The following is a 72,089-nucleotide window of genomic DNA, read 5'->3' as shown; positions in this document are numbered from 1 at the left end:
CTGTCTACACACCATGGGCACACACAGCTGTCTACACAGGGCACGGCAGGGACAGGGCTGTCTACACACCATAGGCACACACAGCTGTCTACACAGGGCACGGCAGGGACAGGGCTGTCTACACACCATGGGCACATACGGCTGTCTACACAGGGCACGGCAGGGACAGGGCTGTCTACACACCATGGGCACACACGGCTGTCTACACAGGGCACGGCAGGGACAGGGCTGTCTACACACCATGGGCACACACAGCTGTCTACACAGGGCACGGCAGGGACAGGGCTGTCTACACACCATAGGCACACACAGCTGTCTACACAGGGCACGGGAGGGACAGGGCTGTCTACACACCATGGGCACAAACGGCTGTCTACACAGGGCACGGCAGGGACAGGGCTGTCTACACACCATGGGCACACACGGCTGGCTACACAGGGCACGGCAGGGACAGGGCTGTCTACACACCATGGGCACACACGGCTGTCTAAACAGGGCACGGCAGGGACAGGGCTGGCTACACAGGATGGGCACACACAGCTGTCTACACAGGGCACGGCAGGGACAGGGCTGTCTACACACCATGGGCACACACGGCTGTCTACACAGGGCACGGCAGGGACAGGGCTGGCTAGACAGGATGGGCACACACAGCTGTCTACACAGGGCACGGCAGGGACAGGGCTGGCTACACACGATGGGCACACACAGCTGTCTACACAGGGCACGGCAGGGACAGGGCTGTCTACACACCATGGGGCACACACAGCTGTATACACAGGGCACGGCAGGGACAGGGCTGTCTACACACCATGGGCACACACGGCTGTCTACACAGGGCACGGCAGGGACAGGGCTGGCTACACAGGATGGGCACACACAGCTGTCTACACTGGGCACGGCCGGGACAGGGCTGTCTACACACCATGGGCACACACAGCTGTCTACACAGGGCACGGCAGGGACAGGGCTGTTTACACACGATGGGCACACACAGCTGTCTACACAGGGCACGGCAGGGACAGGGCTGTCTACACACCATGGACACACACGGCTGTCTACACAGGGCACGGCAGGGACAGGGCTGTCTAAACACCATGGGCACACACGGCTGTCTACACAGGGCACGGCAGGGACAGGGCTGTCTACACACCATGGGCACACACAGCTGTCTACACAGGGCACGGCAGGGACAGGGCTGTCTACACACCATGGGCACACACAGCTGTCTACACAGGGCACGGCAGGGACAGGGCTGTCTACACACCATGGGGCACACACAGCTGTCTACACAGGGCACGGCAGGGACAGGACTGTCTACACACCATGGGAACACAGCTGTCTACACAGGGCACGGCAGGGACAGGGCTGTCTACACACCATGAGCACACAGCTGTCTACACAGTACACGGCAGGGACAGGGCTGTCTACACACCATGGGCACACACAGCTGTCTACACAGGGCATGGCAGGGACAGGGCTGTCTACACACCATGGGCACACACAGCTGTATACACAGGGCACGGCAGGGACAGGGCTGTCTACAAACCATGGGGCACACACAGCTGTCTACACAGGGCACGGCAGGGACAGGGCTGTCTACACACCATGGGCACACACAGCTGTCTACACAGGGCACGGCAGGGACAGGGCTGTCTACACACGATGGGCACACACAGCGGTCTACACAGGGCACGGCAGGGACAGGGCTGTCTACACACCATGGGCACACAGCTGCCTACACAGGGCACGGCAGGGACAGGGCTGTCTACACACGATGGGCACACACAGCTGTCTACACAGGGCACGGCAGGGACAGGGCTGTCTACACAACATGGGGCACACACAGCTGTCTACACAGGGCACGGGAGGGACAGGGCTGTCTACACAACATGGGGCACACACAGCTGTCTACACAGGGCATGGCAGGGACAGGGCTGTCTACACACGATGGGCACACACAGCTGTCTACACAGGGCACGGCAGGGACAGGGCTGTCTACACACGATGGGCACACACATTGTCTACACAGGGCACGGCAGGGACAGGGCTGTCTACACAACATGGGGCACACACAGCTGTCTACACAGGGCACGGCAGGGACAGGACTGTCTACACACCATGGGCACACAGCTGTCTACACAGGGCACGGCAGGGACAGGGCTGTCTACACACGATGGGCACACACAGCTGTCTACACAGGGCACGGCAGGGACAGGACTGTCTACACACGATGGGCACACACAGCTGTCTACACAGGGCACGGCAGGGACAGGGCTGTCTACACAACATGGGGCACACACAGCTGTCTACACAGGGCACGGCAGGGACAGGGCTCTCTACACACCATGGGCACACACAGCTGTCTGCACAGGGCACGGCAGGGACAGGGCTGTCTACACACCATGGGCACACACAGCTGTCTACACAGGGCACGGCAGGGAGAGGGCTGTCTACACACCATGGACACACACAGCTGTCTACACAGGGCACGGCAGGGACAGGGCTGTCTACACAACATGGGGTACACACAGCTGTCTACACAGGGCACGGGAGGGACAGGACTGTCTACACGCCATGGGCACACACAGCTGTCTACACAGGGCACGGCAGGGAAAGGGTTGTCTACACACGATGGGCACACACAGCGGTCTACACAGGGCACGGCAGGGACAGGGCTGTCTACACACCATGGGGCACACACAGCTGTCTACACAGGGCACGGCAGGGACAGGGCTGTCTACACACCATGGGGCACACACAGCTGTCTACACAGGGCACGGCAGGGACAGGGCTGTCTACACACCATGGGCACACACAGCTGTCTACACAGGGCACGGCAGGGACAGGGCTGCCTACACACGATGGGCACACACAGCTGTCTACACAGGACACGGCAGGGACAGGGCTGTCTACACACGATGGGCACACACAGCTGTCTACACAGGGCACGGCAGGGACAGGGCTGTCTACATAGCATGGGCACACACAGCTGTCTACACAGGGCACGGCAGGGACAGGGCTGTCTACACACCATGGGCACACACAGCTGTCTACACAGGGCACGGCAGGGACAGGGCTGTCTACACACCATGGGCACACACAGCTGTCTACACAGGGCACGGTAGGGACCGGGCTGTATACACACCATGGGCACACACAGCTGTCTAACCAGGGCACGGCAGGGACAGGGCTGTCTACACACCATGGGCACACCCAGCTGTCTACACAGGGCACGGCAGGGACAGGGCTGTCTACACACCATGGGCACACACAGCTGTCTACACAGGGCACGGCAGGGACAGGGCTGTCTACACACCATGGGCACACACAGCTGTCTACACAGGGCACGGCAGGGACAGGGCTGTCTACACACCATGGGCACACACAGCTGTCTACACAGGGCACGGCAGGGACAGGACTGTCTACACACGATGGGCACACACAGCTGTCTACACAGGGCATGGCAGGGACAGGGCTGTCTACACACCATGGGCACACACGGCTGTCTACACAGGGCACGGCAGGGACAGGGCTGTCTACACACCATGGGCACACACAGCTGTCTACACAGGGCACGGCAGGGACAGGGCTGTCTACACACCATGGGCACACACAGCTGTCTACACAGGGCACGGCAGGGACAGGGCTGTCTACACACCATGGGCACACACAGCTGTCTACACAGGGCACGGCAGGGACGGAGCTGTCTACACACGATGGGCACACACAGCTGTCTATACAGGGCACGGCAGGGACAGGGCTGTCTACACACCATGGGCACACACAGCTGTCTACACAGGGCACGGCAGGGACAGGGCTGTCTACACACCATGGGCACACACAGCTGTCTACACAGGGCACTGCAGGGACCGGGCTGTCTACACACCATGGGCACACACAGCTGTCTACACAGGGCACGGCAGGGACAGAGCTGTCTACACACGATGGGCACACAGAGCTGTCTACACAGGGCACGGCAGGGACAGGGCTGTCTACACACCATGGGCACACACAGCTGTCTACACAGGGCACGGCAGGGACAGGGCTGTCTACACACCATGGGCACACACGGCTGTCTACACGGGCACGGCAGGGACAGGGCTGTCTACACACGATGGGCTCACACGGCTGTCTACACAGGGCACGGCAGGGACAAGGCTGTCTACACACGATGGGCACACACGGCTTTCTACACAGGGCACGGCAGGGACAGGGCTGTCTACACACGATGGGCACAAACAGCTGTCTACACAGGGCACGGCAGGGACAGGGCTGTCTACACACCGTGGGCACACACGGCTGTCTACACAGGGCACGGCAGGGACAGGGCTGTCTACACACCATGGGCACACACGGCTGTCTACACAGGGCACGGCAGGGACAGGGCTGTCTACACACCATGGGGCACACACGGCTGTCTACACAGGGCACGGCAGGGACAGGGCTGTCTACACACCATGGGCACACACAGCTGTCTACACAGGGCACGGCAGGGACAGGGCTGTCTACACACCATAGGCACACACGGCTGTCTACACAGGGCACGGCAGGGACAGGGCTGTCTACACACCATGGGCACATACGGCTGTCTACACAGGGCACGGCAGGGACAGGGCTGTCTACACACCATGGGCACACACGGCTGTCTACACAGGGCACGGCAGGGACAGGGCTGTCTACACACCATGGGCACACACGGCTGGCTACACAGGGCACGGCAGGGACAGGGCTGTCTACACACCATGGGCACACACGGCTGTCTACACAGGGCACGGCAGGGACAGGGCTGGCTACACAGGATGGGCACACACAGCTGTCTACACAGGGCACGGCAGGGACAGGGCTGTCTACACACCATGGGCACACACAGCTGTCTACACAGGGCACGGCAGGGACAGGGCTGTCTACACACCATGGGCACACACGGCTGTCTACACAGGGCACGGCAGGGACAGGGCTGGCTACACAGGATGGGCACACACAGCTGTCTACACAGGGCACGGCAGGGACAGGGCTGTCTACACACCATGGGCACACACAGCTGTCTACACAGGGCACGGCAGGGACAGGGCTGTCTACACACGATGGGCACACAGCTGTCTACACAGGGCACGGCAGGGACAGGGCTGTCTACACCCGATGGGCACACAGCTGTCTACACAGGGCACGGCAGGGACAGGGCTGTCTACACACGATGGGCACACACGGCTGTCTACACAGGGCACGGCAGGGACAGGGCTGTCTACACACCATGGGCACACACAGCTGTCTACACAGGGCACGGCAGGGACAGGGCTGTCTACACACCATGGGCACACACAGCTGTCTACACAGGGCACGGCAGGGACAGGGCTGTCTACACACCATGGGCACACACAGCTGTCTACACAGGGCACGGCAGGGACAGGGCTGTCTACACACCATGGACACACACAGCTGTCTACACAGGGCACGGCAGGGACAGGTTGTCTACACACGATGGGCACACACAGCTGTCTACACAGGGCACGGCAGGGACAGGGCTGTCTACACAGGGCACGGCAGGGACTGGGCTGTCTACACACCATGGGCACACACAGCTGTCTACACAGGGCACGGCAGGGACAGGGCTGTCTACACACGATGGGCACACACAGCTGTCTACAGAGGGCACGGCAGGGACAGGGCTGTCTACACACCATGGGCACACACAGCTGTCTACACAGGGCACGGCAGGGACAGGGCTGTCTACACACCATGGGCACACACAGCTGTCTACACAGGGCACGGCAGGGACAGGGCTGTCTACACACGATGGGCACACACAGCTGTCTACACAGGGCACGGCAGGGACAGGGCTGTCTACACACGATGGGCACACACAGCTGTCTACAGAGGGCACGGCAGGGACAGGGCTGTCTACACACCATGGGCACACACAGCTGTCTACACAGGGCACGGCAGGGACAGGGCTGTCTACACACCATGGGCACACACAGCTGTCTACACAGGGCACGGCAGGGACAGGGCTGTCTACACACCATGGGCACACACAGCTGTCTACAGAGGGCACGGCAGGGACAGGGCTGTCTACACACGATGGGCACACACAGCTGTCTACACAGGGCATGGCAGAGACAGGGCTGTCTACACATGATGGGGCAGACACAGAAGTGTCTACACAGGACACGGCAGGGACGGAGCTGTCTACACCCCACAAGCAGCACAGAATCTGTGAGATCTGTTCTTAGCCCAGGGTTTCCCCCCAATCCTTCCCATGCGGACACAAAACTCTAACCTTGGCACACAAAGGCAAGAGCAGCAGCAGTGACCCCACTTCCCTTCTCACGGGGACACAAAACAGTCGCACCCTTGACCTCTAAACCTCTTCATCTGCCCAGCATACCTTTATGAAAAATTTTCATAAAAATCTCTTCACTTTTCATCCTCTTCTAATTAAATACTCACTTGTTTAAACAGCTTGTTTCATGATACAAATTTGTATTGAGTGAGCAGACACATGTTCTTTTGGAACATTCTAGATGGGAAAGGTGTACCGTGGGGACAGAGTTTTGTAAGAAAATGTTTCCCTGAACATGCAAACCTAGTATTTAACAGCATAACGAGTAGCAGATAAACCCAGGAGACACGCAGATGCCCCGAAGCCCGAGTGTGAGGAACACAGCTGTGGACGCCGGCACCTTCTGAAGGTCACACAGAGCAAAATCACTACGGTGCCCAGAATCGCACCCTCTGCGGGCCGGGGTCCCCCAGCCTCACCACTGGTGATGCTTGGGGCTGGGTGACTGCGGTGGGCCGTTCTGTGCACCCTGTCCCTGGGCTCCACCTCCCAGCAGCACAAGCAAAAATGTCCCTGGACATGGGCCAGCATCCCCCGGGGGGACTCCGGCGTTCCCCCAGCCGGCAGCCCTGGCCCAGACACCCTGGAAGACCCCAGTCCGTGTGCCCCGGTGTCTCAGGGACGAGACAGCACAAATCAGGGTCCCTGCAGCTCTCTGCTGCGGCCCCTCTGTGCAAAGGCTCCAGTGAAAGGTCCCGAAAGCCCGGGACTGCCTGGCCCCAAACCCCAGGCTCTTCCCACAACACGGCCTCGAGCTCCCCGAGAAAGAACTCTGCGTGTGTAGACGCCAATGACAACAAATTAAACTTGGGCAGCAATGTTAGAAAGCTGGGGACAGGGAGCTTCTACCATTCTTTTCCAAAATAAAGTCGTTAAAATCCATTCAAAGGACACAATTTCCTGGAAGTGGAGAGGCTGAGTGGGACCTCAATCTCCAGTGGGTGGACGCCAGCCCCTGCGTCTGTTTGGGATTTTCTCTGCCAGAGGAGACCAGATTCCACCTCCCTCTCTGGGCCCCTGGGTGATGCCGCCCCCCCCAGACAGCTCCCAGGGGACTTCTGGGTCCCCAGGTGGCTCAAGAACAGAAGCCGTCAGCTACGTCTTCACTGGGGAGCTCACCCTACATTCTGCTGGCTTCGCTGCCAACTCCCCTCCTCGTCCAGGGCTCCCCAACCATCCCATGCTGCCACGTGGTGACCCTGGGCCCCGGGGCAGCTGGGCAGGGACGGAGGCTCTGCACCAACCCCTCTGAGCCCCAGCAGGCTCCACCTAGGCCCGTGGAATGCAGCCCCAATGGGACTCCAGAGCTCCCGGCCACGGCTCCCTCCCCTGCAAGGGGGGCTCAGTCCAGACACTCGGCTCCTGCTGGGGTGGGGTCTGTGTCCCAGCCCCTCAGGCACCTCTACAGCTCAGAGTGTGCCCAGCTGGGGCACAGGGGAGATGGCAGCCCCAGGCAGCAGCCCCGAAGCTGGGTCACCACCCACAGCGCGCAAGGCACTGACATGTCCCTTCTGCAAGCACAGCCCGTCAGCCTCAAGTAGCAGGCGCAGTGCCCAGAATGGGGGCTTCCTCCCCGTTTGGAGGGCCCTGGGAGGACAGGCTCTAGGGGACTCAAAACCCAGCCACAGTATCTCAAGAAACATCATCATTCTATTCATCAATTAAATAAGGGGAGCAATGAGATCCCTTAAACAACGTCAATGGTTGCAAATTCTTGGAGGTTGCAAAAAGGGTTTGAGCATTTTCCCTCCTACTTGCACAGAGATTCTCCCTGGTGCCAACTATGAAAAACACGAATAGATGATTGTTGAAAGGTCGGTCATAATCTGACACAGCCACAAAGCAACTCAAGGTTCCCTCCCGTTCAGACACCATCTGGAACCCTGAGCTGCTGCTCTGAGGGGTTTTAGGCACTTTTTTGTCTTCCAACGTACTCTGCATGAACCTGTAATGAAACATTAAAATAAATGTGTGTGTGCGTGTATTTATCTCCAAATAGCCCAATTCTAACACTCGAATGCAGGCCCGTCTGTGTTCAGATAAAAGTCAAGGGTTGACTGGAGACCAAGACTATGAAACAGCTGCAAGACATTAAAGAACTGAATAAATGGATAATAAATTTAACCAAGGAGGTGCAAGATTTGTACACTGAAAACTACACAACGTCGCTGAAAGAAATTAAGAAATACCTAAATAAATGGAAACACTAAATATTTTCTCCCATTCTGTAGGTTTTCTGTTTGCTCTCGTGACAGTTTCTTTGTGCAGAAGCTTTTTAATTTAATCAGGTCCCATTTATTTATTTATTTATTTGTTGTTGTTGCTGTGATTGCCTTTGGGGTCTTCTTCATAAATTCTTTGACTAGGCCAATGTCTATAAGAGTCTTTCCCACATTTTCTTCTAGAATTCTAATAGTTTCACTCCTAACGTTTAAGTCTGTTATCCACCGTGATTTGATTTTTGTGAGAGGTGAAAGCTGTGGGTCCTGTTTCAGTCTTCTACATGTGGCTATCCAGTTTTCCCAGCACCATTTATTGAATAAGGATTCTTTTCCCCAGAGTATGTTTTTGTCTGCTTTGTCAAAGACTAGATGGCTATGTGAGGCTGGTTTTATATCTGGATTCTCAATTCTGTTCCACTGGTCTGTGTCCCTGTTCTTGTGTCAATACCAAGCTGTTTTAATAACCACAGCCTTGTAGTATAGTTTGAAGTCAGGTAAATTAATACCTCCCATTTTGTTCTTATTGCTTAAGATTGCTTTTGCTAAACCAGACAGCTGTCACCTTAACGTAGTTTGGTTGCATTTTTCCCAGGGCTGGAGATGCTGACATCACCTCTGCTGCCTCTCCTTCCTACTCAAGCAAACTTCCTTTTTCCTGTCAGCACCTGTCTGCACGGGACCCGTCAATCTTTGTTTATCCGTTTTGTGTCTTCCCTGCCGCCAGGAGGTTAACTCTGCGAAGAGGGACTGAGTTTAGCATTCAGTGTGTATTAATGGAGGAAGGGAATGAATGATTGAATGAATGAATGCCTTCCTGCCTCCTCTGCACAGCTGCACGTCCTCCCAAGTTGCACTTTGTAGAACCTTTCTTGGTTGCTGGCTTCACCTGCTCAAGAACGTTCAGTAGCTCCCTATTTCCCCAGGATGAAGTTGAACTGTCTTCCTGTACGTGGGCTCCCGCTGCAGGCTCTGGAGGCTTCTGGGCTTGGCTTTCCGGCCTCCCAAAGCTGCCCTCCTGCCGCCCGTCCGCAGACACCCCAAGCCTGCCCAGTGGTTCCGAGGAAGCCCCAATATACGCATGCCCACCTGCTTCTGGTCCCGGGCTGCTGGGTCCCTCTGCCTGGGCCACACACCCTTCCCCACCTCCCCCGCCTGCTCCCAGCCCTCCTGAATGCTCCGACCTTTTCTTGCTGCTGTGATGGTGATATGCACTCGTATAATTTCCGGAATGAACTAACGCTTATCCAAATACCTCATTATAGCAGCCTCCCTGCACGCCCCCCCTCCCCCAAGAAAGAAAACAATCCCAGGGCTCTCTCCTGGCCCATCCTTTCCTGGCGCGCCCTTTGCCCTCTGCTCTCTGCCCTCTGCCCTCTCCCTCTCCCTCTCCCCTCTTCCTCTTCTTTGAATTACAGACTCAGAGTTGGGAAGGACCTTGGCACCAGGTACAACCCTCACACCTCCGGATGCACATAGAACAGCCATTGTAAATTCCAGAAAGTTCTGAGAGACAGAATTAAAAGTGAAGTAAATTTGAAACTTTTACCTCCGTAGAATTAAAATCCAATAGAGCGTCACTGCGGACTTAGGGGATTTTAATGAGATGTTTACAGAACAGCACTGTGCATGTGAGTTCTATTTCAAAGGGTTTGAAAATACTCAAGTTCGACTACTTACGTGTGTCTTAGTTCAGGAGGCTGGAACAGAGCCCCACGGACCGGGCAGGTTAAAGAACACACATTTGTTCTCTCCCATTCTGGAGGCTGGAAGTCCAGATCCAGGGGTCTCAGGGCTGGTTCCTCCTGAGGACTCTCTCCTGGGCGTGTAGACGCCGTCTTCTCCGTGTGTCCTCACGGGGTCGTCCCTCTGTCCTCTGTGTGTGTCCGTGTCCCCATCTCCTCTGCTTATAAGGACACCAGTCCTGTTGGGTCAGGGCCCACCCTAGTGCCTCAGTTTACCTTAATCACCTCTCTAAAGGCCCGTCTCCAAACCAGCCGCACTCTGAGGTCCTGGGGTCAGGATGTTTTGAGCTCCCAGTTTGTGGCACTTTGTCGTGGCCCCCCAGGGGACTCGCAACCGTTCCTGCCAAAGAGGAAATTGGTCTCTGAAGTCCCTGTGAGTTCCAGAACGGGAGACCAGGTGCAGGCTCTTGGCACCTCCCGCGGCCTCCACCTCACTGTGGGTCTTGGACTCCGGACGCATTGGGGGGACCAGGACGTGGCCCCGCCGCTGAGGGGTCCCTCTCTGCGTTGGCTGTCGGTCTGCTGGCGTCAGAGGACGGGGGTCGCGGCGCCAGCACCACATTCCCGACTCCCGGAAGCCTCAGCTCCTCCCGGATGGGGCCCCGACGTGGCTGTGGATTGGGAGGTGCCCTCAGCGTCGCAGGGGGCTGGTTCCGTGTTCTGGCTCTGGTGTGTCCTGCGTCCTGCCCTGCAGCCTGGGCACAGCCGTGGGGGGCGCACCCTGGGGCTGCAGGACACGGAGGTCCCCGTGTGTTCTATCGGGTCTGTCTGCTTCTGAATTGCGTCATGGTACACCCGGGCTGAGGGTCCCTCGGCGACACTGGGGGGCTTCTATGTGCCCCCCGTGCCCTGCCGACCTGCACTGTATCCCCCGAGAGACCCCCAACCCTCCCAGGGTGTGACCGCCTCACCGGTCCCCTGGCTTTTGGAGATCCTCTCCCGAACCCACCTCCCGTCCCGGCTTGGGCGCGAGGGCTCCTTCCTGCGAGTGGACGCTGAGAAGCCCGGCGTTTCGGGCAGCAGATCCGGCTTCTCCGCTTGCGGGATGTGTGGGCGTCTTCCGGGAGAAGCTCGGTTTCTGGTTCCTTCCTGGGTCCTTCCCGTCCCCAGCTGAGGGAGATGAGGGCGCGCGGACACGTGCGTTTACCCCGGGCAGATATCATTCACCTGCCGGTTTTATCTCACGTGTATTAAAACATCCTGATTACGGCTGCACCTCGGACGGTCCCCCAATTAGGGTGGCAGCTCCGCGCGCCGTGGAGAGCATCAGAGACGAGGTCCGGACACAGAGCGCACACACACGCGCACACACACGCACACGCGCACACACACGCGCGCACACACACGCACACGCGCACACACGCGCACACGCGCACACACACGCGTGCACACCACGTACACACAGGCCCGGGACGCGGGGCGCCTGAGAGATGAAACGGTCTCCAGCCCACAAGGTCACCGGTGGCAATGACGTGCCCATTACGGGCGCAATCCATCACTCGAGTGATGGCAATTTAGAGTCCGGGTTTCATGCGAGCGCGTTGAGTCATTAGCAGCAGTTTGTCAACTGATCCAAGGGGACAGGGGGGACGCACGATTTAGCAGGCGACCCGCGACCTCCGCGGAGCAAGGGGCCTGCCTCGGGGGCACAACCGAGGGGCACCACGAGTCCGGCGCCCTTGACTCATGAACAATTATGACGCTTAACAGCCTGGCTGTCATTCCAGAAGGGCCAAAAACAAACAAACAAACAAACAAACAAACAAGGCGTGGGGGAGGGGGGGAGAAAGCAAGCCCAGCGCGTCGTGAGCAATGAAACATCAGTATCGGTTCCAGACCCGGCTTTGGGAGCACGCAGCCGGGTCCCTGTGCACACAACTGCCAAGAGCGAACGTTCTACAGGCTGGAGCTCGTTGCCAGGCAACCTAACAGGAGCCATTTGCGGGGTGGGGGGACGGGGGGGGCACGGGGTGGGGGACGACAGGCCGTCCTCACTGGCCTGGACACCAAACGGAATGAAAAGGGACTGTCCCAGGGTCCTGTCCCTGCAGGCCGGGAACAGCCGTGTCCTTAACCCTCTCGCTGCCGGGCCAGATGCAGCAGAGTGAGGACCCGGCCACCGCTGACCACACGGGGACGGCGGGAATGTCGGCAGTGACAGAAAGGGAACACCTCAGCAGGGGGTGGGGACACAAAAGCACAATCCCCTATTTTGTCAAAATCTCTAGTTAAAAAAAAAAAAAGAAAGAAAAGGAAAGAATTTGGCTCACTTCTTGCTCTCGGAGTCCGGCAGGAAACCCACTTGGCGCAGGCGCCGGCTGGGACCCTCGGAGATGCCCACGGGTCCTCGTGAGCAGCTCGGGTGCAGAGACACCGACACTTCATGTTAAACAGGGGTTACGCTTCCCCCCAGTTTTCAGCTGGGAGGACACAGTTTTGCATTAAAAAAATGCATGATATGGATTTAGCGACGGCTTGACCACCCGAGTGCAGCCGCCTCCGATGCTTTTGGGGGCGAAACATTGTGCGCAGGTGAATGTTCCTCCGTGGAGGGTTAGAATTACTGACGGCAGGAGAAAGCTCACCTTTAGCTGACAGGTGGATGTCATGAAACACACGCACAACTGATGGGCATCGCTGTCCCTGAATCAAAAACAACTGGCCTTTTGTGGTCATTGAATGTACTTGAGCACGAGATTCTCCCTCTCATTTGATCCTTTGTCAACTCTTTTGGGGCTGTGGGTGCCTGTTCCCCAGCAGCTGAAACCCTAGATCCCATCCGCAGGCTCCAGGGGAGGCTCCTTCCTGCCTCTTCCAGCTCTGGGGGCTCCAGGCGTCCCTGGGCTTGTGGCCGCGTCACTCCAGTCTCTGCCTCCGTCTCCACCTGGCTTCTCCTCTGCGTCTGTGTCTCCTCTGCTGTCTCTTAGGAGGACACCTGTCATCGGGTTTAGGGACCTCCCTAATCCAGGTTGGTCTCATTTTAGCTAATAACATCTGCAAAGACCCTCTTTCCAAATAAGATCCCATTCCCAGGTTGGAGGTGGACGTATCTTTTGGGGGGTCCCCGTTTCATGCACCTGCTTATGTGGGGTTGTCAGGGGGGCTTGGAGCATTTATTAACTCTCCCTGCAGTGACGACCCCACCCCCCATGCTTCTAGCTCCTCTCTCCCGAGGACACCCGGTCCTGCCCTTGGGTGCCCAGAGGGATGCGGCTCCCGGCTCCCAGCCCCTTCCCCAAAACCTGCTCCGAACAACCACCCGGAGCCCAGAGGGCCTCACCTGGGCTCCTGCACAGCAATGTAATTTCCTTTTTTTAAGTTTTTTTTTTTTTTTTTTTTTTAATTTACTGTAGTAAGAACACTTAACATGAGATCTAAGCTCTTAACAGATAGTTTTAATTTAATCGACACATTGTAGCTATTCATGGTACGGAGTGAGGCCTGGATACACGTCGGTAATTAGCACAGTCTTGCCAAGGGGAGGTGCCGCCTTGTGCAGCACAGACCTACAGAGTTTATTGGTCTGGATGGGCTGAACTTTTACACCCATCGAACCTCGACTCCGCCTCCCCCAGCCCCAGCACCCAGCGCCTATTTTCCGTCTCCCTGAATCTGACGACTTAGGGGCGTCGTAGGAGCAGAATTGCAGAGAATTTGTCCTTCTGCGACTGGCTTCTCTCACCGAGCACCACGTCCCTGAAGGTCCATCCACGTCAAAGTAGGTTTCATGATCTCCTTCCTTTTCATGGCTGCGTAATATTCCCTTGTGTGGATGGACCTCATTCTGTGTATACTCTCATTAAACTCAGGTGAGTTTAATTTCTCCACCTGGACGACATCCAGTCCTGGCCGGGGCCCCTGTCTTTTTTGTCTTTCTCATAGCTTTGCAAAATGCTGTTTTATTTCAAATTTGCAAATTAAAGACTGCCTTAAAAAAGTGCCTTTGACACCTGCACCTTTGACGAACACAAGGGCGTGTGAGCCTGCGTTACTGGGACGCTCGGCAGAGGGACAGGACACAGACCTTCCCCACAGTCCGAGACGTTCCTCCGCGCGGCTCCAAGCGGGCGGCGTTTTCCCGCCTTGTCTGTTTTTGCTTCTGCTTTTGACTTTAACTCGCGTTGGTGTATTTGGTGTGTGGTCGGAACTCCCTGTCTTTGTCCCTGATTCTATTATTTCGGTGCTTATTTTTCATTTCCGTTACTTTCCTCGAGTGCTGAAGTTTCATCCGTTGCCCCAAACTCCCCGAGCCGTCCCGTCCCGGCTGCCCCTGGAAGACGAAGGGACCCAGGGGTCGGGAGTCTCGGATGCTCCCCCAGGACCCGTGTTTGAAACAGACAAAATCATGTCATGCTCTCTGATGACGGGGGTGCCCCAAACCACTCGTAACCTGGCAACGGTGACAGATGGCTGGTCTCCCGGACGGGCTCGGTGGTTAGCATCACCTGCGACGGTCCCCTTCCGTCCCCTCCTGTCCTGGGCTGTGTCAGGTGGACCTCCCACCCGGCACTCCCTCAGCCGGGCGTTCCTGCTCTCTCAGGGGAGGGAGGGCGAATGTCTTTTCTTGAGTAAATTCTTTACGGGAGAATAAAAGACACAGAGAAAAGTATGTGCGGTTCTGTGAATTTCTTTTTTTAAATTTCAGCATATTACGAGGGTGCAAATGTTTAGGTTACATATATTGCCTTTGCCCCACCGGAGTCAGAGCTTCAAGCGTGTCCATCCCCCAGATGGTGCACACCACACCCATTAGGCGTGACTTTACCTGTCCCCTCCGCCTCCTCCCACCTGCCCGACACCCCATGAATGTTACTACTATAGGTGCAATGAGTGCTGATCAATGAGTATCAATTTGATGGCGAGTCCATGTGGTGCTTGTTTTTCCAATCTTGTGATACTTCTCTTAGTAGAATGGGCTCCAGCTCCACCCAGGATAAAGGAGAGGTGCTAGATCACCATTGTGTTTTGCGGCTGAGCAGTACTCCATGGTGTACATAGACCACATTTTATTAATCCACTCATGCATTGATGGGCACTTGGGTTGTTTCCACATCTTTGCAATTGTGAATTGTGCTGCTGTAAACATTCTAGTGCAGATGTCTTATCTATAGAATGTCTTTAATGCAAAATACATTAATTCATCCTTTTTTATGGCTGAGTAGTACTCCACGGCATACATAGACCACATTTTATTAATCCACTCATGGATGGGTGGGCACTTGGGTTGTTTTCACGTTCTTGCATAGGGTTTGCTGGGAGCTTAGGTTTTAGGTACAACTTCGTGCCCAAAGCAACGCGTGGCCACAGCCCGGATGGGGAGGAACAGCTTCAGCAGGTAAAAGGGGAGGGATTGGGGCATTCTGGGGAGCAAAACAACAGAATTTGAAATGTGTTCGGGGGCAGGTGTCGGTGAGTTTGGAGTCTGATGCTGGCGAGGACTTTTTCCAAAGGAAAAGGAGTCGAGGTCCCGAGGGGCAGAGTAGGTGACCCCTGTCCAGGGCTACTGGGCCATCTGGGCATCCTGCACGCGCCCCACACCACGTGCTACACGCGCAAAGACGTGTAGAGACTGCGCTACTACGCAGCAAAGACCATAGCAGAGACTGTGGTAACTGGGGAGAGAAGACAGCAGAGAAATGGGAGAAAAGAGACAATCTTGTAGCGTTTCTGCGTCACTTGGCTGCGTGACTTCCTGTGCAGCTATCTAGAGTTCAACATATGGAAGAAATCGGCTGGGCGCAGTGGCTCACGCCTGTAATCCTAGCACTCTGGGAGGCCGAGGTGGGCGGATCGTTTGAGCTCAGGAGTTCGAGACCAGCCTGAGCAAGAGCGAGACCCCATCTCTACTAAAAAAAAAATAGAAAGAAATTATATGGACAGCTAAAAATATATATAGAAAAAATTAGCCGGGCATGGTGGTGCATGCCTGTAGTCCCAACTACTCGGGAGGCTGAGACAGGAGGATCCCTTGAGCTCAGGAGTTTGAGGTTGCTGTGAGCTAGGCTGACGCCACGGCACTCACTCTAGCCTGGGCAACAGAGTGAGACTCTGTCTCAAAAAAAAAAAAAAAAAAAAAAAAAAAAAAAAAAAAACAACAACATATGGAAGAAATCACTTGTCATGAGGTTCATTGAGGCAATTTGCCATATTTGGAGGAAAATTTACTTAAGCATGTTTTCTGCCAGAGAGCAGTCTATGAGTCATTTCTTCTTGCAAATTTAAAAAGTTTACAATAGTGGCCAGCCGTCCTGCCTTCGTTTGAAATTCTCTTCTTTCCTTTTGTGCCTCCCTAAAATCTTTAAGTCTTGTGTCCCCGCACTTGGCCGCTGCGCTGGACTCTGGCTACCGACACGTCAGTGGCAGGCGTGTTCCCAGGACCAGCTCAGAGCCTGGCTTTCTCCAAGCCCCGGTGCCTTGTGCCTTCTGTGGGTTTCTCATCCCAACAAGGTTCAGGACGTTTTTTCGCCTGCTGCCGCTTGGCCTTTGCCATTGCCCCTTGCTCTGGAACTTCTCTAGGCCCTTGCAAACCTTGTCCTAGGGAGAGTCCTGCCCTTATCGCAGACGTGTCTCAGCTGGAGAATCATCCTCCGCACACACCTGAGCGGAAACTGACGTCGGTAGTTCCAGAGCCTGGTTGCCGGTGACTCAGTGAAGACCAACACTCGTAGTGCCACGCGCTCCCAAACGTGACCCTTCCTCATTGTTTGCATGTTTGAAATTTCGAATAACCGATGCTAATGGTGTCCAGTCCTGGATCACCCTGCTGGCTTCCACGCCTCCTCTTGAGTGTGTTTCAATCTTCTGGCACTTTCCTGAGCCTGCTTTTTTGAGGTATGTGCTATAATACCTTCGCTACTTCCAGTTAGTGTCACCTGAACATTCACTATTAATGCTTTAATTTTTTTGTGTGCTGATCTTTCTTTCAGATCTGTCTCCACCTTCCGTAATCATCCAGCACGGCCGTTCCACAGACTTTAAGGAGCAGCTGTGAATGTGTTTGATGGACTCTCTGTAGCTTTGAGGGTGGGGCCTTTCTCCCCCTGTTCAGATCCTTGGAATCCAGCCGCTCTTGCTTGTCCCGTAACGACTGAGCCGGAGCCGGGCAAGCTCAGGGTACGTTACCAGCTCTTGAGGGATCCGGGATTTTACTGAAGCCAAAAGTGCCAAGGGAGGGTTGAGACTCTGTTTTCTACACAGAGGAAACAAGGTAATGACAGAATATTAGTTTCTGAAGGGGCTCTTGGCTTTCTTAATAAGAAGGGACCTGGGAAAGAGCTAAACAAGAAAATTCCTTTGAGGGCTTGTGCTATTGGTGGTTGTCAGGTTTCAGAGAAGTAGAATAGTAGATTTAAATAGTTCACGTGTCTCTTGCAGAGAATCTCAGCACGACTTGCCTTTTTCCTTGAATCAGACTCATGGTGTGTTTCTAATGAAAGGCCCACTGGGCTCTGACTTCCTACCTACGGATTTTTTGTCTAATATCCATTTATATGTTGGAGACATTTAGTTCACAGGTTTTCTCAACTGGGAGCTGAGTGGTACTAAAAATAAGATGGAAACAGCTCTTCTGAGCTCTCTTTGCGATAAGACTCATTCCTCTTTTGGTTGGGAGGTGAGCGAGAGTCCTTGGTTGGTATTTATAAAATGCTTACAACAGTATCTGCTATATAGGAGCTATGGCTATATTAGTGTTTATTAAAATAAATTAAAAATAAATAAACAATGAGTTGCTGAGAGCCATAATATTGAGTCTAAGGCTATTTACCTGACCTTCCCCAGGGGAGGTTATGAGCTTCTCATTTAACTACATGAGAGACAAAATGGGAGAGCTGTTTTAAGGCTAACAGACTTCTGTACTGCTGACCAGAGAAAGAAAGCAATAGACTTGTTTTATTCGGGGCACAGGCTAAACGTGGACTATCTCATTTGCATTGGTATTTTCCATTCCTGACTTAAATAGATAAAATTAAGATGAAAATAAATTGATATTAAAATGATACTATATAAGTCAATATAATATATTAATATATAATTATATAATGTATATTATGATTATACTTACAATAATTATTTAAAATAAATTAAAATTAAGATTACAGAGAACAAATGTTCTTAACATAAATTATCAGTAATTAAAATAAATCATTGAAAATTATAAAATACTGAAGCAATTCTACGGTGGTTAACACATCACTGAAGACCAAGCAGTGCGTTTATATGGAATAAAATAGTTAAAAGCCACAAACGTAAGTGTTGTGTAGAATGGGATTTCCACTTCAGGGACAGACCTTACCAGAGCGATGGGACCGGGCTGAGCATCTCTCTGGGAGCTCTCAGCTCCGGCCTTCCCTGGTCACTAAAGCTTCTGCGTGAAGCTAGTCGCAGTGGGAATGGGACCTCTGGGACCACCTCCCCTTCCCAGTCATTTCCTAGGTAAAGGCGTGGTACAACTTCTAATATAAAACACTAGAAGATTCTGGGGAATAGAAGCTTTCTTTTCTGTTCCAGGTTCCTATCACATCATGGACACACAATACATGTTGAACTGAGGAGATCTCCGGTTTCAAGAGAAATTGAGAGAATGTGCTTGGGATGGTGTCTTGCACAGGAAAATGACTCAGTCAATATCTGATGCATCAAGACCCTCACGGCACCTCTCTCTGCGTCCCCTGGGCCGGTACTCCAGTGCGGTGTGCCGGGGGCAGTGGCGGCCGACCTGACGTATCCAATTCTGCCTCTTTAATCTGGGCGCTTCTGGTGCCCATCATGCTATGGGTGAATAAGAAATATGTCTTCGTTACAAAAATGCATTCACTTTGGGTTCATAAAAGAGGAATTTTAGGTTTGAGAAATAAAGATAGCAGGTCTTGATGTAAATTACAAATTTTAGGGGTTTTTAAATTTATTAATTCTTCACCTTTACTTTACCCTACCAATTCCAGGAAGGCACAGCATGCTGGGAATTTCTTTGGCCGTTTTGTTCTGGCCACACGGTGTTTTCTGAGGCGACATTGCCTCGGCAGGTTCCACCAGGTTCAACGTGAGCATCTTAGCACCTGCTGTCTTACCTGAGCCAGACCTGCCTCCCTCACGTTGGCTGCCCGGCCCTGAGAAACACAGAGACGTGGGACCTTGAAAACACCCAGTGAGAACTGTCTTTCGTTTAGAAAGTATTTCCCAAAGTATGTTCTGCAGGAATCTAGTTTGCGAGATGTTCGTGGGTGATAATAAAAGCAAGCAAGCATGGAAGAAAGAAAGAAAAAAAGAAAGAGGGAGAGGGAGAGGCAAGGGGAGAGGGAGGAAGAGGAGGCAGGAGGAGGGAAGAGAGAAAGGTGGGAGAAGATAAAGGAAAGAAAGAAGGAAGGGAGGGAGGAAAATTTCTAGGGGAATTTCTCTGCTGTGGAACTTGTCAAGATCTTTGCCATCCTAATACAACGTGAAAATGGGTGGATCCCTAGGAAAGGGATAGAGGATGCGGTATCCCAAATGTATTTAAAGCAGGCCCTGTTTTTGAGGGCATCCTGAGGCAAGAGCGCTCTGTGAAAACACTCTGGGAACTGCTGTCCACCTCTCAAGAAAAACGAAAAGGTAAAGGCTTCTGTGTATCTTCATTGTGGTTGTTGTAATGCTCTTCCTTTTTGACAAGGCTTAGAAAAAGGATTGGAAAGAAATATGTTAACTTGTTAACAGTGTCGCCTCTTGGTGTTGAAACTATGTATATATTTTTAACCTCCTGGAGCTTTTTTTGTACTTTCCAAATAGCTACCATTAACATGCATTACTTACTAAATCATAAAATAGTTAAACAAAAATTATGTCTGTACGACCTTGACTAAACTACCAAAAATATCGCTAGTGGTGACTCAGCTTTCTTCCTTTGCTCAGCTGAGCTATTTTTTGGTGAATTCTTTCACAGTGACACCTCACAATGGAGGAGAAGTGGTGGTAGGTGTTACAGTCTCAGAATCATCCTCGTTACAGTAATCTAAGAGCAGCTACTAACAGTCATGTCCCGTGAGAAACAAGCCTACTTGTCAAGCCTTCCTCGTACCACGTGAGAGAGGTCACAGTGCTCTACGCGGGCTTGTATGTTGGCGTGCCCGTCTTCGCCACCTGTCTTAGCAGCTCCGTGTCTTTTTTTTTTTTTTTTAGCGAATGGTATTAACATGCAGGAAGTCACATCCAGACGTGCAGTGTCTGTCTGCAGGATGGAAACAACTATTTTTGCTGTGTCTGTTTCTTAGGAATGGGGTATCTTTCCCAGAAGTCCTTGACAGACCCCCCCTTGTGTCTAATCGGCAAGGACTGAGTCACGCGCCCTTTCCCAGACAAGTCACTGGCAGGCAAGACAGAGTTACCACGACTGACTTCGTCCACTCACTTGGGGTACAATGGATGCCAGCGAGTAGCCAGCAATTGTGGCTGCAATATCAGTTTTAATTGAGTTTGGTCTGGGGTCTGTTCGTTACACTGCATGGCAAGCTTGAGATCAGGCGCTCTGAGATCTGTCTTCACACCCTAAGTCTCTAGAACAGTGCTTGGCTTTAGCGATTTTTGATGCTGTTGTTGCACTTTTGGGTGGAAGCGAACAAGGCAGTGTCATGTTTTGGGGGGAGAACAGGGTCTGTGGAGCTAGACAGAAATAGGCTCGATCCCGGCTCCGTGCTCACTGCCTGTTCAGGGGTCAGCTGGACTTCTGAAGTTGAAACCTTTAGACTTCAGATTTCTCATTTGTCAAATGAAGAAAAGACTTCCTCCCGAGAACACATATGACCATATGTAAAGCAGCGGAAACAGGCACGAATATTTCTGCAGCTTCACACTATTTCTGCCATTTTGGCCCCACAATATTTTTGTGTGAGGCCGATGCCACATTTGTGTGTGCACGTGTGCGCGCTTGTGAGTGTGTGTACGTGGTAATACACAGGCATACACATGCGTGGTAAGGGTCCTTCCCATGTGGCAAGGAAAACGGAGGAAAAAAAGTGTTGTGCCTGCTCTTGCCATCTGGAATTTACAGTATTTTTGCTAACTATTTGACACGTGTGAGATAAAAAGCTGATTTTAATCTAGTTTGTACTCCAGGAAAGTGTTTCTAAAGTGTGCTTTGTGGATTGTCACTGTCCCCAGAGATGATTTGTGGACAAAGTGTTCCCGGTCATATCGTTCGGGGGGATTCAGCACGATGTCATTTTCCCCCTGACGTTCACAGTGACAGTAACATATTCAAGACAGAGAAGTCCCATGGTAGAGCAATTTGTTTTCCTTGTTTAACTGAGGTTTTCCCAAACTTATTTTAACCCAAACTCTTTGTTTCCAATAGCACTTAGTGATATCTCTTGGAATGCCCTTTGGAGAATTATGTTAGTCTAATAACTAACTTCCGGGCCCTCCAGATGACTTACTTTTGGGTCTATTGATTGCACAGGTCAGATGCAAACTAGAGATGAGACACCTCGATGGTGACTTTGCCCTTTTCGCCTCGAGGGGGCAGCGTGGGCTTACACGGGGCGAGCAAGCTCAGCCCCAAACCCAAATTCACTGGCGAGAAATTCACTGAAACAGGCGTTTCATCTTCTGGTTGTTTGGAAGAAGCCACTTTACACCTCTGGACTGAGGTCGAACGAGTTAACCCCTAAAACTCTACGAACTCCAATATCCTACGGGAAAGCTCCAAAGCTAGTATAAGCAATATGGTTATTTATTGCTAAATACAGTTTTGGTTTTTGGTGATATTGAGGATTAAATGGCAAAGTACGAGTGAGCTGTGGAACCACCAAGGGCTTCTGATCGTCCTGGACCAGCGTACAAGGTCCTGAGTGTGAATGACTTTCCATCTCTGGAGGGTTCGCTGTGGAGGAAAGGAAAAGCAGGCACAGGGTTTGCTGTTGCTGTTTGTGTGTGTGTGTTTTTGATAATGAAAGACTCTCCCTCGGGAATCAATTGTTACAATTTGAGAAAAAGCTGCTCATCTTCCTGCTGCGCGGATAATCAGGGAAAAGTCTTGATGTGAGAACTGGGGTTCCCGTTGAGTCTTTGATACAGGGGTCGGTTTACTCTTCAGTCGTGACAGCAGGAGTTAGTGCCTCAGCCACAGGGACGAGGGTGGGAGCAGCTCACAGCCGTCAGCTCGTCCGTTTACGAGAACCCTGCTGGGTTTGGTGAGGATGGGTCAGACCTGGGAGATGACACGCTCTTAAGTTCCCAGAGATTCCTAGAGTAGCCCTACCTTTCTGCCCATTACTTTTAATTTTCTTCCTGTATACCGTGTCAGATGTCTTCCTTTTTATTCCAAATCTCGTTAATCTCATTTTTCTTTAATTTTTAGGACCCAAGTTGTACTTAATTTTCCCTGTATTTTCAGATGGAGCTGGATAAAGGCACCGCCAAGAATTCTGATCAAAATTTGCTGAAGTCTAAACGATGTATTAGGGCCACTCCTCACCCTTGGTTTCCTGAGACGTGGTCGCCTCCCGCCAGCGTGCTGAGAGCCCCCGCGCTGTCGGTGGGAGTGTGTGGAGCAGCCGCTGCCCGAGACCTTGGGGGCAGTTTCCTTTCACGGCCGTTTTTAAGAAGCGTGTGGTGGGTCTGAGTGTGTGTGCGAGCGTGTGCCCCTAAGGAGAAAGAGGGGAAGATGCTCTGAGGAAGACACCATTTAAATATGAACTCTTGCGCGTATTCTGCAAAATTATACCCACTTTTATTTAATGGTATCAAAATAAGGATTGGAATCACTAATGATTGTGCCTATATCTGCTGGAGCCCAGGGGAGGCTCCGAGGGAGGCGGGCGGGGACTGGGCGATGCCCGCGCTTACCTGGCCTGGCAGTCCTGGCTTTTGTCCTTTGGTTCTGGACACCTGGTCTACGCCTTTGTCTCCCTTCTTTCACCGCACTCTGAGCAAGCAGTCCTCAGCAGGAATGTTCAAAAATTTTTCCAGTGGTGAATTGCACAATTAGGTATCTTTGCGTCTAGCTTGCATACATTTTCTCTTTATCACGCATTTTTGAAATAATATTTTACTAACAGTAATTTTGAGTTGGGAGGGTCCATGCTAGTATCCAGTTTGATTCCAACCAAAATGTAAGTCGTTTTGGAGTCTTTGTCTGTATATTTATACGTGTTTTCTTTTTACCGGGAAGGTTTCCTCATTGGCCAATTTCACAGAACAACTTTAGTGGAGTTCAACTTGAGCCGTTAAAAATAATTTAGCTCATTAAATTAAATTCCATTTATAATTATATAATTTCTAACTGATTGATGCCTACTATTCATATTAGGACACATAACAGCAGCATGTTCATAATAATGGTGGGAAGATGGGAAAGTCAGGGTATAGTTCCTATTACACCTGATTGAGTAAAACATTTTTACCTATAAATGTCAAGAGGGCCACACCCCAAGCCACACAGGAGACAAGGACCATCTAATAAACACCCGTATTCCTCATAGTCAGTGTGACTTGGCACAGTGCCTCACTATGTAGGGTTAGGTTGAGAAATTTCAACTTACTGAGGTACGAACGTGGACTGGTTATCTTTTCTCCTCCAATAACTGCTACCAACTTGGCTTAATGTTACCTCAGTCTGATCCAATAACTTCCAGATACATTTTTGTTTTAAAAGTTTTATTTCTGGTATATATTCATTTAACCACATTGTTATCACTTACGGTTCTTGTTCCGTTTGGAGGCTTCCTCGCTGCCTGAGGGGAGCTTCTGTCCTACTGCAGGTGCCTCGGGCAGGGGTGCGGGGCCTGGCTGCGCCATCTCCCTCCTCCCGTCCTCCGCGGCCACACGCCTGTCCCCGCAGGTGTGCACGCAGGTGAGGGAATGTGCTGGCTCGTGCGACAGTGCACACATCTCTGGCTTCTGTTTTTGGCCACGGTGCCAGCTCTGGCTGTCGGCGGTGATGTCGGGCTGCCGACGTCTGTGGGGACTGGCCCGAAGCTCCCACCCTGGTGCTCTGGGTGGGTCGCAACGCCCTCCGCATGGGCCCTTCTGTCCTGCCTTCCAGGCCATTCCACCCTCAGAGGAGCTGGTCCTGCCAGCGCTACTGGTGACAACTTCACCTCACCCCCCACACTGAGGACCGTGGGGACCTTCAGGGTGCCCTACGGTGGCCTCCAGAACCTTGGGACCCTGGGTGAGGACTGGTCCCCACCTCTCAGAGTTTCCGGATGTTTCTATCTCCAGGTGAAACATGGATTCTCTCCCCGCCGAATGGGTTCAGGTAACAAAGTTAAAGCCTCTTTGATGGAGATGGAGAAGAGATCATCGCTCCCCAACACATCTGGGAATAAATGAATAAATAAGTGAGTGTAACAAAAAATGTCTTTTTTCGTAAAATTGAATTATGAAACTTTTTTCCTTTTTACCATTTGTTATTCATTTTAATGTTGAAGATTTTTATTTATAGAGTTGAAAAGTAGTTCATAACTGACAGTGAGGCCAAAACATCATCCTCCGTGCTCTCCGAGAGAGAAAGACAGGACCGAAGGCAGTGCCTGGTCCTTTGTTCCTCATCCATATCGTGGCATGGAGAGCCGTTTCACTTATTGTGAGCCTCGGTTTCCTTTTCTGTGAAATGGGGGCAACTATCTCACTGAATTCCTATCTCAGGGGGTCTGGAGAAGACTTCATGCAATGGCACGGGTTTGCGGTTCCAGCCTCAGCACTGTTGACGTGTTGGGCTTGCTAATTCTTTGTTTTGGAGGGCGTCCAGGTATTGTAGGATCTATGATCTCTACCTACTCCAGTCTAGCAGCAACCCCCTCGCCTCAGCTGTGACAATCGAGACTGTCCCTGGACATTTCCAGATGTCGTTTGGAGCAGGGGGCTTGTTCGCTCCCGGTCTCTGCTGCAAGTGAGTGACGTTAGCTTCGTTGAGTACAAGCCAGCCTCGAGCTCCGTGTGCTCTGTGAGGATTGAGGATTGAAGCTGTTCTGTAGAATTTAATGAGTTAGTCAAGACAGGCCCCATGTAGCAGCTTCCTCTTTGATTGTGTTAGGTTGTACTCATCAGAGTATTGGACCCACTGTGTAGAAGAGGGAAAATGTATTAGACTAAATGATAAAAATATAAAACCTATGTGTTTAGAAGGTTTGCAAATGTACAATTTTGTGGCAATAACTACAATATGATTTGAAATAGAATGTGGTAAATATGGGATTTAGAAGCACAGACATCTGGGTCTATCAGATACACGAAGATACGAGCAAGATAACCAGGAGGGCAGAACACTCACGCCTTGTAACGGCAGGGGCCAGGTGCGCTCGGCCTGCTCGCTGATGCCTGGGGGTGGCCGTCCTCCTGCGGTGGCCGGTACAGAGAAGAGACCAACTAGAACTGGGATAAATCATCCTGAAAACTCCCCCTCGAAGGAGGACTATGATGGAGACAGACAAGGCTTGTGGAGAAGACAAGGAGACAACAAGGAGAAAGAACATATCGCAATGAGCTGGGGTGTCCCCATTCCTGCCGTCCCCAGTCGTGGCTGGTGGCACTAAATCGTAAGTTAGTTTTCTCGTCCATGGCCTGCCCTCCCTTGCTGGTTGGCTTCATGTAGGAAACATTGGAGGGGGCAGATTTCTTGTGCTCTTTTCACTATCAAGTATTGTCTCCCCGTTGAAGACCGAGGCTGGGCTGATAAAACTAATTCTCCCATGATTGACTCAAGTTTCTGTCTTCAGACAGGGGGTTAGCGTGCTGTGACGGAAAGAGCACGACCAAGGGAATGGAACAGACCAGGGCTCGGGTTCTGGGCTGCCGTTTGTTAGCACGTTACCACCGCTCTGCCCTCAATGTCCTTGTCTCTAAAACGGGGATTCAGGGAGCATTTCGCAGAGTTGCTGTGAGGGCGACTGGCGTTGTGTGCAAAGCACCGGATGGATGGGAAGAGGCACTGAGCAATGGGCGCCATTTTGGATTGTTACTTATAAACACGAGGAATCTTAAATGCGAATTAAGTTACATGTTATTATATTAAATTAATTTTTAATTAATAAGTTAAATGTGAATGAATCTTCATTTCTGGCCATTTGTAATGTTAGTAGTTTGGGCCCTTTATCATTGCCAATTGAAATAATCTTGTTTCTTCAAAATGTCCCAGGCTGGGTCACATCAAACGTTGATGCCGGATATGAAACAGGCCCTGAGGTTCATTCTTCTAGAATTCAGATTTGCTACTGGGCTGAAGACTTGAATTTACCCACTAGAAGATGCCTGATTTCTTTAAGATGTTGGACTTAGAGGTACAAGCCGGTTTTCCTAATAGAGTCAGGATAAATCATCAAATAATGAAGAGGGCTGATGATTTTATTCTATGCTTCATTAGGGGGACAAGAGGTCTAAAACGCATTAACAATGAGACAGTGTTTCCTGATGACCTATGACACTACTTATTTTTAGTGCGATGTTTGGACCAGCTGGATGGGAAACAGTCTGCTGGGTTCTCTTCGTTTTGCAGCCCACGTCGTAGCGACTGCTTGAAATAACAGCTTGTTAAAGATGCTCATTGCTTCTCATTTTACAGTGAGGTAGGTATTGAAAGAGTCTGATGTGAATTTGACAGAGCATTGGGAGATAAATAAAAATGTTTGAAATCCTGTGATTCCAGAGCACATGAAAGGAAACAGATTGTCGATTGCCCTTTTATTGGGATCCAAAAAATCTGCTATGAGCAGGTTGAAAGTGGGAATAAGAAAACTAAAATGGAGCCGCCTGGGAATGGAGGGAGGGAGGGAGGGGTTTCCACAGAGGGCACAGATGCGGCAGAGAGCAGGATTGCTTCATAAATCACGTTATGATACATAGTTACAGTTGAGTTCCTGTTCCTACCACCACCATGTAGTAAACTAAAACGGAGAACAGCTAGGCCGTCCTACCAGCAGGTGGCACCATGAGAATCGTCTACAGAAAACGGGAGGCAATGAAAGCAGGACTCTTATTTTCCCTTCAAGAAAAGTCCAGTTATCAATGTATAGTCTTATTTCTGATGGCATTATAAACACAAGTGTGTCACTTAAAACATTTTCAGAAGATTTGTTTCTCATCTCATTTTTCATATATTAGCATTGTTCATTCAGAGAGTTTTTTTTCTGTAAAAGGAAAAAAAAAACCACACACATACCAAAAAAACAAAAACAAACAAACAAACAAACAAACAAAAAACCAAAACAAAAAAAAACCTTGGGAGTTTAGAATAAAATTGTCATACGATTCTGTTTGTTTGTGTTTTTCCCTCTGAATTGCTGGCTATAGTCATTGAGGAGCACATCTCCTCAGTGACAGTGGTGTGTGTTGTCGTCAGGCCGTGTCAAACGGTTAGACAGGAAGGAACTCAGGAGGCTGTGTTCACACCCCGCTCCTGCCCTGGGCTGTGTTCACACCCCGCTCCTGCCCTGGGCTGTGTTCACACCCGCTCCTGCCCTGGGCTGTGTTCACACCCGCTCCTTCCCTGGGCGGTGAGGACCTGCCGTGCCCGAATATCTCCCCAACACTGAGCAGCCTCTCAGACTCGGGGGGGACCCTATGCCGGACATAGTGGGCGTTTCTGGCCTTTGCAAACAACTCTAAGAAGGTTGGCTTTGTGGCCTCGCCCTCGAAGCTTCCTGCACATTCCACGGGGCTTGGGGGGGTTTGTCCCTCAGCATTGCCACCTGGCTTTAGGTTGGCATCTTGTGATCTGGTCCCATCGGCTTGGGGCCGTCTGCTCTCTCCGGCTGGGCTGGAACCGGGGCCTTGTTTCACGGTGTTGGTGGAAACATCCTGATCTTGACGTAGGACAGAGAGGCCCTTCTTGGAGTCTCTGCTCTTTGGTGCCTTCACAGAGTCTTTCTCCTGGGCTTGTGGTTTCTCTCCTGTGAAGAAGGCAGCTCTGTCATTCAGAGACGACGGCGGCTCTTTCCTCCTCGTGGGGTCTCTGAGGCCAGAGTGATGTGCGGGAGGCATCGGAGACTTGGGTTTATATGTTTTGGGGGTCACGCTGGTTCCTGATGCTCTGGGAAAAGAGGTAAAAAGAAGAAAAAACTCTGAAGACCGATGAAAATGCTCCTATTTAGACCTTTCAAATTATTAGGCCACGGCCCCCTTCAGGTGGGCGTCAGCGGGGGTGATAGAGTGGGTGGGAGTGGGGTGGGGGTAGAAATGGGGGTGACAACGTGGGGAAATGTCTCTGCTTCAGGAGGGAGGCGGCATTTTCTCAGGAGGAGAAGAACAGTTTAAAGAGGTCAGTTGGGAAGAAAAATTCGATGTCGTGCCCGTGAGTTTAGTGAGCGTGTCCTTACCTGGTTTGATCGGCCTGCGGGACTCTGTGCTTCTGTCTCCCTTGCGGTGAGAACACGCGAACATCTTCCGCTCTCTTCTGACTTCCATTCCCAAAATAAGAGGAGAACTTCTTCTTCATGACATCTACGTTGAGTTAATTAGTAAATGTTATAGGTTGAACTGTGTCCTTTTCCTGTGGGCCTAAGCCCAGTCCCTCGAAGCGTGACCTGACTCGGACAGAGGCCGTTACAGAGATAACTGAGTTAAAATGAAGTCAACAGGGTGGCTCCTAACCCAATATGACTGATGACCTCGTAAGAAAAAGAAATTTGAGCACAGGGACGCACACACACAGGGAGACTCCCACGGGAAGGGGCCCAAGGAGAAGATGGCCAGGGACAGGCCCAGCAGAGAGACCCCTCCCTCCTGCCGACCTTGGAGTCTGGACTTCTCGAATCCAGAATTGTGGGACAATCAGTTGCTGTTTCTTAATAAGTTGCTGTTATTACTCAGCTTGTAAGACTTTGTCACGGCAGCGCTAGAAAACGAACACAGCAAGAGAAGCAGCAGCAGAAGGCTGGAACGGGGCTTTCAGAGAACCAGGGTGTGAGCATCCTCGGTCCAGGCTGTGCGTTAGGCTGACGTGCCGTGACAGATGCAAACAGGAAAATTCAAAGCAGTTTCCCTGTTTACCTAGGACGTGTTAAAGGGGATTTAGAAACATCAAGATCAGAGGTTTAAACTGGTCAGGCCCATGGATGTTTTGTTTGAATATTTTAATTGGCCGGCACAGTGTTTTCAAACACAAAATAACTGGGTGTGAGGATACTGTCTCATTAGCCACACGGATGTGAGCTCTTGCCCGCCTGCGGCGCGAGTTTGTGACAGCCAGCCATGACCAAGTGGACCCTTTCACCTGCTGAGTTGATGTTTGAGCATCCTGTAGTCACAGCTGCTACGGAAGAGCTTTCAAGACATCTCCCAAGTTGGCCGTTTAGGCTTGAAAGTCTTGCGCTGATTTGCGTTAATGGAAGCGAGTTCCTTAAATCTACATTTCCGTTAGGAGGCGCCAGGCAGAGGGAATAGAACCAGATAAAGATCCCAGGATTCACCTTAAACTCCTAACACTTTTTCATTTGATCACTTCTTTGTGAAGCAGTCAGGACAAAAGATAGTCCTTCACGGACCCCTCTTTTTTTGTTGTTCTCCTCAGGGAGTTGGGGGGTCTTTTCTATGTAAGTAGGTCCCCTCTTCCCTGTAAACTCAGGGATTTTGAGCTACTTCTCCCAGCAAGCCACTCTTCTGCAGTGTAGACTTGTGGGGCCAAGAGTCTCAGAAATTAGCTTCTCTTCTCTCGGAAACTCACTCTCTCCCAGTGTTCTGTCTATGAAGCCAGGGCCACCCGTACCCGCCCGGTTACCCGCGTTAGCAGGTGTGTTTAAGTGCCCACTCTGTGCCAGGAAGTTCACTCTTGACCCTGATTTTCTTTATTCTTGGCCATATCATTGTCCATCAAACACTGACAATTCTACTTTCTAAATACCTTGAGATGCTGGTCTTCTCGTTTTCTTCACCTGACCGGTGTGCTCGTTCAGGCCTTGAAACCACGGCCCGGCCTTTGCAATCCTCTCAGGTCTGCTCTGCAGCCTGAGCTCTGTCTTACCTTCAACACCACAACGAGAGTGGCCTTTCTAGCAGCTGGGCACATCATCCCCCCGCTCCCAAACCCGGCAGGGGGAGCTCTAAACTCTGTCGCCGAGACCTGTGAAACTATTTACAGTGGCGACATTGTCTGTTCTGCTTTGTCTCTGACAGCTGCAGGGACACCTTTCCATCCTCTGTCCTCACGTGCCACCTCCCGCAGTACGGAGCGATGGTGGCACGCCGTGCTCACTTATGTGCCTTTCCACATGCTGCTCCCTCCGCCAGGAGTGGCCCCTTCCACGTCCCTCCCTGACAGCTCCCTCTGCCTTCTCCCTCTCTCCCCTCCTCCAGGGAGATTCTGCTCCCCGCTGCCTCTTTTGGGAGATCTTAGTTAAGGGCTTTGATAGACAGATTAACATTCCTGTGCTCCTGTCTTACTTTGCAAATAACTCTAATCTAGCAATTAACAGTTTTGATCATAATTTTTTGTAAGCAGAGCTACCCTCCAATTCAAATACGAGCATCTCGAGGGTAGAGAGCATGTGTTTTCATATTTGCATTCCAGCCTCTATCCTGAATAGCTGTAATAGTGTTTTGCAAAGTCTGGTCTGCAGAACACCTGTCTCAGAATAACCTACCTTAGGATAATCAGTTAAAAATGTGGGCTTTTGGGCCTAATTTGTAACCTCGTGATCCAAATCTCTAAGATAAGAACAGGCAAGATGCATCATAAACAACCCACGGACTGGCATATCATTAAATCTCAATAACAATTTCATTAAATGAGGCCGGGCGCGGCGGCTCACGCCCGTGATCCCAGCACTCTGGGAGGCCGAGGCGGGAGGATCGCTTGAGGTCAGGAGTTTGAGACCAGCCTGAGCAAGAGTGAGACCCCGTCTGTACTAAAAATAGAAAAAATGATTTGGACAGCTAAAAAATATGTATATATAAAAAGTTAGCCGGGCATGGTGGCACATGCCTGTAGTCCCAGCTACTCGAGAGGCTGAGGCAGGAGGATCGCTTGAGCCCAGGAGTTGGAGGTTGCTGTGAGCTAGGCTGACGCCACGACACTCACTCTAGCCAGAGTGACAGAGTGAGACTCTGTCTCAAAAAAAAAAAACAAACCAATTTCATTAAATGAATCACGGAAAAATATTGCTGAGCACAGTGCCTAATATATACTGACACTCAATAATTATTGTTTCCTTCCTTTTCTTCTAATTTTACTGTCAAGAAGTCTGAGCCTTAGAGAGGATAGGACTTTCCCAAGTACATGAAGACGGAGGCCCCCGAGTCACAGTTTTCCTGCCGGCCGGTTCGGCCTCTTCCCACCTCCTGTGGCCGAGGGAAGCTCTGGATTCAGCAAGGACACCCACTGACCTACGGCCTGACCTTTTGTGTGTCCTCCTGAGCGTAGGCGTCTGGGATTCAGTGTCATTTTTGAGAATTAAAGTGGGAATCCACCAAATGGCTTCTAATATCCTTTTCTAGTAGGTGAGCTCTCGCTCTACGTTGGTTTAACCGTTTTTCGTAGAGAGGGAATTGAAAGCAGAGCTCAGTTTCTTGTTCAGAGTCATCTTTCACACCCAAAGCTGGAGGTTGGAAATAATTCTCAGGCTGGATGTTTGGATATTACTCCTGCCTTTGGTGTCCACATACCAGCTGTGTAGACCTGAAAGATTTTACATTCGATCACAGCACCTGGCTTTCCTCCTGGCCACACCCCCTCATTTTCAGAGCTCCTGAGTTCTGGCTCCTGCCTTCAGTAAGAAGGGACGTGGTCTGGAAGAGCCGAGATACTCCTATTCGGTACCAAATTTTGAAGTAATATTAAAATCTAATTATTCTAATGATGAACTAAGGAGAACTGGTTTCTACAAACTATGACTGGGACAATTTTCAACAAAAGAGTAGAAGAGTTTCAATTCTGTGACGATTTTTAAGTGACTGATGAGAGAACACTTAACACTTGTTTTGTGTCTAGGTACAATCCCGAGTGATCACCGACATAACTTCACGAGGCAGGTAATATCATTTCCATTTGATGTTCGAGGAAACGGAAATACTAATCCCAGGAAGTTTTTTTCTTTCTTTTTTAACTTTCCTCCCACAAAGTGAGTGAGGACAGTGGCTTGCACATTATTAGCTGCTCAATAAGTTGTCGTTAGAGCCAAAGGAGAAAGACCAGCCATAAAAAAGGGTGAAACCAAATCATCCCAGACATAGTAAAAGAAAAGCAGAATGAAAAATAAAATAAGAAAGGGGAAAACTAGGGATTTAAGCCAGAAAGGGCAGATTTGGAAGCGGCAGTGACCAGAGGCCTGAGCAGTGTGGTGTCAGGGAGGCTCGTGAGCGGGCTGCTCCGGGGAGCCGTGGAATTGGGGAGGGGGCACACGGAGGGTGGGGCCGCCTCCGTCCACACTGGGATCCGAAGCTCCTGCTTTCCGGGCACCCAGGGTTCTGAAAGGGCCCCGCTCTGCCTCCGCAGCTACTGCTGCCCAGTCCCGCCAGCCTCACCCTGCTGCAGCCGCTGCAGGTCTTTCTGGAGCTGTCTCTGCTCCCGGCTCAGCAGTTTCACCCGGTAGAGGCGGATATCCTCCAGTCTCTGCAGTCGTTGGCGCAGTCTGGCTTCAGCCTGCTTGGCATTCTTCCTCTCCAAGTCAAAGTGCTTGCAGAGTGGTCCTCGGACCGTGGGCCTCTCCGTCCTCTTCATGATCTAGAGACAACGAAGCAAGATCCTCCCAGGCACCACGGTCAACCCGATCACGCAAGACCAGGACGCCGACCCCTGCCTGTTACTCAGAGCTCAGTGTTTGAAACCTGTGCATTTCTGAAACCACACCTTCCTCGTCAGATAAAGTCACGCTACGGGGAAATTTTGCCCTACGGTAAAATAAGTTTCCAGAGTGACATGGAAGGATTGGGGGTAGTCATTCTTCCGAGCCTCAGACTCCTTGCCAATAAAATAGGACAGACAACACAGCCCCAATCAGAGAGCTGTAGAGCTCAAGTGAGAAGTGCGTGGACAAGTCTTTGTGGAGAAAACAGTAACACCCTGCGTATATAAGGTGCTATTCACCCGATAAGAAAAGTCCATTGTACTGTTTCTTTAAGGCTCCGAAAGAGTCTGCTTAGAGGGCTGGAGGGGTTTTGGGGGGCTGAGGGCACAGCCATTCTGGAGCCCCTCGTTAATTACATTAATTCGCACAGACCTGAGTTCATACTTCTTGTATTCATTCCTACCATGTGCCAGATACTCTGCTAAAAGCTGAGGGTGGTGGTGAGTGAAACACGGTTCCCACTTTCAAGGGGTTTTCAGATTCGTGACTCTGGGGACCAATAACTCACGCCAAATCTGAACGATCAATGTCTCAAAGAGTGGGGAGAAGTGGGGTAAGCTGATTACAAAGCAGAACAGCGTCCACGATGGGCAGTCTGGGGGCACTGAGGGGCCACAGAGATGGGGCACAGGCTCCTCTGTCCACTCTAACCACCTTCTCAGACTTGAGGTCCTCTCCACCCTCCGCACGCCCCGCTGCCCAAGCACACACCTGAAGCTTCCTTCACCTCCTACAGCGCTAATAGGCAGAGACACGTTTTTCTCTCCGCTGAGCCCTTCACGATACTTATCTCAGGGCTGAGAACACAGTGTGTGCTCGGAGTATAAATGGGTTGCTATCAATAAAGCTTTGGTGGTAACAATACAGGGAAAAGCTCAGCCTTAAAAAGGAGAATAAGGTCAGGACATAGGAAAGAAATGCACTTTAAGGCAGCGTGCTGTAGAGTCTACAGTGTCGGCTAAACTGTTATTCAAGAACAGGGTGAGTAGAACTTACCTACCAATCCAGAGTTGTCACCACGAGACTGTGGTTTGTTTCTTTTGCTATGTCAGGCTGGAGCTGGATTAATGAGCTTGTTTTTCTTCGGTGAACTTAGGAGTCTGGTGTTGGGGAGGAGGGAGGGAGGGGGAGATTGTTGAAAACACTTGAACGCTCTCTTTCCCCCTCCCCACCTCCCCTCAGGAATGCCGCTCCCTGGGCCCTGGGCACGTGGGCACCGGTCCCTGGCGGAGAGGCCAGAGCTCTAAGCAGCTCTGTGAGTGAAGGAAGCCTGCCAGCTTCTCGCCCGTCCCTAGACGGCCACAGGGCTCCTTCCAGGCTGTGTCCATGGGAGCCAGGAATGACAGCAGGGAGTGTCTTACTGAGTTCTCCGTCTCACTCCCTCTCTCTCCTCTTCTCCCTCTTTCCTTCCTCTTTTGCTAGACTTCCCTGCCCCCACCCATTTCTACTTCTTAGAAACCAGGTCAGGCCCAAAACACAAGCACCTTTTTTTCTGTCACGATTGAGCACATTTTGTACAGGGGAGGGTTGATTTGTTTGTTTGCGTTGCTGCACACCACGCTGACTTTCCCCAAGCTCCTATCCACGTTCAGTACACTTCAGTGCTAATCAAGATTTTTGAAGTGGTAAAAACAGCACTAGGCAAAGTAAAATGTAAATCAACTTTTGTGCTCATAGTTTGAACAGCTGCAGTAGAAGACTAAGTGGAAGTATTGGTTATATAACAGGGTACTGAGTGGGACTTTCAATGTTGCCCTCGGCTCCAGCAGAAAATAGGAGGCACTAATGTGCCACAGTCCAGAGAAAGCTGCAGACACTGGGGCCTGATAATCCTCCCAGAGTTTAACGAGGGGCAGCTAAACAGGCCCTATCCCCACAGTCATCACCCAGCCGACAGACTACTATAAGGAGATGACTGAGGAGAGGGAGAGGGAGAGCCATGCTGTTCTCTCAGTGGGACGTGATTCCTTTCCTGTCTTTTCCCGTGAGGTAATTCTCTTACCACCAGAATTTAAATGAGTAAGGTGGGGTTCCAGGAAAATCATCATGGAGAACGGGGTGCCACACACACAAGGAGAGACTGGGACCACGTCCGCCAGCTGGGGGTTTGTGGAAGGACAGAACAACAGAGCAGCCCCCAGTCCGTCCCTCTGTTGTCACCAGAGCTGATGATGGGGAGGGATTTCTTAGAAAAGCTAAGTTCCTGGGTGCCATTTTGAGAGAGAGCTGAAGGGGAGAGGCTTGCAGAATTAATCCGTGTTTGAAGGGCAAGATGGAGGCTTAGGGTGGTGGGCCTGGGAGGAGAGTGGTGGCCAAACCCAACCTCAGGCCTTTGACGGTGCCAAAAAGACCTGGATCCCCGTAAAGGAGCACAGGGACTCTATGAGGGAGCAGCAACTGTGGCATTACGTGGCGTCGCTCTTCCTGGAAGGCAGTGCTTCCCCCAGAGAGGAAATGGAGCCACAGGCAGGGCCAGAGGCAGGCAGAGACAGGAGGGGTCTCAGTGAAGGCCAATTCCCTCATCAGAACCACACATCTTAACCACAGAGGATGTCAGGAAGACACAGAACAAGAATAGACAGCGAAATACCAGCAATGCCTCAGCATCACAAATGTAGCAGTTATTTAGGAAGAACTCAGCCTCGCCTATTCGTCTCCTAGCCCACAACCTCAGTGTGGTTAGTATTTAAAAGATAAGGAGAGGAAGTACATATAAAGAAGTCAGGCTCTTTGTTCTGTCCCAGTGGGTTGGAGAACGAAGAATGACAGAGTGACAATCCTCCTTCCCCTCTCTAAGCCACCTGGACTCCAGTGAGGAAGGATTTAAATTGTATATACAGTTGGAACTTCAAAATGGACTACAATGTGTGGAATCTCATAAGGGACAAGAAAGAAAAATCAATGAAGATAGTGACTGGAAAGGTAAAACTGTCATTCCCAGATTATGTCCCTGCTGCCAACACCAGGGAAAGATGAAGTTGAGACTATTCAGCAAAGTGATTAAAATGAATTTTACATAGTATATTTTATTTATGCACATTAATATACTTTTATATAATTCTTTCGGTTTTATATGGTGGTAGCATCCAGCTGCAGCCAAAACACTTCTGGGATCAAATATTTATTCTGTCATTTAATGGAAGTATATGACTTTAGTCATCAGTCCTGTCCTGTCCCCTGGTTTTGCCATCTGTAAAGTAGGTTAGTAGTCTCTTTATCGTAGGAGTTCTGATTGAATTGAATGGAAGAACGAATGTAAAATGTTTTGTGCATAGAAGATGGACAATAAAAGTTAGTTCCTGATTTTCAGCAAAGATAGAGCAACAGGGACTAGATTTACTCTTTTACATGAAACAATGTATAAAGCAGAAAAAATTCACGAAATAATTTTTTTAAATTGGCCATCAGGCAGATAGGATAGTGATCCCTGAGAGAGAGGAAACAAACCAGGGAATCCTTACTATTGCCACAGCTTACTTCCTGGACAGAATTTCCAGGCCACAGCACAAGGAGGGGGCAACCAGGCAGGGATTCAGGGATTCCTGAGTTGAGGAGACAAAGTTGGAAGTTCAGAAAGGCCAAGGCAGCTGATGTTATCAGGGAACAGAGTGCAGGTCTAAGAAGCTTAATGAATCTCAGGCAAAACAAATATGAATGAAGTTACTGCAAGGTATACAAAATCAAATTACTTTCAAATGTAATAAAGAGAGAATCTTAAAAACAGCCAAATTATAAAAAAGATGCCTTACATGCACAGGAACACAGATAAGAATTACAGCAGACTTCCTGTGAAAAATGCTGCAAGACAGAAGATAGTGGAATGAGATTTTTAAAGTTCTGAAAGAAAAACAATCAGAGAAACACCGCTTCCTCATGGCAGACAGTAGGAGGGCAGAAAAGGGGAGAGAAGGGACATACTTTGTCCATCAAGTCATTTTATAAGAATATCTAACTCCACTCACAAGGGCTCCACCTTCATGACTCAGTCACCTCCTGAAGGCTCTACCTCTTAATACTGTTACATTTGGCAGTTAAGTATCAGCATGAATTTTGGAGGGGACATAAACATTTAAACTCTAGCATTATCTGTCTTAATTTTCAGATAGCCTGTTTATGTAGAAAATCCCACACAATCTCCAAGAATTGATTAGAATGAATGAGTTTAGTCAAGCTCCAGGATATAAGATCAACCCACAAAACCAAACTGCATTTCTATATACTAGAAATGAAGAGGTGGTAATTGAAATTAAGAAAACAGTATCATTTACAGCAATTATAAAAGTATAAAATAAGTAAGGATATATTTGAGGTATGAGACCTGGGTATTGAACTGTACAAAACACTGCTGAGAGAATTTAAGGTAGAAGCAAATAAATGGAGTGATATACTATGTTCACGAATCAGAACAATATTGTAAAGATGTCATTTCTTCCTAAACGAACATCTAGATTTCACCCCATGCTAACTAAAACGCCATCAGGATTCTTTTTGTAGAAATTTACAAGCTTATCCTAAAATTTATATTAAACCACAAATATTTAAAATAGTCAACATGACATTAAAAAAGAACAAAATTGAAAAACTTAAACTATCTTAAAAGGTACTTAAAATTGGTAAAGTTTTTGAATATAAATTATACCTCAATAAAGTTGATTTTTAAAAAAAGACACAGGAATCCTTATGAAAAGGATCCATAGGTCAACTACTTTTCAAGATTATTTGGGCACCAACTCCCTATCCTGAAAATTAATAAAAGGAAAGAATCAAGCAACTATCTTTTTTTCCCCTGTATAAACTACACTTCCAGGGTGATTAAAGAGTTGATGGAGGAAAGATTTTTAGAAGATTTGCGGCTAATAGATGCAGAAGGAATGAAATAAATTAAAAAATCCCACCATTTTTCAACCTCTAATGAAGTCATGGATCCAGGCAACAGTCCTCAATGACATCAAAACCTCAGGGAAAGGTCAGGGGGAAGTTTATGAAGGAGGGATCAGCTGACACCACTGGGACCCAGTGCTCAATCTTAGCATCACTAAAAGAAGGAAAACCAAGCATTTTATTTACCGTGAATCCACTGAGGAAATACACTTGCCTAAAATATATTTAACCTGAATCTAGTCAAACCTCTGGTTCTGGCTGCCAGTTCATAGATTTATGAATAAATTAATTGACCACTTGAGAAAGCCAATCAGAATGTGAGCCATTCTGGAGAATTGTCTGGTTTCTCTGACAAATCAATAGCAAGGTTTTAAAAAAAAAGGAAGAAAGGACTGCTTGTAATAAAATAGTAATGAGAGAAATAACAACCAAAGCAAAATGGGGACGTATCTGAATCCCGATTTCCATAAACCAACCGGGAAAAGCACTTTTGAGACAAGTGGGACCTTTGAACAGAGGATGTATATTAAAGATACTAAGGTATTCTTGTTAATTGTACTGGTAGTGATAATGGCGTGTGTCTCAGTCAGTTAGGGCTGCTGTAACAAAATACCGTAAGCTGGGTGGTTTATAAACAACAGAAGTTTATTTCTCATAGTTCTGGAGGCTGGGAAGTCAAAGATCAAGATGCTGGTAGAGTCAGTGTCTTGTGACACTGGTCCCTGGTTTCCTGGTTCGTAGATGGCCTTGTGGTGTCCTCATGTGGTGGGAGGGACAAGGAAGCTCTCTGAGGCCTCCTTTCCAAGGGCACAAATCCCATTCGCTAATCCCTAAACTTCCCTTATGATCCGATCCCCTCCCAATGGCCACACCTGATACCATTACACTGGTGATTAGGATTCGACCTGCGAATCTTGGGGGAACAGAAACATTCAGACCACAGCAGTGCAGTGTTTATCTTAACAAAGTTTTTATCACTAGATATGCATACTGAAGTGTTTCCAGATAAGAAGATACGATATGATATTTTATATTTGCTCTAAAATACTCCACCAAAAAGTAAAATAAAATAAAACCAGTGCAGGAGTGCCTGCGTACATGGAGATGCATGACACAGAAGTTGCAAAATGCTGGTGATTGTTGAAGCTGGGATGTGGGCGCAAGAGTATTTATTAGATGATTCTTTCCAATTTTGAGTATGTTTTAGATTTTTCATAAAAGAAGTTAAAAAAAAATTTAAGGCAGCCAGATTGAAAAGAAAACTTATATTCAAAGGATTGACAATTAGGGTAGAATATCTTCAATATCCTGAAAGAAGACAAGTATCAACCTATAATTCTATACACAGTAAACTAAAGATATTTTCAGACAAGAAAACAAAAAAATAAAGTTTATCTCCAAACTCTAAGATCCTTGAAGCAGAAAGGTGTTCCTAGATTTAGGACTGAGATGCAAGCAGGAATGAAGAGAAAAAAATTGGTAAATATGTAGGTAATCTAAATGAAGACTGGAAGTGTAAAGTTGGGAATTGGAAAATAAAATGCTTAATGCACAGTAACAAAGCACAGAGTTTTCCAAAAAGCAGAGCAGTTAAGTGTTCTGAGTTTCTCTTATTGCCCAAGAGAGGAGTAAAGACATTCATTAACATAATTCCATAGATTAAGATTGATGCTGTTATTTCTAGAGTAAATACTAACAGGATTAAATAGAGGATATGGCTTACAAACCAGTAGGGGAAAAACACTGAAATAGTAAAACACAACAAATCTGAAAATAGAAAAAGAGAGGGAAAACAGAAGGTACAAAATAAAGATGGAAATTTAGGTCCAATTATTTTAGTAATTATGCATATACATGATGAAATGCTCCAATTAAAAGTAAAAAATTGTCAAACTGAATTAAAAAAACCAAAAGATCACTACTTGACACCAAAATGGTTATAAATACAAATGCAAACAGAAACAGTGAAATCATGAGACATTGCTCAGTTAAATAATGGCTATTCCAAAATATTTTGATATTGCTCCCCAAAACATGGACTTGGAAATACGTAAAGTGAAAATTGAAGTAACTGTAAGGGAAAACAGACATCCAGAATCACAGTGGAAAATGTTAATTCCCTCATACGAGTGATTGATAGACTCAGTCAGGAATCAGTACGGACATGATATGTGAATAACACAATGGAAAACGCAACCTTATGGCCACACGTAGACAATCACCTTGCTTTTAAGGAAGGTTCCCAGAACCTGCTACAAAACACTTGTTAAAAATGTATTGACTGGAACTTATTCACATGGCCACACTGAGCTGCAAGGGAATCTGGGAAATGTTTTTTTTTTTTTTTTTTTCTGGACAGCCATGTGTCCATCTAAATATTTGGGGTTTCATTACTTTGGAAGAAGGGGAAACACTCACCAGTGAAACAGAAGTCTCTGCCACAGACACAGCTATGCAGATAGATGGCTAAGGGTAACTGGATGCTCACCACCCTTAATACGTGACAGGCTATAATCAAACAAGCACTACTTGGCACAAACGTTATTATAAATACAAATGCAAATACAAGTACTTCATACGGAAGCACCAACTTGTAAGGTGATCATCCCGACGGTCAGAATATGCTAATATTAAGTTTTTAAAGATTATATTTGAAATGAAGAAAATGCACACGCATACATACATTCTTGTAGAAAAATTCAGAATCCTCCCATCTATTTATGCCCAACAGTTTGAAAAAAACTGACTCCCAGAATGATGCCCACACAAGGATTTTCACGACATGCCCCCGGCCTCACCTCCCTCCCTTCCCCACACCTCCTCCCTGCACTGTTTGCATTTCTCCAAAGACAACGTAAATTCTCAAGACCCTAGGTCTTGGCACAGACTTGTCTATTCTATCTTCCCAGCCCATTCTCCCTGCACTGGCCTTTTGTTCCCACTGTAGGAAGGGGAGTGTGCCAAGACAGTGAGCAGGTAACTTTAGTTTTCCAGAGGGAGTTAGGCATAGTTTTCTCTCTGCTCCCTCATTCATACATGTAAAACATATCACGCATTTGGCATTAGCATCATCATCATCATTAAACCTTTCAACAATAGCCATTATTACATTGCCATTTTTAAAAATCTCAGCTCCCTCCAACTATTTGTCTGTTTCTCCTACTGATACGTAAAGTCCTTGAGTGGAGGGACTTAGTATTTTTTTAACTCTTCTCGGTATCTTCAGCATGTAGCACACTGCCTGGCTCACAATAAGTGCTCAATAAATGTTTATCAAAGGAAGTATTAATTAGAAAAATGGCAGCAAGTTAAATAAGCTCCCCTAAAAACTTATGCAGCTCAAAGTTTTAGTTTTCCTTTTCAGTAAACACTAAAGTGCTCCTTAGTGCTTCTCTTATCAAACTGAAGAGATGAGAGTGTTGTAAAATAATGCCAATGTCTCGCTGATATTTTGGGCTGGGAAAGCCACAGCCCACAGGGTATATCCACGCTTGTTATGATCGTCTCACACAGGTTGTAGGTTGATTCATTTCCCCCTTTGATGCTCCCTCAACTGGCTCATTCTTGATTTGCATGGAGCTTCCTGCTCTCTGTCTTCCCATTTTATATTGAAATGGATACTTGGGAGCTTGTCAGGTCTCTGAGAACCGTCAGCCTTCACAGCAGAGGCGCGGTGAGGTGCCTGTGTCTCTGGTGGGGCTGGTTTGTGCCGGGAAACGTGGCCGGTCTGGCTCTCTGCTTCTGGTAACAGGGCTGCAGCCTTCGCCCCGCGGTGATCAGATAACAGCAGTGGCCACAATGTATCAAGGAAAAGGCACACACAGTTATCTGGCTAACACACTCCTAATCTCTCCATCTGTTTGGCGGGTAAGTTTATACGCTACGTGGGTCGCCATAGTGACACGGTCCAGTAATAGCCACCCCACCTACAAAACTAAACATCTAGCTCTTTCCCTGCTCCGAGTGCTGAACAGGGACGGCGTTAATCTGCCACGGCCGCCATAACCAAGGGCCACAAACCAGGTGACTTAAAACCGCAGAAATTTCTTCTCTCAAGGTTCTGGAGGCCAGAAATCTGAAATGAAGGTGTTGGCAGGGCAGCTCCGGAGGGAGGCTCTGGGGGGGGATCCTCGTCCGTCTCTTCCAGCTTCTGGAAGCTGCAGACATTGCTCGGCTTGTGGCAGTAATTCCAGTCTCTGCCTCCATCTCCTCACGGCCATCGTCTCTCAGTCTGTGTCTGTGTCCCTTCTCCTCCCGTGAGGACACCAGGCCCACTGGATCGGGGTCCACCGTACTGCAGTCTGAATCCGTCTTGATCACGTCTGCAAAGACCCCATTTCTAAAGGAGGCCACACTCACAGGTGGCAGAGATTAGGGCTTCCACGTATTGTTCCGGGGCCACAATTCAGCCTCTAACGGCGACTTTTAGAGACGTCCTGGGTGGCCCTTTCTTTTAGGTCTGTGTTACCCAGATTTTTATTTTCAACCATCACAAATACATAATTTATATAATTTTTTTAAATTAAAAATTGCTATTAAATATTCACTTCTGGGAGTTACATTATTTTAATTACCAAACATATCCTATTAATCTATTGTCAAATTTCCAAGAATTTGATGTGTTTCTTAATGCACCACCTTCACCATTTGATTTACTTATTTCTGCTGCTGACGCCTTAGTTTTTTCGGATCCTTGGACTCATCGTCATCATTGGTTCCTCTTTTCCCTGTGACCTGCTTCTCCGTCACTGAGCTCTCTTAGCTGACCCGTCACAGTGACCTTTGTTTCCCTCCCTCCTTAACCCTCAGTGACGTCACCCTCTTCGCGCCTTACGCCTAAACCAGGAAAATGAACTCCTGATTTCTCCACTTTGGTCTCTCTGACACTACCAGATGGATCTTCATGTCACCCCATTGGTTAAAACATTCCAATTATGTGTCTTTGCTTGAGAAATAAAAGAGAAATTCTTTAACCTGGGAGAATTAGAAGTTCAAAACGGAAACATAACTCTAGTTCTGGAAGGTTCACATTCTGATCACTTATAAGCATTGTGTCATGAAAAATTACGTTTACAGCAGTGAACACGAGGAATTCCAGGATCCCCATCATCAAAGAACAGCTAAATTTTGTCACTATCTACTTTCAAAGGTAGAGAAGTGAAATTGTTATAACTTAGAAAGAAATTGAATAAATATTGATATAAAGGATTTCTTTTACACAGTCATGTTTACTATCTGGCAAGTAGGAAATCAAGATCTGCTTATTGCAAGAAATTTGGAAAATACAGCAGAGTATAGGTAAAATAGTGATATAAAATCCCTTGTAATCTTATCAACCTATCATTTTGAAATGCTTCTGTCTAGTTTTGAAGAACAAAACCTTTTTAATGCAACGCTGTCTCTATCCAGGCCACTGGAAACCTCCCTTCCTTACTAGTCCTACCCCATCTGTTTCAGCCTGTCTGTTCACTCAGCCAACCCATGCCCATAATATGTCTAGCAGTTTTCACAAATCCTCTTATGCATGGGCACTGGGTTTTAGAGCCTGCCTGCCTTCCTCCTTTCCCTTCCTTCCTTCCTCCCTCCCTCCCTTCCTTCCTAACTTTAGAAAAATTGGGGTCTTGGAAATTTTCCAAACCATCTCAAATCTTCCTGCAACACCTGCTGGAGGGAAAGGAAGTGGGGAGGGTATCAACCAGCAGCACCTGCGAACCTCCTGGCAGAGATCTTCCAGGAGTGGGGGGCAACAGCGTCACACAGGAGGGTCACGCCTGCTCCCCATCAAAGCCCACGGGCCTCCCCCAACATCCTGACCTTCTTTCTCACTTCAAGGGAGCCGAGTCCATCTCTGAACTCAACTACCCTGAGCAAAGAATCTGTTGTCACCGCCGTCTGATGCGGTCCCTGAAATTGGCAAACCAAAGATTTCCTTGGCTTCAAAGCTTCATTCGGTCGTCCTTCCATGAAGGAGAGAAGCCTAGGAATGGCTTTGAGACACAAAACCTGAATTTGGAAGCTCCCGGAGGGTGGGAGCACCAGGGCAGAGCACCCATGAGTGTTCCCCACACCCTGAAGATGAACTTGTAGGTTTTGGTTCTTTCCTGCTGTGTTTCCCCCTTCACCTCCATCCCATCCTAATGTTCTTCATCTCCTGCCTGGGGCGGCAGTGCAGAGGGGCTGCAGACTGTGTGTGTGTCTTCCCAAGATTCCCATGCTGAAATCTAGCAACAGTGTCAGGAGGTGAGGTCTTGGAAGAGGATTAGGTCGTGAGGGTGGGGCTCTCACAAATGGGATTAGTGCCCTTAGAAAGAAGGTTCCAGAGAGCTCCCCCGCCCCTCCCAGCGTGTGAGGATGCTGTGGAAGACGGCTGTCTCTGAACCAGGCAAAACGGGCCGTCACCGGGCACCCAAACCGCCAGCACCTTGATCTCGGACTTCCAGCCTCCAGAACTGTGGGAAATAAGTTTCCGTTGCTCATAAGCTGCCCAGTTTATGGTAATTTGTTACAGCAACCTGGATGGAAAAGACAAGAAGCTGCACCTCCTGGATTCTTTTTCAAAGAAGTCCCCGTTTGAGAAATGGGAGCGTTTCTTAAGATTGTTCACTTATTGCTTTGGCATCTGTTCACTTAAAAAGTCCGTGGGAGGGGGGAGGGGATGGGTGTATTCACACCACCTGGGTGCGGTGCGCACCGTCTGGGACGGACAGGCTTGAAGCTCTGACTCGGGCGGGGCAAAGGCAATATACGTAACCTCAACATTTGCACACTCGTAACATGCTGAAATAAAATAAAATTTTAAAAAAGTTCCAGAACTGGGGATTCTGCTCCTGCCCTGGCCATCCATTCTGGAATTCTGTTGCTGCCATGATCCAGAGTTTTCCTCCACATCCAGCCCTCTGCTCCGGAATCAGCAGAGGCATCCCAGCGAATGTGGGCATCATTTGTAATCAAAACTAAGAAGAGAAGACGCCAAATCTACTTTCGACACAATAAGTTCAGAACTATCATCTAGCAGGTAGAATTAAGGGCATTTTTTTAAATACAAAGAATACGGAGGTTAGTCTTTATGGTAATTGGAAGAAAATTAATTTCTAAGGGAGCGAAGTGTGTAGCATTTTAGGCGGATCAGGAAATACGACGGAGAGAGAGCGCTGAGATGGAAACGTCGGCTGTTCTCTGTGCCCCCACCCACACTGGCACCGGCACCCTCGGCCGGCACCCACTGCCTTCCCCATCCCTGGGACCAAAGCTCAGCCTTTCCTGGCTCCTAGTTCAGCAACTGCTGGGCCAGGGGAAGTGCCTTGGGAATTCAGCGGAGGTAGCAGAGTGTTCGAGATGCAACAGGGGCTGGGAGTCAGGCTGTTCCGTGCAGCCGGGGTGCAAGGACCGGAGGGTTCACGAGGGGACGGAAGAGCCGCAGAGAGAAGGATCAAGGACAGAGACGGGCTGGGCGGGCTTCCGCTTCGCAATACCTGACTCTGCAGGGCACCTGAGTGGGCCAAGGAATCCTTACTGCTTCTTACCGTGATGATGACGACGACGATGATGATGCTGTTATCCAGTCCCGTGATTCTATTTTGCTTTGAGACAATTTTTAATATAATTTGATACAAAGCTATTAAACCTGTGTTGGAATTCAGTTGCATGGGGTAGAGAAATAACCGTAGACCTGAAATTAGGTTATGGCTAGAATTTCAGCTGGGCACTTCCAGCGAAAACTACTCTTCAGGCCGTATGAAGCTTGTAGTTTCTGAGTCTGACACCGGATGGCGCTCCCAAACCGCCCTGTGCTAAGGACGCTGCAAATGTCTGGCCCTGGGAAGAGCCTGGGGCGGGGGGTGAGTCAAGCTCCTGCTTCCCCCAGGGGGGCCCCCTCCCCTCCCCTCCCCTCCCCTGACTTGTACATTTAACATTCGCCCAGAACATACTGTTTCAATAACTGGGTTTTCATTTTTTTTTTTTTTTTTTTTTTTTTAGACAGAGTCTGGCTCTGTTGCCGGGGCTAGAGTGCCGTGGTGTCAGCCTAGCTCACAGCAACCTCAAACTCCTGGGCTCAAGCGATCCTCCTGCCTCAGCCTCCCGAGTAGCTGGGGCTACAGGCATGTGCCACCACGCCCGGCTAATTTTTTCTATATATTGCTTAGTTGTCCAGCTAATTTTCTTTCTATTTTTAGTAGAGCCGGGGTCTTGCTCTTGCTCAGGCTGGTCTGGAACTCCTGACCTTGAGTGATCCACGCGCCTCGGCCTCCCAGAGTGCTGGGATCACAGGCGTGAGCCACCGTGCCCAGCCTGGGTTTTCATTTTTTTAAGGTGACTTAGGTGAAGCTAATTTTTTTTTTTTTAATGATGGAAGTTAGGAAACATTTTTAAAAATCAGGTTTTAAAAAAGCCCAAACTATGCTATATGGTTTCATTCTCTCTTCTTGGATGCTAAAATGACATAAAGACTAATTTTTTCTGTGTCCATCAAAAAACTTACTTCTAGAGGGTTCTGCCTACAGCTCCACGTCAACTCTTCGTTCTGAAACCCAGAAGTCATTTCGAAGGTCGATTCATCTAAGGAGATAATAGAAGGAAAGGACTTTTTAGAAGCTATACTATGCCAAAGAAAGGCGACTTGCCGTGACGGTGGTTATAAAATTTACCTGGACCAGAGGTTTAACTTCTTTCAAATTGCTAAGGACTTTCTTGCTATCATTTCAATTATTTTGGCCGTCAGTTCCCTCCCGAGATGCTTGTTTTCCACTTCCTAATCCTCAGTGGAGAGAAGGAAGGCCACCAAGAGCCGGGTTGTCCCTTCTGTTGTCTGTCGAGATGACATCGCTCCTTACGCCATGGAACCAGCCTCTCTGCTTATCTGAATATCGGATAATAGCATCTTCCCCCCGAGGAAAACATCCTCCTCTGGGCTCTCAGTGCTTTCCTCCTGCGTCACTCGCCCCGGGCTGTGGCCTGTCTGCCACCTGTCCCCCCGTCCCAGGCTGTCCTGGGTGCAGCTGAGCGGCTTCCATTTTTTGCTGCTTACACCAAAGCTTACCTGGAACACCGCACGCATCCACTTTGGTCTGTTTGCTGCTGGTCTACTTTTCCTTATTTTTCTATTATTCTGAGGAATTTCCCACTGGTTTTGTCCTGTCTCTGGGAGTTACGTATTACTCTTTCCTGAACTTGTGGCTGCCTCCCCAACGGCCCAACTGACCACACAGACCACCTTCATTTGTGTTAATAAACTCCAAGACGACAACTTTTCTCCTACATGTCTCTCTCTGTCTCTCGAAGGCCTGTATATGTCTTTATTTCTACTTTTCGAGTTATTTCTTTTTCTTTGCTTTGCGTCCTGCACTTTTAGTTTATTAATGCAATTTTTCTTCATGCGTCTGAGAGCCAATCTTGTGAGCCGGGAGGAGAATATATGAGGTTAAATGTAAGGAAACTACTTACTAATATGAGTAAAATTCTCAGCAATGTGCCTAGCACATAGTTACCACTCACTGAATGAAAGATATTATTAGCGGAGGTTTCCCAACCAATTGGATTCAATCCAATTTCAGATGCCTGCTTAATGCCAAACTCTTTATATTGGAAGTGACAAAAAGTAATAGGCCGCCATCTTGTTCCTCAAGAAGCTCAAAGATAAGGAAAGGAGACAGGCATCTAAATTAATAACTGAAAAACAATGTGATCTCTCTAGTGAGGGATTGTTGGGAAGAGCAGTGACACAAGACAAGAGGCGCGTCGAGGAGGCCTCCGTGGGACAGTGACTGGCAGCCCTTCTGTGTTTGGCATAGACCAGGCACTGCTTTAAATCTGTTACATATATCAGCTTCTTTAATTCTCTTCACATAGCTGTATGAGGTGACTGCTATGTCATCCCCTCCTCATGTTTACGGAAAAGGAACGGCAGGGGCAGAGATACTAGGCAGCCTCGGGCAGGGAGGCCGAGCTGGAGTTTGAACCCAGGCGGCTGTGTTCTGACCCGTCTTCCTATTTCCAGCAGAATTTACAAGGTGGGACGGAGCAGGAAGGGCATTCCAGGGGGCGGGGGATGGTGTCCCCAAAGCCCAGTCAGGTGCAACAGGGCGCACGGCCAGGCAGGCAGGGATGGGATGACACTCAGGACTCTCAGGGCTTTGGTTGTCCGAATCCTCTGTTTCTGACGTCAGAGCTGATGCGCTGAGGGGGACCCTGAGTGACTGTGGGGAGGAACACGCATGTGGGCGCCGGCCGTGCAGGGCGGCGGAGGGCGGAGTTTGCTCCTGGGTGCTCCATCCTCCGGGTGCCCACTGGCCCCTCTGCGGCCACGCTGGCCTTTCACGGGGTCCCAGGAGCAGAGCTGCGGAGGCGAGAGCAACATCTTCCCACGGCGTGTCCCCACCGGTGGCCACAGTCTGAGGACCTCGGTGGCCTCCAGAGCAGCCTCCTGCCGCTGTTGTCTGAGGCCTGGGCGGTCTGTGGACGTGGCATTGCTGGTGTGGGCACTTTCCGTTTGAAAGTCCAGGGTGTTCCGGAACTGCTCACCTGCTTTAAACCAAGCGTCACAGCCAACAATATCCCCGAGAGAGTCATTCTGGGTGTGTGTGTGTGTGTGTGTGTGTGTGTGTACGGGCTCCTCACAGGTAGGAAGGGCAGACAGCAGAGCTTCTGCCCCTTGGCCAGAACCCCACTCTGCCAGCAGCCCGTGCGCCTGTGGCCATGTCCCTGCGGACCTGTCCTCCCTTGGTTCCCAGGGGACAGGTGACTCCTGTCCCCGGCAGATGCTTCCTAAGTGTGTGGTCTCGAGCCTGAGACGGGCAGGCGCAGAGAGGCCGGGGTTTGTAACTAGATTCAGCTGCTGCTGTGGCTGTAATGGGCGCTCGGAGTCCAGATGGTGCTCGCCTCGGTCAGCCCACGTCGGGCCCACAATGCAGGGAAGCACGTAGCCGGCTGGGGTGACGGAGACGTCCCTTTGGGGGACGTGAGGAAGGGAGGGATTTAAGCGGGTGTTTATGCCACAGTCTCCGTGTGTCTGACATACTTGTGTCTGCCTGACCACCCCACCCCCACCGCCACCACCCCCAGGGCACAAGGACCAAAGCTGAGACTGAACATCCGACTCCCCCTCCCCTGGTTTCTGCTTCCCTGTCTGTGAGGGCAGAATTCAGCGCTTTCCTCAGGGAAAACCTGCAAACCTCCAGTTAAACTTAGCTAATCGGCTGAGGGCTGTAAGCCTGACAGTTAGTGATCTCAGAGGGCTGTCCCGTGGTCCCTCAGACAACCTAGAAGGTAAAGATCTGCTTCCCAGAGACTGTGGGGACCTTGAAAATACCTGGGAACTCGGGTCTCCTATATAACCCACGTGTGGAAATCAGTTCTTGATTTGTGTTTTCTGGAATAGACCTATTGCGGGGAGCCACAGATTTGGAGAGTAGGGAGAGACTCTGGAGGCCATCCGGCATTCCCGTCCTGCTTGCTTCATTTCCTAGGAGAGGCGCCGAGAGGCAGGGGTAAGAAATGATCTGCCCGCGGCTACACGGTTACTTAGGAGCAGAGCTGGGACCAAAATCCAGGTTTCCAGCTGATCACTGGGTCTTTTTTTCCTACCTGACGTGCACCTAAACTCACACTTCCCCCTCCCGCTGCCGTGGTGGGTTCGTTTCCAACAGAGAGTGAGGCAGGCGATGGCGGACACACTGTGATCATTGGAGGAAATAATACGTTGTTATTCATAAAACCACGAATCCCCTTGAACATGTATCCATTGAACAAATAAATCAGCGCTGACTATTTACCGCATCAACCCTCCGCCTCCCGCTCAGCCGGGCTCTGCGACCTGGTTCCCTTTGACCCGCTCCGCCCGGTGTGAGCGAGTGGAGCTCCCGCAGAGCCAGTGTCAGAGACCTCTAGGTTGAAACCGCCTGGTCATCCGTGACCCTCTGTTGCCTGGACGCTCACACCTGCCGTACTCCTCTGGGCTTGCCAGGCCCTCCCTCGCTTTTCTAGATTTTTCCATCTTGTTGGAAAGGCGAAGTTGTACCCCTTTCTTGAGCTCAAGGAACGCAAAGTGTAGGCTGGACTATCTCCAATTGAGACAGATCGCAGAGGTCGGCTTAGAAATAAGCAATCCAAGGCCATTTTGTGGCTGATCTACCTGGAAGTTGAGGTTACATTTCAAGTAAAGTTTTGATCGTAAAACAATGATACAGGATGAGTTAAGAGAGGAGTTAGATATTCGTGAGAAAGTGACCGAATCATACCATCGACTTGGAAACATTGCTCCAAAGTATCACTTTGAAAACTAAACGGTTAAAAACTAATAATATTTGTGGCTATTTACTTGGTTCAATAAAGATAGTTTTATTTTTTAAAAAAGAGTAGCAAACGCGTGGGACGATATCTGCTGGTGTGAGCTCAGGGTCCCCTGGTGACTCAGGAAATGAGAATATGTTTAACGTGTGGGCACGGCACAGCATTCTCACCGGTAGCAGTGTCTCCATCTACATTTTTGTATCGAGTTTTTAAAAGGTGAATAACTCCTTGAAAATTTGCTCTTCAAAATCGCAGTGGCTGCCAAGGCCAGACACAAGGAGCTATCAGAGACCTGTGAGGGAATCAGTTCTCAGCTCCCAGCCCAGGGGCTCACAGACTTGGCTGCACGTGAGAATCACCTGGAGATCTTCTAGAATTCCTGATGCCAAGCTCAGACTCCGCAGCGATTAAACCAAAATGGCCCTAGGGGTGGGGGCCAGGCATCGGTGTTTTTAAAATACTTTATTAGCGCACGTCGCAGCCACCGGAGGGCCCGTGAGAGCGCTTGCTGGGTGTCACCCCCAGACTTTCTAATTCAGTAGGTCTGGGGGTGCGGCCCAGAAATTTGCATTTCTAACGAGCTCCTGGGTGACACTGATGCTGGGGTGGGGACCAGGCTCTGAGGACCACCGAGCCCCCAAATATCAGAGCACTGCTGTTATGTTGCATGTAACATCAGCGTTATCAGAAGGTTCATGCATGAACTCTGCCCTGAGTTTACGTCTATCTTTACACGCTTTTTATGCTGAATCCTTTTTGCATGAAAAAAACGAGTGGTCACGCCGCTTGCCTGTTCTGTATCTGTGAGGCCGCAACGAACACCCACGCTCCTCAAAGGGAAAATGGTACATTCAAACATTTAGAATCGAGCTTTCCTGTCTTGTGTGCATTTTCCCCTGGAGGCAAGAAATCTGTCCAGCAACGGCGCCAGGGACTGGTGTTTCTCCCCAGTTTATTGCTCCTTAGGCCCCAATTATGCGTGTGTGCCGAGGAAAGTGCTTGCATTTTCTAACACTAATGTCTTGTCGTGTTTTCCAGAATCTCGGTAGAGCTCCTTTTTTGGAGGGTTTACGGCTGGGCTGTCTCTCGGAAGCTGTTTTCCTCTGCCCAGAGTTGTGGGGGTGGGAGAGACATCCGTCCGTCCGAGGGAGAGGATTGTATCCACGACAGTTAGTCTGGGGCCTGGCGCAGCTGGGAGGATTCCGGCCTGGCTGGACCTTGCCCTTTCTCTGTTTCTATTTTGGAATCGCTTGTAAACAGACCAGCTAAGATTGATGCCATCTGTCCTCCCATCCCAGCCTGTAGGTATCAGAATAACACAGCCCAGAACTTACGGGGCAGGTCTGTGTTTTCTCTTTGACAGGCCAGAGCTAAGTCCTACCGGGCAGTTGTCCCCCGCGGGTTCAAACCAGGGGAGTTTCTGGAACCTCGTAGCAGCTTGGCCAAGCCGACCATGTTGATCCCTGTGGTCTCTGCTGACTCGGGCTTTGCAGAGACCGGGAGTTGGGGGTTCTCTTTCCTGGTTTAAACAGCACATCGTTATTTTGTTTAACCTCCTCTGACCTTATTGTTGAGGCCCCAGGAGAAATCGAGAGCAGGAAAGCGCGTGGCTGCAGGAGATTCCTGGGTTCTCTGGTCTCCGGCCCGGGCAGGGTCTCAGCACGTTCTTGCTGTCGTCCAGCTGGGGGAAAGGAGGGTCCGCACGGCCCCCCGAATGACGGGAGCCATGTTCGGTTCCTGCACAGCCGGCAAAGGAGGCTCCCTAGCGTAGGTTTTACTCTGAGGTTTACAAGGGCCCTGTGATACGGTCTTAGCCAGCGTCCACAATCATAGACAAACAATAAAATCCAGTTACGCTGGATGGGCCGGGGCCCTGACCTGGTTCAGGGAAGTTACGGAAAGCGGGACATGTTCATTTCACCAATAACTGCTGACGCCCCACTGCGTGTCTGGCAGCAGGCAGGGCCGTGCGATGGCAAATGTGAACTCCGCGTCGTGCTTGACCTCATGACGCTCGTGGCCTCAGTCAATTACCATGTTTACCTTTGTGCGCAAAACACATCTCAGAAGAATTCCTTAAAACTAGTGGAGGAGCTCCCTGTTTGCGCCAGAAAGCCCACGTTATCTGCCGTGCTGGGATGGCTGGCCTGCTCCTGTTTCCCATCCACAGACATTGATTCTGCATCTAATTTATTTCCGCACGTGCTGGGCCTGGAGGGGAATGAGATGCAGTTCCTGCCATTGAGGGGCTGTTTGAGCCACAGGTTCAAACTCTTATCACCACAACCCCCTGAGGACTATTAAGACTTTGCTTCGTGGTGGAATTTGAGAACTTTCTTTTTGGAGTGGGGCTCTACAAGGAGGAGGAGCCATTTAGGTTTATTTTAGTCAGTGTTCCTTTTGTTCCTGTTTGCAGCATCAACTCTCCTTTAGCACGTTCTGCCCGAGTCGCTCAGCTGGTCCACAGGGAACAGAAGCGTGGCCGACAGCTACAGCAACGTTAGGCAGTACAGGTGGCCGCTTCATCAAACACTCCAGTCTGTTATTCAGCAGGAATAACATGTAGGCATGGAGACAGTGACATTAAAGACCATTCAAAACATCACGAGGAGTTTTTTGCCTTTGGATAATCAGTAATAATATTTAGTTCTTGGAGTGCGTGGGAACAAGTGGAATGGGGTGGTCTGGTTTGAGTTACAGGTCTTTTAGAAAAACACGAAATTCCTCAGCAAGCTCCCTGTCCCTCTGTCCCTCCCGTCCTGTGAGGGCTGGCGGCCTGTGCGGTGACAATGTTGGACGGAGATGTCCCGTGTGAACAAGCACGTCAGGCACCTGAGCACGCGGGGTGATCAGAGGAGACGAGAAATCGCCTGGAGTCGTATTTTCCTTTTTCCAGAATATGACGTGGCACTCAGCTGGCCATCGCCTCCCAGACGTCATGACCAAAGAAATCACCGGAAGTTTGGCTTTGATTATATTTATTTTCTGTTTAGAAAACTATGGCCCTACTCCAAGTGTTTCTAAGGCTCCATGTAGCTCATTAATATTAAATTAACAATGGTCTGATTCCTCCCTTTCATCGAAACCTCCCTTGTTCTTTCTTGTTGTATAATGAAAGCAGACGGTCTGTGATCCTTAGGTCTACCACCATTATTATTATTATCACAGTGGAGCTTTCCCTAACAGCAGCTGGTGTTTGCAAGGCCAGTCACCCCGAGACGGTGCCAGGCCTCACTGTACGACCCGCAGACCCGGCGCAAAGGGAACATGCAGGCTCGGGCCAGCGGTGGGGACTCAACCTCTCCTAGCCACGGCCACGGCCCTGAGCTCTGGGGGGCAGGCAGACGCCAGGGGATGGTGGCCTCCCTCTGTGCAGGGGCGTGGCGAGAGCTCCACTCCCCCCTCCCCAGCCGTCACCTGCCAGATGCTCTTTGGTGCTGCCCGCCCCCCCCAGGTGTGGACAGGTGGCTGCCGCCCTACTCCGGCCCAGACCCCCACACAAATGTCTTCGTGCCCAGGCCCAGGACCCCCCTGGGGGCAAAGGGTGGTGGCGGAATGACCTCCTGCCCAAACAACGCAGTCGTTCCAGGCAGAGGAGAGGGAGGCCGAGAACCTACTCCGGGAGGTGGGGAGGTGGCAGGAGGCGGGACCTCACGTGAGCCGAGGCTGCAAACCTCCGGCATGTGCTCCACTGTCCTGTGGGACTTCACTCACAAAACACAGTTCAAATAGAAAATTATTAAGAATTTCAAGATGGCAGCTACAGAGCAGAAAGCCTGGAGCCTGGGGTCCTTCTGAGCACAGGACCATAGGGGACTGTGCTGATCACGCACCCGTGAAGCCAGCCCCGGAAGGGGTGACCCTGGGCAGAAGGAGGTAGGCTGGCTTTTCTCCTCTCTCCGGACCAGAAGCAGGAGAGACCTGGACTCTAGGGTATCGGGGAGCCCGTGAGGACTCTCCTTACATGGTGGGCTGAAGAGGAGGGAGGCGGGTGGACAGAGACCCTTGGACACATCTGAGCCATGCTACGCTCAGGCAGGTCTAGGCTGTGCGTGGGCCGGTGTGGCACCGAGGGTGGCCGTGTCCCTCCCCTGATGTAGGAGGGCACGGGGAGGGGGGGCTGGGCAGGGCTGGGTAAACGGCCCCCAGGAAGGGGCAGTACGAGGTCTCCACGTTTTGGCAGCTGCGCTTGTGGGAACAGCCGTGCAGACGTGGCCCGTGTTGGCGTCTGGGGCGGCTATTGTAGCCTCCCAAGGACCCCAAGGATTGTACCAGCAGTTTGGCCCCATGTTTGGTCGGGGAGAGTAGCTAGCAATGGTCTTGCCAAACATGCCACTAGACACACGGAGAGATTTGGAGGCCTCTCAGGGAGAGGGAGCTCTGGGGAAAAACCAGACTTCTTGTCAGTATAGACAGATTAGTAATAACAGCTAACACTTATGAGCGTTCATTGTGTGCCAGACCCTGTTCAAAGAGCCTTTTGTGCATATTCACCCAATCCTATGGGATAGGGCTACTGTTCTCCCCATTTTACAGATGGGGAGACTGAGTAGGGTAACTTGGCCAGGGGTCGCATAGCTCGTAAGCGGTGGAGTCAGGATCTGGCTAAGATATTCCGGCTCCAAAGCCTGCACTCTTTACCCTTGTCCTCCACTACCTACCCATACCCTGCCCTGTAGCTGCCCGCACTGGGCTCGCGCATCAGGTAGTGTTAGGAGCCGGAGTTGTGCTGTGTCGTATGGATTTGGGATGCCATTGTTTCGTCCCAAGAAGGTTAAAATTGGATCTGCCGGTTGTATAATTTATAGTTTACAACGTATTTTCACGTACCTGATCTCATTGTATCCTCTCAATTATCTACGAGAAGGTAAGGCAGGATCACTATCAAGACTTGGCTCTGCCGTTTACTGCTCTGTGGCATTGGACAAGTTACTTAACCTCTCTGAGACTCTATTTCCTTAAACTTGCCTTTGCCTGACAGGTCAAAATGCTAATTTATATTTGTATTTTTGAAATACAAACTAAATTTATGAACCTCCATTCTTATTTTGCAGGACCCCTTCAGTTTTGGGGTTCCAGAATGGGGAAAGTTGGGATACTATGGTATCGCTGCCCCTACTGCTAATAGTAAGACCAGGGGGCTCCACGGGGGGGTTCTTACGCGGGGTGAGCACTGTATGTAGGAGATAATTGAATATGCTCTTAAGTATGGGTTTATTGACCGTAGCAAATGTAGCGCTTCTTTCTCCAAGTCCAAAATCCAGGCTGTTTTTCTTCTTCATGCTTAATTACAAGTGTTTCTAATTAGATGAATTCCATTAGTGGCCAATTAAGTTTCAATTTAGAGGTCACAGATGAACACTGGCAGCCCCATCACAGCTTGGGCTCTCTGCACAGCGACCCGGCTCTGGGCTTCCATCTGCTGAATGTCGCTGTGCCCATTAAGAGAAGTTAATGCCTCCCTGATTGTCAGCGTCGGGAGAGAAGCCAAGTCCCGCCCTCCCTGGGCAGTCGGCACGAGGGCAGGCGGGACAGGCGCTGTGAGCCGGGGCAGGGAGGTCTGGGGGCTCCGGGGCCCAGGACGATGCTGTCTCGGAAGGATTCAGGGTGGCTGTGACGTGAGAGACACAGAGGCTCGTACGACTTTGCCTCGGGAAGACGGTGACAGTCTGGAAACGTCTCTCAGGCCAATGCCTGGAGGAGGCCTGTTTCCTCGTGGCAGGTTCGCCCGATATTGGCATGTGCGGCGGGTCAGCGAAGAGGCCTGCGGACCGTTGGTGCCGTTCAGCTCAGTGTCTGCTATTCTCAGAATGGTGCAATAGGAGGAGGCAATCGGGATTTCCCGTAACTAGTATGTGATCGTATCCACGACGCGATAGACACTGTTACGGACACTTTAGATGAACTATCTCATGTGATCATCACAATGGTGTGTAGTGGGTAATATTATCTCTATTTTACAAAAGAAGAGACTGAGGCGTAGGGAAGGTAAACACCAGACGACAGCCCCCCGGGGACGGGGACCCGGACGAGGTCCCCTTGGTGCAGCGCCTGAGTGACTAAGAGAGCAATGGAGCCTTCCCAGCTAAAGGGCTGGGACGTTCATCTCTGCCTCGTAAACCCCAGAAAGCACGTGTGGCTTTTTATGTCAGGTGGTGAAGCCACATGGCCACCACTAAATGGCCACACAAAGGTAATAGTCTCATCTCAGCAGGAGGCCACAGGGATAAAAGGACACAAAAGGAACAGGACCAAGTTGTGTACAGAATCCTCTGTTACATGTAACAGGCTCTGGATTCAGAAAATGCATATTACGTTAAATAATAGTGGGGCGTTTATTGAAAAAGAGAGTAAGAAGCTCTGTGGAATGTCTTCCCCTTGTCACCGTCGTTCCTCTCTCCCGCGGGCGTGGGCTGCACCGTCTGCGTGTTCCAGATCCCAGGCGTCTCCCGCCAAGCCAGCCGGTGGGGGGCTCGGTCACCCCGTGGCCCCCCTGGGCCACCTTCTGTCGGTGACTCTAGAGCACAGCTCCGTCTCCCTTCACTGCCCAGGTCGGGGAAAGGGAGGTGACTGGGTAAAATGGAAGTGTCCCCGGGTTGTGGCAGAAATGACAGGTACTGATACGTACGAGCTTTAGTGAAAAAATCAATAGTGATTTAATCTCAGCATGCAAAGATTTATTCCATGTACCAGAAAAGCAGAAGTATGCTTCTGAAGCTTGGGTTGAAAATATTCTCCTGGTTGTATAAACCTGCTCATTTATAAATTATAAGCAGAATAGTCATCAGTCCACAGGCTGTAATTCCAAGTGTGTTCAAGTCCTAGAATCACGGAAAATCAAAGTGTAAAGGTCCTTGGAAGTTATTCCCTCAACCTCTTAAATTTGTAGTTGAAGAAATAAAGCCCCCAAGGAAAAGCGGTTTGCCTGAAGTTATTAATAGAAGCCAGAGTGTGGCAGAGCAAGAGCGAAATCCCAGGTCTTAGGACTGGAAGGCTGGTGTTTGTCCCATTATACACGTCATCGTAAACCCACAGTTTTGCACATCAGCAAAATTTCTATTGGGGGAAAAAGAAAAGCTTAATTTCCTCTCCCTCCCACCCCTCACCTTTCTCTCTCTCTCTCCATCTCAGGCACTGGGGGATTTAACCATAATATCACGGTCAGCGTGAAACACTAAGCCCAACTTCTTCTCCCTTTTCCTTACTGTCCCTCCTCCATCCCTTCCTCTCCTCTGCTCCCGCACCTCCTAGAGCCAAACAAGGGAATAAATAATTTAAATACCTACTTAAAATTTATCCTGAACTGTGAATACCTGCTGCTAGATCTCTTGAGCAGGGGTCTCAGTGGGAGGAGGAAGCGCGACAGGGAACCCCAGTGGGTAAACGGGAGGGGTGACAGGGCACAGCGACGAGGACTGGGCCCGCCGTGACTTACTGTCCCTGCCCGAGAGTCTCGCTGTGGGTCTCGCTCCAGCTGTTGCGTCCGACTTGCACTGTTTCGACGGAACAGTTCATCACTGGTGCAAAACCAGCATATTCAGGTATTTAGTTAAATTTAAATTTGTGAATTTTTACAGTAAGATTTTATTATTCTCTATTTATAGACCATGCAGGTTTCCTGTGTTATAAATAGGTAATTATAGGACTAAATTAAATGTTGGGCTACAAACGCTCTTAGGACTCTGCAAACACAAAACCGTCACTATAATCAAATTTACAAATAACCTCCTATGTTTCAGGGGACTGGAGGACGTCCCTGCCTTCAGTGACCCTGTGTGATCACTTCTGCCTCTTCCACCGTAAGAACGGATAGTCGAGTCTTCAGAAGTTGAATGCTTTGCTCGAGGTAGAATCCGAATTTTGTGTACGGAGCGTGAGCTTTGGAATTAGACATCTGCCTTCAAATCCTTGTTCTGCTGTTTGCTTTACATGTGTATAACCATGTGGGTTTTCTTAATTTTTCTCTGAGCTTCAGTTTCTTACCTATGAAATGGGCATGGTGACATCTCATAGGGTTGTTAAATCAAGTTGGAGTGTATGTGATACATACAGTGATGGACGAACAGAAAACCTTTGGTGAATAAGGTTTTTGTTGCCTTCTGCCTTTCTCTCTTCTTCTCTCTTGTTTCCAAATGACAGCCCTGAGACTCTTTAACAGCTCCGAGCAAGGATCCACTCACCAGAAAGGCCCGGAGACAGTCTTGGTTTAATGACCCTTATCCATCCCCTCCTGTCACTGCTCAGGCTCACGGCTACTCCGCTGCGGTTATTAAATGTGGAAAGAACACGCCTTCTCGATCAACAGCCACTCCCTTCGCCTGACGTGAGCGCCTGTCATCAGTCTTCTTCCGATTCACTGGGACAAACTGACGGTCCCTCTTCCCTCCTCTCCTGCACCCGTTTCTCTCCTCTCCTCTTCTCCTCCCGATTAACTCTGCAGACCCCTCGTCTGTCTAGACTTAGACTCAGGCTTTCTGCTCGGGGGAAAGATAGGACCAGGGAATAAGCAACTTCTCTGAGTCTTGATGACCCCAAGAATGACAGACTATTTGTCCTGGATGAGGCTTTCATCACTTGGGGAAGGAAGACAGTAATTTTCTGCTTTGGATTGTGGGTTTGAAGGTATAAATGGGAGTCTGGGATGAGACTTTTAGTTTCCTCAGGATGGGAACAGTTGAGAACTTCAGGGCTTTAAAGGTTTTCCTTTAATCCTAGAACCTTCCTCCTGTGCAGACGGCATTCCAGGGCGATCACAGGGTACGTAAAAGGCCACCAAGAATAAACCAGTTGTCACCTTCCAAACTGGCAGAGATGAAAAGAAAAAGAAAATATGTGGTTTGAGTTAAGTACTCTCAAACATAGTTGGCTGAGGTGGACATCAATCAGACAAGTTTATTTGAAAATATTTTTAATGTGAAAATCTTTGATTCATTAATTTCACTTTCATTGATACATTCCTAAATTGTTGGAATAGTTATCGTTATACTACATCCGTATAGTATATTATCTAGCTCTTTAAGATTATGTTTTTGAAGACTATATTATGATAGAGAGCTAAAGTTTGATGGTTTAATATGAAATAAAAATCAGGAATCAAATCTCTATATAATGTATGATCCTAATTTTATAAAAATTATAGTTGTTTCTAAAGAAAATAAACCAAAATACTAACAAGGATTATCTCTGACTGTGGATTTACTTTGATTTCTTTTCTTCCTTATCCTTTTCTGAATTATCAAAAATTTTTTTATCATAAAAGGTATATTTATAGTTTAATTAGAGGATATTATGTGAAAAAATAGAGAATTGAAAAGGAGATCTAGTCCTTTTCTTTCTGATTTAATGAAATGCAAAATATTTTAGGAAGCTTTTTCAAAAATTTCTTTCATCCTTCCTGTGGAAAATAAAATTGGAATTGCAGATGGCTTAAAGATTCAAACATAAAAAATGATTCATAAAATTTCCAAAAGCAAGCATTGGTTGATATGTTCCTAGTCTTGGAATAAGCAAGGCCTTTAAGCAAGAGAGAAAATTCAAAAGTTACACAGAATAAGTTTGATTAATTTGACTATGTAAGGAAATTTAAAAAAAAATCTGTTTGGCAAAAATAAATCACTCAAATGATGTCAAAAGTCAAGCCACAAACTGAGGAGAAAATATCTGCAGCGAACATGACAGCCAGCGAATATTCTTAATTTACAAAGAGAGCATCTGAACCATTAAGGAAAAAAGGGAGATGACCTGCCCATTAGGAAAACATGGACAAATGGGATTTCTGCTTTTGGCAACAGCTGACTAGCTACTTCAGACCAACTATTCTGTTTTAGGTAGAAAATCTACTTAGACGTAATAGTAAAGCTCACGAAGTATTGAATAATTAAGGGCAGGGTCTGGGAGAATATGGAATTGTGGAGGGCATCAACCCATATTTGAGGCTCCTGTTTCCCTAGGAGCACCTGTCAATCTGGAAAGGGCAGCTGAGAGGGTGAGTTTCTAACAGGAACATTTGACAGGGAATTCCCTGAGAAGAGCCTTATTTTAGGCATTCGAGAGGTTCAGGAGGAAATTATAATTATAAAGACTATGGCATCAAGTGACTGCCATTGAGTGTCTTTGAGGCATTGGAGAAAGAAGGCTGAGAATAACTGTTCATCCATTTAAGGTACGTTAGGAAAGACAGGGTCTTCTTTGTAACAGAAAAGACCGAGGGTAATGCCCAGGACTTAATTAGAAAGGTAGCAGAGGCCCAGAGAAAATTGAATTCCCAACTGGGGCTTCTGCTATGATAGATTCAGATCCCTGGTCAGAAACGGGTGGGACCCCAAGACTTGGTTTGGGGATATCTGGGTATGTGGACTCAGTGATCTTGGACATCTAGATTCTCCTGAACCTCTGGGCCTGCAGGAGTGGCCCGTTCCTCCTTGTTAAAAGTTGGCACCTTCCTGTTGCTTGAAGACAGCTCAGCAGCCTTTACCTTGAGAGACCACTCACGCTCGTCCTCAGGACCTGCTCCTGTATCTCCTTCTGGGGACCAGACCAGCAGCTACAGTCACAAAAAGACCGGCCTGGAAAATGCCGAGTCTGCTGGAGGAGGAAGGGAACCAAATACTGAAGGAGCGGCAGGACCTTGTCAACATGCCCAGCAGGAGCTACGAGGATATACACAGGCCTGGATCCTGGGATACTAGATTAAGGGGTACAGAACATAGAGTTGAACCAAGGAGAGGTTTCTGTCATTGTTATTTTATCAGAAAGTACTCTCCTGTGATACAGGATTCCACACCCTGGCAAAGACCCCGAGAGACAGATCTGCACTGTTACAATGACTTTGGAAGCTTGGAAGACGTGATAGCCCACATTAAATGAAGTATCTCTGCCAGAATTTGTTCTGGAAGACGGTGGAGGAAGGGATGAAAGGCTCAGAGAAATGAGCATGCTAGAAATGATAAATCATAAAAGCTGGAAAACCCACAAGGTAGCTATGTTCTGTACGAGGGTTCATCCCAGAGGATGGTTTGTTTACCAAAGTGATTAAAAAATGCGTTGGTAAGAGAGGTGCCAGCACCGCTGAGAAGCTCAGTGATGGCTTCTCCTCCGCTAGGCCAAGGCAGATGTAGATGTTGCTATAAAACGGGGAACCTTGATAGCAATGGGGATGATACTAGCCTAGAGTAATAGGGTCCAGGATGGCAGTAATATGCTTCCAGAAGCCAGGTGAGCCCACTTCCTGCCATCAGTGTCAAGGTCAGATTACGAGAGTAATACAATTAGTAGTAAATATTCATAGGGCAAGATAGTTGGCAAGCCCACAGAGCATTGCTCAATTTATACAACCAAACAAATTCAAGACGTGCTCAGAGGCTGAGGACACTTACTTCAATCATAGTTATAATTCCTTTCCAGCTTCCCGATATGTTTCTGAACTTAGAAGCCGTTGACTCCAGGAGAGGCCAGATCTTCCTGAGGCAGCACCCAGCAAGGGTGGCAAAGGCGTAGTGTCATGGTTCCCCCCGATGTTCCCCCCACGGGACCTCTGACCGTTTGCCCGGGTGGTCACATACTGAGGAAAGGGAGATTTCAAGACATTTAGAGGAGTTCATGCAGAGATAGGGTCTGGGTGGACATAGATACACAGGAACATGACACGACTTCATTCCTCCACCCCCATGAGAGTGGGGGTGTATGAGGACTGTGCAGTGAATGGACCCCTGGCCCAAATCTGACACATAGTGGGTGCTTTGGGTCCTTGGACTCACCTGATAGTAGTTTCTCTGGTCTCTAAATGTATGATTGTAATTTTGTAACATATTTGTAGCTGGCAGAACTCTCACATTTGTTCCTTACTCTGTGGGGTAAGAGCTAGCATGGTAAGAGTGGGGGAAGGTCGTGTGACAGATTCTGAGCATCCCCCATCTCACCCACCCCTGGCCAAGACAGAATAACAAAACTATATTGTGTTCCACGAGGGATGGCAGAGATGAGCTCCAGGCTAAAGACATAAAGGATATGTGGGTGGGGAGGGGGGTTCCATTGTATCACCATTTAATTAATTGATTGTAGGTATATAGTTTTATTTCTGGGTTCTCCATTGTGTTCCATTGATCTATGTGTTTACTTTTATGCCACTATCATGCTGTTTTGGTTACTATAGCCTTATAGTATAGTTTGAAGTCAGCTAATGCGTTACCTCCAGTTCTTATTGCTTAGGATTGCTTTGGCTATTCAGGCTCTTTTTTGGGGTTCCATATGAATTTTACAATTATTTGTCCTAATTGTTTGAAAACTGACATTGGTATTTTGATAGGAATCACATTTAATCTATAGATTGCTTTGGGCAGTATGGTCATTTTAACAATATGGATTCTTCAGATCCATGAGCATGGGATGTTTTCCCATTTGTTTATGTCATCTATGATTTCTTTCATCAATGATTTGTAGTTCTCCTTGAAGAGATCTTTCACTTTTCAAGGAGTGAAAGATCCTCTTGGTTAAATTTATTCCTAGTTATTTTATTTTTATTATTTGCAGCTATTGTAAATGGGATTGAGTTCTTGATTTAGTTCTCAGTGTGGTTGTTGTTGATGTATACAAATGCTATTGATTTTTGTACATTGATTTTATAACCTAAGACTTCACTGAATTCATCAAATCTAGGAGTCTTTTAGTGGAGTCCTTAGGGTTTTCTAGGTATATCTTATCATCAGCAAATAGAGATAATTTGATTTCCTCTTGTTCAGTTTCCATGCCTTTTATTTCTGCCTCTTGCTTGATTGCTCTGGCTAGGACTTCCAGTACTATGTTTGATTAGAAGTGGTGAAAGTGGGTATTCTTGTCTTATCTCAGTCCTCAGGTGATGCTTTCAACTTTCTCCCATTCAGTATCATGTTGGCCGTGGGTTTGTCAAAATATGGCTTTTATTATTTTGAGGTATTATATGTTCTTTCGATGCCAAGTTTTTTCAGGGTTTTTATCACAAAGAAATGCTAGATTTTATTGAATGCTTTTTCTTCATCTATTGTTACGATCATATGGTGGTTTTTGTTTTCCATTATGTTTATGTTGTCAATCATATTTATTCACTTGTATATGTTGAACCACCCTTGCATCTTGAGATGAAACCCATTGATTGTGGTGAATTGATTTGTGATGTGCTGTTGGATTTGATATGTTAGTGTTTTCTTGAGGATTTTGGCATCTGTTTTCATCAGAGATATTGATGGGTACGTAGATTTCTTTTTTTTACTATTTCCTTGGCTGGCTTTGATATCAGAGTGATACTGCCTTCATGGAAAGAGGGAGATTTCAGTTTTCAAATTTTTGGAACATTTTCAGTAGGATTGGCATCAGTACTTTTTTGTAGGTTTGGGCTGTGAATCCATCTGCTCCTGAGCTTTTTTTTTTTTTCTCTTGGGAGATTTTTTTTTATTATTATTATGAATTCAATCTCACTACCCATTACTGGTCTATACAGGAGTTCTATTCTTCCTGGCTCAATACAAAGGGCTTCTATGTTTTCATGATTTTATCCATTTCCTCTAGGTTTTCCAGTTTGTGAGCATACAGTTTTCATGATAGTCTCTGATGATCTTTTGTATTTCTGTGGTATCAGTTGTAATGTCCCCCTTTTCATTTCTGATTGTGTTTATTTGGATCTTCCCTCTTCTTGATTTGTCTACCAACTGTCATATCAATTTTGTTTATATTTTCAAAGAACCAACTTTTCATTTTGTAGAAACTTTGTAACTTTTTTGGTCTCTTTCATTTACTTCTGCCCTGATTTTTGTTTTTATTTTCTTCTGTTAATTTTAGGTTTGGTTTATTCTTTTTCTAGTTCCTTTGGATGCAAATTTAGGTTGTTAATTTGTGATCTTTCAACTTTTTGATGTAGGCATTTAATGCTATAAAGTTCCCTCTTACCAGTGCTTTCTCTGTATCCACTGGTTGATAGTATGTTGTGTTGTGTTTTCATTTTCATTCATTTAAAAAAATTTTTTAATTTCCATCTTTATTTCTTCATTGAACCAGTGATCATTCAGGAGCATGTTGTTTAATTTTCATGTATTTTTACAGTTTCTGAAATTCCTCTTTGTATTGATTTATAGCTTTATTTCATTGTGGTCTGAGAAGATACTTGATATGATTTTGATATTTTTTAATTGTTAATATTTGTTTTGTGGCCTAATATGTGGTCTGTCTTGGAGAATGTTCCTTATGCTGATGAACAAAATGTATATTCTGTAGTTATTGGGTAGAATGTTATCTAAATGTCTATTAAATTCATTTGGTCTAATGCTCAATTTAAGTCCAATGCTTCTTTGTTAATTTTCTTTCTTGATGATCTGTCTAGTCTTGTGAGCTGGGTGTTGAAGTCCCCCACTACTATTGTGTTTCTGTCTATTTCTTTCTTTAGGTCTAATAATATTGGTTTTGTGAATTTGGATGCTCTGATATTGAATGCATATACATTCAGGATGATTATATACTCTTGCTGAATTGATTCCTTTATCATTATATAATATCTTCTTTGTCTTTTTTTACTATTTTTGATTTAAAGCCTGTTTTATCTGATATAAGTATAGCTATTCCTGCCCAATTTCTATTTCCACTTGCATGAAATATCTTTTTCTACCCCTTTACTTTCAGTCTATATATATCTTCATGGGCATGGTGAGTTTCTTGTAAGCAACATATAGTTGGATCATGTTTTTTTTATCAATTCTATCAATCTATGTTTTAGGTGGAACATTTTATCCATTATGTTCAAGGTTAGTATTGATATGTGAGGCTTTTTTCTGGTCATATTGTTAGTTGATTTCTAGTTTTTTATACATTTTTTGTCTCTTTCTTTTTTTGCTTTTTTTTTTGTGGTTGCTGAACTTTTGTCATGTTGCTCTTTAATTCCTTTCTTTTCCTCCTTTGTGTGATTATTATACTTTATCAGACCTTTGAGTTTTATATTTCCATGTGTTTTTGTGATGGTGAATATTAATATTTGATTTCCAGGTTTAATACAGCTTTGAACATTTTCTGTAGGGCCTCTCTAGTGGTGATGAATTCTCTTAGTATTTGCTTCTATGGGAAAGATTTTATTTTTCTTCCATATGAAGCTTATTATAGCAGGATTTAAAATTCTTGGCTAACAATTTTTTTCTTGCAGCAGTTTGAAAATGCCATCCCATTCTCTCTTGGCCTGTAAAATTTTTACTGAGAGGCCCACCGTTAGTCTGATGGAATTTTTATTATAGGTGACTACATGCTTTTCTCTTGCTAATTTTAAAATTATTTCTTTCACTTCAACTTTAGTCATTCTTATTATAATATGTCATGGTGAAGTCCTTTTTGCAATGTATTTGTGTGGGGATCATTGGGCTTCCTTTATTTGAATGTCTAACCCTCTTGCTAGTGCTGGGAAGTTTTCATTGATTATTTCCTTAAATAGGTTTTCCAAACTTTTTGACCTCTCTTCCCCTTTGAGAATACTTATAATACATCAGTTCAGTCACTTTATATAGTCCCATATGTCTTGAAGGCTTTGAGCATTCTTTTTTATTTTTTTCCTTATTTTTTTTCTGATTGGATTATTTCAAAAGACCTGTCTTCAAGTTTTGAGATTCTTTCTTCTGTTTGGTCTATTCTATTTTTGAAGTTCTAGAATGTGCTTTTCAATGAATTTTTTAGCTCTAGAGTTTCTGGGATTCATATCCTGAATTGATTTTCTGATTTCTTTGTATTGCCTTTCAGATTTCTCTTACATCTCATTAAACTTCTTTAGAATCAATATTTGGAATTCTTTATCTGGCATTATGAGGAATTCTATTTTATTGGGATCCCTTGCTGAACAATTGTTGTGGTCCTTTCATGGTGTCATATTTCCTTTATTTTCCATGTTTTCTGTGTCTTTTCATTGATATTTGCCCCCCTGAGGTAGTAGTTGCTTGTTCTAATTTTTTCAAATTTCTTTTGATTTTTTTACTGAAGATTGTGTGTGTGTGTGTATATATATATGTGTGTGTGTGTGTATATTTGTATGTGTATATATATATGTGTGTATATATGTGTGTGTGTGTAAGTTGGTTAAGTAGGATACTTTGGCTTTGATTTTGGGTGTCTGCAGTAGTGTGATCTTTGTATGATTTCTTAGGTAGTTCACAGGCCAGTGGTACCTGTGATTTCACTGGTGGCCTAGGGTACAGTTACTAGTTGAGGCCATGGTGAAGTTTTTCTGGGGACTTTCACACCAGCTGAGCCAGTCTTTGGGCCCTAGTCATGGCAGCAGTGGCCCAAGCATGCCTGATTTTAGGTCCTAGAGCCCCTTAGACTGGCTGCAGTGTCAGTGTGTCCTGTAGGGCCATTTCTCAGGCCTTCAAATGGCTTTCTCAGAATCCAGGAGTTGGAGCCACCCAGTCTGTGGTAATCTGATGTGGCAGCCACAGGCAGGGAACAGATACAGACGGGTGAGCTCAGTACATGGATGCAGGCAGAAAATGGGCTGTGGCTGTGTGGCACCAGGGTGGCCCTGAGACACAATGAGGAAGGAAAGTCTTCCCAATAGACAGAGCTTCAGATGGTGTAGATAATTATTCGCTTCGTGTGAGAAGAGAAGTGACCATATCAAGAACATGAATCAAGTTTTGGGCAGTAGCTTGGCTGGTCGGTCGTGCTGGCTCAGGCACTTGCTCGTGCTCTCTGGCCCTGCCTGGAGAGAGGAGAGAGAAGAACGGGGGTAACGAGAGCCTACCCACGGCCTGTCTCACACTGCATCACGCTGACACGGACACCTTTGCCACCCTCTTCTGCATTTAAAGACCTTGTGATGACATTGGTTCCACGTAGATAATCCAGTATACTCTTCCTGTTTTTAGGTTAGCAGATAAGCAACCTTAATTCCTTTTTGCCATGTGATGTAATATAGTCACAGATTCCAGAGATTAGGATTTAAACAACTTTGAGTAGAGGCACTATGCCACCTACTCAAAGGCATAATGTGTCAGGTTCTTCGTGTTGAAGGGTAACATCTTCTAGGGAGTACCCACCACATGAGAGGGACTAAGCAACCACGTAAACAGACGACCTGGTCAGTCCGTGTCAGCCAGCCAGTTAGTTCTGGCAGAGTCGGCTCATGAGCTGAGCAGTCGTGGTGGCGTAGATGGAGGTAGCTGTGGAACCAACAGCGTCTACGCAGTGCTGCTGTTTGACGTCCAGACTACGAGCCATAGAGGTTAAAGCTCAGTCCTTGACATGACGCTATTCCTTGAGGAAGCCCACAAGTCACCTGGTAGCAAATTGATTGCAATGAACTCCTTCTGTGCTCTCTGCGCCTCCGTCTCAGTATCACACTCTGGTGCCCGTGCAACTTCTTTCCCTTCTCTCCGACTGAACAAGACTCCAGCTGGGTCCTTCCGACCCGGTGTCCTCACATCCAGCAACATTTCCCTGGTTTTGATGTCTGTGACCTGCCCTCAGGAAGGTGCTGAGGTGCAGCAGAAATCACATGAGGCTCATTAAAGTCTTAGGCTCTACTGATAATTGGTGTGATTTTGGACAAGTTAATTAATAGTAATGAAAATAATTTATCAAAATGTCTAGTAATAGCCAGACACTGACCACACATTTATCTTTCTCACAATTATTTTATTTGAGAACCGGAAGAACAGAGATTTTGAAGGATTTAAAAACTGTGCTCAAAATGACACAGCCAGGAGGTGGCAAAGTTGGGATTGGAACCCTGATCTGCTCATACCCCAACCCTCCCCCAGATCATCTAGGTAAGATCTGGGGGCCTCAGAATCTCCAGCTGTGAAATGTGAATAGCAACAGTTCCCTCATGGAACGTGAAGGAAGATGAAATGTGTGAGAGTGCTATGTGGTTTACGATGCGCTCAGCCAACAGTAACTAGCATTCACTGAGCGCGTGTTACATGCCGGGCACTGTGCTGGGAGCACCGTGAGCTCTTTTCATCCTGTGACTATTATACCCCTTTTACCGTGGAGGGACTGAGGTGCCTGAAAGGGTGAGCAGCATCCTTGTGGCTTCTCGGCTTCCAGGCGGTGACACCAGGCTCTGCACTTACCCGACTCTGTTCCTAAGCAGAGAGACCGAGCTCCGGGCCGCTAAGCCTTCCTGCCAGTGCGGGGTATTATTCTGCATTTGTTAATGTGAACTGTGGGCTCGCATTAGTTTGCTGGGGCTGCTGTAATACAGCACCATGAACTGGGTGGCTTAAACAACAGGACTTCTTTGTCTCCCAGTTTTTAGAGTTTTGAGATGAAGGTGTCGGCAGGGACAGTCCCTGCTGGAGGCTGTGAGGGAGAATCCGTTCCACGTCCCTCTCCCAGCATCTGGTGGCTGGCTGGTGATTTCTGGGGATCTTTGACTTGCAGAAGCCTCACCCCGGTCTTGGCCTTTCTCTCCACGTGGCGTTCGCCCTGTGTGCACGTCTGTGTCCAGATTTCCCTGTCTCATGAGGACACCGACAACGTCGGATTAGGCACCCACCCTGCTGCGGCACGGCCTGATCTTAACTCACGCCACCTGCAATGACCCTAGTTCCAAAAAGTCACCTTCTAAGATACGGTGGGTTCCAACTTCAACGTGTTTATGTTGAGAAGGCAAAAATCAGCCCATAAAAGAACTTACCGGAACGATTTGAGGGTAATCTTTTGATGTGTTTGTTGTTCCTTGGTTATCTGCAAAATAAACAGATTTCTAGCAGATGGTGGTGGTGGCAGGAGTGCCCCCCTTGTTTGCACCTTCAGAAACTCAGGGTCTGCTTAGGCTTTTAGCTTTTGACTTTTTCGACACCGAGAGGCCAGGTTCGTGGGTCTGGAGCCCAGAGCAACACGGCCGATTTGGAGGCTGTGTACATACTGTACGCTCCAGGGCATAAATGTGATTGACGTGTTTTTAATCATTTCTGCTTTATTGCTGTTTGTTCTGGTCAACACCACCGTCTAAATTAAGTTCACTCTTTACATAATGCCTCATTCTGTAAAGTCAGAGAAAGCGTTGGAGGTAGACCTTTCTGCCTTTCAACAGGGTCTGGTGAGAAGGGAACTTAACTGAGAGTCTGCAGCCAGGGACCTGGGTGAGACGAGCCAGGTCCCCCCTCTGCAGCCTCGCTGGGGGGTCCCCTTCGTCTCTCCATCCGCCCCGCCCCCTGCTGCTGCCCACAAGGCACAAGCCCAGCTTCCGGGGTTCACCCCTCTCCAGCCAATCCAGTCCAGCTGAATCTTATTAATGACACCCCCACCTTTTTGGGGACCTCACGTGCAGAGGATGGGACACATCTTAATTTATGGCAAACTGTCATCATGAGTCCACACAAGGGCCCTCACTGGTTTTCTTTGCTTATTTCCTTCTAGAACAAGTCCCCCCTCCCTCCGCCCTCCCCTGAAACAACTCCATGTGCTTATTGTATCACTGGACGTTTTTATTTACAAAGAGTATTTTGTTTGAGATTCTCTTAAAACCCTTTTTAGAGGTTACCCTTTGGCCTGTTAACCTTCCATGGCTGCTTCTTCTCCATCAAATTTAGAAATTCTAGATGTCAGTGACTCCACTCGACGTCTCGGAGGGTCAGGAAGGGACTGGCTCGGTGTCGCAGCCGGGAGGGCAGAGCACGGACTAGAATCCTGTTTTCTGTCACTTCCGTTGGTGGGCTCTCGCTCCTGCCCCTCGGTCACCCTACATCTGTGGCGTTTTCAGGTCAACTAATTTGCTCTCTGTGCATTCCCAAAATTTAAGAAGCCTGTGTGAAGGGAGGTGTGGGGACGGGGTTAGGAGGGAGAGAAGGAACGAGCATCACAGAATATTCCCAAGAGGCTGCGTCAACTCCCAGCTCAGCTTCACTCAGTCTGACAAATACGGGCCAGGCCTCAAGGCAGGACCTACGAACACAGGAGGACACGTTTCTGTCCTCAGGAAGCTCTCTTGGAGCAGCGAACTTGCAAAAGAAGAGCCCAAAGCATATCAGGGGCTCTAAGGGAGGAAAATCGTAAGACACTATGGGGACAAAAACGTCAGAGAAGTTGGACCTCCCTGGAGCCCAGGGTGTCTCGGGGGAGGAGGAGAGGAGGGGTGAGCAAGGGGTCAAAGCCAAGCAGAGCGTTCAGGGCAGGTTCAAAGGTCTGGTGGGAACAGCCTGGGGCATGAAACTCCAGGTATTTTCTGTGGCTGACGGTCACATGACGTTTGTCACCCCTTTCTTTCCACCTGGGGAGCCCGTCCGTTCCAGCTGGGGTCTGAGGGCGTCACTTGCGCTGGGCCTCAGCCCAGAGGGAAGGACGTACCCAGGACATCCATCAGGACTGTCACCTTGGGCCATGTTTTGACTCGCGTTGCCGAGAGACGCCATCCAGTTGCGGTCTGTGTGGTACTGAGCCCTGTGACCTCTGGCCGAGGCCCTAATCACGCCGCGGGAGAACCAGCCTCCACGGCTCACTTCACCTCCCGCAGGGCCACGGAAGGGCACAGCCCTGGTCGCCGCCTTTCGTTGGCACAAATGCCTCACCGTCAACTCACACGGCTCTGGGCAAACCGCGAGCCCAGAGCCTCGGGGACCAGCGTGGGCGCTGCCAGGCCGCACACGTTGGGGACCGGCAGTCTTGATTCAGCCAGAGCCGGGCACCACCGCGTTGGTCCCTGCGCCTCCCGCTGCTCGGGGTGAGCGTGTCCCTGGATGGACCCCGGGGGTCTCTGTTCTGCTCCCCTGTTGGGATCTGCCTCCCCCTTCCAGCAGGACACCCACATGCCCCCATCACACGTGACAGGTGACAGGCATCCTCGGGACCTCTTCTCCGCTCTCTTTGCTCCTGTTTCGGGACACCTTTTCCCTGTCCTCTCGCCCAGGAGATAATTCCGCTGGGCAGCTGGGTTACCCAGTGGAACCTGTCACATGTTTCCGTCCTGCGGCCAGAGCCAGTATCCCATCACGCCCTCCGGACAGCCCCGGCCCGCAGTGCGGTCGCAGGGACAGGTGTGTCCCCACAGACGCAGGGGACACTGGCCGGCAGTGTGGTCGCAGGGACAGGTGTGTCCCCACAGACGCAGGGGACACTGGCCCGCAGTGGGGTCGCAGGGACAGGTGTGTCCCCACCGACGCAGGGGACACCGGCCCGCAGTGTGGTCGCAGGGACAGGTGTGTCCCCACCGACGCAGGGGACACCGGCCCGCAGTGTGGTCGCAGGGACAGGTGTGTCCCCACCGACGCAGGGGACACTGGCCCGCAGTGTGGTCGCAGGGACAGGTGTGTCCCCACCGACGCAGGGGACACCGGCCCGCAGTGTGGTCGCAGGGACAGGTGTGTCCCCACCGACGCAGGGGACACTGGCCTGCAGTGCGGTCGCAGGGACAGGTGTGTCCCCACCGACGCAGGGGACACTGGCCCGCAGTGGGGTAGCAGGGACAGGTGTGTCCCCACCGACGCAGGGGACACTGGCCCGCAGTGGGGTAGCAGGGACAGGTGTGTCCCCACCGACGCAGGGGACACCGGCCCGCAGTGCGGTCGCAGGGACAGGTGTGTCCCCACCGACGCAGGGGACACCGGCCCGCAGTGGGGTCGCAGGGACAGGTGTGTCCCCACCGACGCAGGGGACTCCGGGATGCTGTGCAGAATATTTACATCGTGCGCCACACAACAGGCTCTTTAAACACTCTCAGAGGTTAATGTCGGTTCCAAATTTATTTCCGGCTGGCAGCTGTGTCTTCGCAACGCTTTCCTCCTCCCACGGTCCCCGCTCTGTTCTGCTGGGAACAGCTGCTCGCGGACACGCAGAGCAAAGCAGGTCCAACCCCGCCAGCCCCTGGCGCCACTGAGGAAGGCGTCCTGGAGGCCTCATTCCCAACTCTCCCAATCCACCAAAATACCCA

General features: G+C 48.8%; 1 protein-coding gene across 1 annotated transcript; it reads right to left on the bottom strand.

Annotated features, from left to right (window-relative positions):
- Positions 1–27,659: 27,659 nt before the first annotated feature.
- CCDC190 (coiled-coil domain containing 190) lies at positions 27,660–70,970 on the bottom strand. The gene is made up of 5 exons (XM_069479256.1): positions 70,743–70,970; positions 32,733–32,931; positions 31,875–31,877; positions 28,592–28,715; positions 27,660–28,305 (listed from the first exon to the last, which is right to left on the bottom strand). The coding sequence occupies exons 1-5, from the start codon at positions 70,968–70,970 to the stop codon at positions 27,660–27,662; spliced, it is 1,200 nt and encodes a 399-aa protein (XP_069335357.1).
- Positions 70,971–72,089: the final 1,119 nt, after the last annotated feature.

The sequence above is a fragment of the Eulemur rufifrons genome, chromosome 8 (genome assembly GCF_041146395.1).
Source record: "Eulemur rufifrons isolate Redbay chromosome 8, OSU_ERuf_1, whole genome shotgun sequence".
In the NCBI taxonomy this organism is placed as follows: Eukaryota; Metazoa; Chordata; class Mammalia; order Primates; family Lemuridae; genus Eulemur; species Eulemur rufifrons.
This window is presented reverse-complemented; position numbering and strand designations above follow the sequence as displayed.

Bases quoted from the DNA above. Each gene is read 5' to 3' on its own strand.
- CCDC190 (XM_069479256.1), bottom strand. From the start codon at position 70,970: ATGTGGGTGTCCTGCTGGAAGGGGGAGGCAGATCCCAACAGGGGAGCA. The intron at 32,932-70,742 runs GTGAGTTGACGG...CGTTGTCTCTAG, and splicing joins CGCGGTTTGCCCAGAGCCGT to ATCATGAAGAGGACGGAGAG. The intron at 28,306-28,591 runs GTAAGGACACGC...CTCTTTTCCCAG, and splicing joins CCGCAGGCCGATCAAACCAG to AGCATCAGGAACCAGCGTGA.